The following is a 72089-nucleotide window of genomic DNA, read 5'->3' on the forward strand; positions in this document are numbered from 1 at the left end:
AGTCTGTAGAATTCACATATAGGCATAACTACGATTTCATTTTTTGCGACTTTTGACTCATTCCGACGGAGCGCATCACAAATTATCCTGATTCCTACCTGTCGATGCATCATCAGTCCTGTTGTTTGTTGTGTCACTAATTTCAGTGTGTACTAATAAATTCATTCAAGGCTTTCCAAACCCAAGCCTTGGTAAGTTATTAGTACTATTCTAAAAGTATACTAACTAGTTGTGACGTTCTGATTACATTAGTATGTGATTTGGCAATTCTTACTTTCATTTGAGAAAAGCAATGCAATGGAAAGAAGGACAACCAACAAACCTTCTCTTGCAGAAAAACGTAAAATGTCAAAAGCGTTAACAATTGGTAGGGTCCGATTTCATTGGCAAATACTGGGTCCTTCTCATTTATATGAGCATTCGTCTGGATCATGTTGAGGAAGTCGATCCCGTAACGAGCAAACTTTGCCCGGGGGAGCGCTGCACCGCCAACGCGGATTCGTTCCCTCACTTCAACCAGTGGTGGTGAACTAAAAAAGAAAGAATGGAATGTTTAAGATAATTAAATAAATAAATAAATATATATATATATATATATATATATATATATATATATAAACATACTTATTATTCCATCACATTTGAGTGTGTGTGTACATGTGTAATTCTCAGAATTCAAAATCCATTTGCAATAATTTTATCTCTGATAAGCTGCGTAGTATCCATAGTGAAATCATGATTGTTCATGTGAGTAGTTTCCATCGGGGAAAAAAAAGGGGCCTGAACATGTTTTGAGCCAGACCTATCAAGTCGACCCCGTTTGGACTGGTCGAAGACTGGCGCGAGCGATGCAAAAGCTGTGCATTTCGACAAGTCTTTAAAGGGGAAATCCAGTCCAATCATAAGTTAGTCTGATAAGAAGGAGTAAGATATTACGAGTTCAATGGTCACAATCATGTTGATCGAAATCGGATAAAAAATAAAGAAGTTATGAAAATTGATTTTGAAAATGGAAAATTATATGAGGTCATGGCATGGGTAGCTCACTCATAACCATATTCATATCCACTGCAAAAGAACTGTTTTGCAGAAATTACCAAAACTTCAAAGTGTCGTAACCTCCTTATTTTTCATCCGATTTCAGTCAAATTGTTACAGTTGAACTTTTAAGTAGATTTGAGATTAGATTTGAGAGCAGATTTTACTCTTTCTTATCAGGTTAACTTATGTTTGGTCTGGATTTCCCCCTTAACACTAAAAATGTGAGTATAACTAGTGTACCAGCGAATAACTCTATGCCCCCGACAACCTTTTTCTTTTAATAATAAAAAAAAAAACAGAGGGATGAAGCATTATGAAGTTTATCATAAAAGAAAACAAAAGAGGATAGACATTTGAACGCATATAAGGGAGAGATGATTGAAGAAAAAATAACATGAAAGTTCGATTGGTTTTTCAAGGAGAGGGGGCGGGGAATTTCTATTTCTGGTGCCACTTCCGGGGTAAAAAAAAAAAAAAAGGTTCAGGGCAGAGGGTTATAGACCCTCTATGTATTCCTATTCATTACTTGCGCCGGCCCTGAGAGAGAGAGAGAGAGAGAGAGAGAGAAGACGAAAAATTACTGCTTAGGGAATAATAGAATGTAAAGATAATAGCTACTAGTATCAGTTTCTTGAAAAAAAAGAAATAAAAAACAAAGTATTGATTAAAAAAAAAATTAATACATTGATACATCATACATGGTTTTCAGTGTTGACATCAAAAGTAACGAAACACCAGAATACATAAGGTGACCACAGAGAGGAAAAATGTATCCTTACGTCAGAAGTCCAGTTTTGTATCCACAGGTCCTGAGAATACGTTCTGTCAAAGCACAGGTTGACCCCTTGCCCTTGGTCCCAGCTACGTGAATGCAGGACAGTGTGTTCAACACCTCCTTCTGCATAAAATCAATCGTACATTGATTTCCTGTTTGATAAACCGTTCCATCTCTGGTTGCCTTGAATAACACATAGCCGGACGTGAACAACCAATTACATGTAGTTGGTTACAAATTTTAAATTAGTCATGAAATAGATTCAGATGAGATCAACAATTTAGCACATCACTAAAATCCCAACTATATCGAGTTCTTTAATCACTCCTTTCTTCCGAGTTGCCTTCTGTGTATTAAAATAACATTTACATCTTCCATTGTAGCAAGAGTTTCTCAAAGACACTTTCAGTTGATTGTGGCAGTATGGCATAGGCCTACCGTCAGCAAGATTTGCCATACATGTATAAATTTCAACATAGTGATGGAGGTTCAGCAATAGGAGATAATGATGTCAAAGATAATATAAAGTTTTGGTACCTCAAAAGTTTCCCTGATGAGTTTCCTTGTCTTAGTTTGTATTGTTACGACCAAAATCACTCTGAGAATGATCGCACAAAAGAAACAATCAACTGATGTTCAGGCGGTTTATTAACAGTGATATTGTTGGTACAGACTGGTAATCGGCGTCACATCAGTACAATGATCAATAGAAACAGTTATAAATCGGTAGTGGAATCACTTACACGTATTAAGTAATCCTTTGAAAGTGTCCAGATACGATGCTTGATGCACAAATGAATGATCCGTGATGCACCGATAAATGATTCCTTCGACGTAAATCCAGAGGCACAGGTTACAATAGTCCGCGTTATAAATCCAGGGTATATGTCCACAATAGATCCACAGTATAATGTTCACAGCGAAATGTGCAGAATCCAACGACCACGTCCAGTCGATGCATTGAATGATGATTCACTTTATAGTGTCCAGCGAGGAATCCAGCCCGTCACAGCTTTGCCGTAGCAATGTCCATTGACATTAAAATATGGAGTCCAATGAAGGCACATTAATTCTCTGCAGGCAAAATGTCTCCCAGGCCTTATCTCCACAAACATAACAGGTCAGCAGGTAACACAGGACTGACTATAACAAGTCGCTTCAGAGCCAGAAGTGACGTAACACTCAGAGCAGAGGTGTTGGGTACTCTGCCTACTGCAGAATTTCTCTGGCTTATATACTATCCATTCAACCCCTTCTAGCACATTCTATAACTCTCTCCAACCTACTAGCCAGTCCAAGTTCCAGGAAACCTGGATGACTCACTGCCTAACTATGTACAAAACATCATTACCAAGAATAACTACCAATCACATTGGGCTACAGGGACAGTGCCTCACTCAGCCAAATATGTTAGCACTTCCCAGAACATTCTGGAATGGGTGAAATCAATCTAAATTGAGTGAGCTATAATGTATTTCCTGCTACATGCATGTACTGTATAGCTACATTGCATACCACCTAGAAAATTCTCCACTGATCTGGTCAGCCTGTATGTACTATATCTATACCACATAGAATGTTCTCCATAAATCTGGTCAACCTGCGTACATACACATTAAAACAACCATGCATACAGTACATCATACATGTACATAATTACTAGTGTGTACATTTGTGACACCATCCCCCATGGGAAAAAGAAAGCCTTGCCGTAGCAAGGGTTTCTTTTACCTTCACAATTTTTCATTATTATTTACAATGAATGTGAGGTAAAATCCAAGTCAAGCTACAATAATCACATACTATCACATGCCTTTTGGATAGCTGTATTAATTCCATGTTATCTTTTCATGGATACCATTTACAATAATATTGCTTGGATTCTCAGAGCTTATACAATCATATCAAACTGTTTTGCACACATTAATGAATATGCTAAACACATACACTGGAAATGATATACGGTGAAAACTTTTCACCTTTGATACTCTCTTCATGTTACACTCTTGACAGAGCGTCGGCAATTACATTGTTCTTGCCTGCCACATGTTTGATTTTGAGTGCATATGGCTGCGTCATCATGCTCCATCTGAACAACCTGTTGTTCTTCATTTTGAACCGGTCTAAAAAGACCAAGGGGTTGTGGTCAGTATAGACCATGATCTCCCCTTTGCTATTTGTCAAGTACACTTCGTATTGCTGGAGGGCAAGGATGAGACTGAGAGCCTCCTTCTCAATTGTGGAGTACTTCTTCTGGTATGTGTTCAATTTTTTGGAGAAGTAGCTAACTGGTCGTTCAGTGCCTTCTTCATCTTCTTGGAGCAAAACCGCTCCCACTCCTACATCGCTAGCATCTATTGCCACCTTGAATGGCTTTGCGAAGTCAGGAGCTGCCAAAACAGGCTCATTAGCAAGGACTGCCTTTAGTTTCTCGAAGGCTCTTTGACACTCATCAGTCCAGGTGTACTTTGCCTTGCCCTTCAGCAGGTTTGTTAGGGTGGTGACTACAGTGCTGAAATTCGGTACAAATTTCCTGTAGAAACCAGCCATGCCCAGAAATCTGAGCAACTCCTTCTTGGATTGGGGGATGGGAAAGCCTAGTATAGCCTCTACCTTGGCTTCTCTTGGCAATACTTGTCCCTGACCGACCACATACCCGAGATACACCACTTTGGCCTTTGCAAATTCACTCTTTGCCAGATTAATCACCAATCCAGCCTCCCTGAGTCGATCAAAAAGTTGCCGCAAGTGTGTAATGTGCTCCTCCCACGTGTCACTGTACACTAGGATGTCATCAATGTATACTACACAATTGTCAAGTCCGGCAATGATTTGGTTCGTCAGCCGTTGGAAGGTGGCTGGAGCATTTTTCATGCCGAATGGCATTACTTTGCATTGGAACAAGCCATCTGGTGTAGCAAAAGCAGAAATCTCTCTGGCTTTGTCGGTCAAGGGCACTTGCCAGTATCCCTTTAGAAGGTCTATCTTACTGACATATGCAGAATTTCCGACCCTGTCAATGCAATCTTCTAGTCTGGGAATGGGGAAAGAGTCTGTTTTCGTCACGGCATTCACCTTTCTGTAATCTATACAGAATCTTTGAGACCCATCCGGTTTGGGCACCATGACGATTGGGGAGCTCCAACTGCTTTTACTCGGTTCTATTATGTCATTGTCTAGCATGTACTGAACCTCTTCCCTTACTTTTTGCAATTTGATCGGGTTTAACCTGTAAGGGTTTTGCTTGATAGGGTCAGCATCTCCTACATCAACATCATGTACAGCAAGAGGGGTGCAGCCTGGTTTGTCCTTACACAATTCTTCGTACTCATGTAACAGACTAGTCACATCTTTCCTCTGATTTTCAGGTAGGTAGTTCAGTGCCTCATCTACTTTCCCTAACATCTCTGAGTTAGACAACCTGGCACTAGAGGGCTCACTTCCATTCTCATCTTGAGCTTCTCCCTCTTCATCTACTTCTTCTTCTACCACCTGGGTTACACCTACCGGCTGACTAGCCTTTCTCTCATAGTACTCTTTCAGCATGTTTACGTGACACACCCTCTGATCTTTGCGTCTGTCTGGCGTACTGATCACATAGTTCACATGATCATTGAATTTCTTTTTGACACAGTATGGGCCACTGAACTTGGCTTTCAGTGCTTCACCTTGTATGGGCAGCAGTACAAGAACTTTGTCACCTGATTTGAAGGTTCGAGCTTTGGCATTTTTGTCTGCCTTTCTCTTCATTGAGTCTTGTGACACTTTCAAGTGTTCCCTAGCTACCTCACAAGCCTTTGAAAGCCTTTCACGAAACTTTGACACATAGTCAAGTAGGTGGACCTCATCATCCTCAGTCATGAATTTCTCTTTAATGAGCTTCAGTGGGCCCCTAACTTCATGACCGTACACCAACTCAAATGGGCTGAAACCCGTCGACTCATGTGGGGAGTCCCTTGTTGCAAATAGCAGGAAAGGGATGCCCTTATCCCAATCCTCGGGATACTCCTCACAGAACGCCCTAATCATTGTCTTTAGGGTCTGGTGGTAGCGCTCCAACGCACCTTGGGATTGGGGATGATAAGCTGACGAATTCAGCTGCTTCACACCCAAACGATACATCACCTCTTGAAATATGCCTGACATGAAATTTGACCCTTGGTCAGACTGCACTTCTTTGGGCAACCCATACCTAGTGAAAAACTGCACTAGAGCATCTACCACAGTCTTAGCAGTGATATTTCGCAATGGGATAGCCTCTGGAAACCGTGTAGACATATCCATGATTGTCAAGAGGTACTTGTGACCTGACCTAGTCCTAGGCAAAGGTCCAACACAGTCAACTAGAACCCGACTGAATGGTTCTTCAAACGCAGGTATCGGAATCAATGGCGCCGGCTTCACTGAATGCTGTGGTTTACCAGCCACCTGACATGTGTGACAAGTCTTACAAAACTCAGCCACATCCACATTCAACCCTGGCCAATAAAAATGCCTCATGATCCGATCCTTTGTCTTTCTGACGCCTAAATGGCCGCCAACAGGTAACTCGTGAGCAATCCTCAAGATCTCACCGCGGTAACTAGGAGGGACAACAACTTGACGGACCACCGTCCAATCCTCATCAGCTGGCCTATGGGGAGGTCTCCACTTCCTCATCAAAATGCCATCTTTGACATAATAGCACTCAGGGACCTTTTCAGCCTCAGCCTCAGAACACGCCGTCTGAGACAAGCCTTTCAACTCAGAGTCTGCCTGCTGTGCTTCAACCAAGGAAGACTTGCTAAACAGCCCATCACTGTTAGCCTTGGAGCCTAATACAGCAACCCCATCATTCAAATCCTTGAAAAAGGTTTCTGCCAACCAAACACCGGAATTCTCCTCCACATCAACAAAATCCGCATCATCTTGAACAGCTCTACGAGCCTGAGACCTAGTCACAACACAATCTGGGAAAATCCCAGGAAACTCCTCCTGCAACTGCTCAGAAACAACTGGAGACGCAACCACCTTGTCCCCAGCCAAGTCATTCCCCAACAGGAAGTCAATGCCTGCCATAGGCAACTCAGGAACAACTCCAACAGTCACAGGACCAGAAACTAGGTCACACTTCAAATCCACTCTATACAGTGGCACTGACATATAACTGCCATCAACAGTCTGAATCAAGACTTTTGCATTCACTGCACTATCTGGTGGAAAAGTCATACCACCATCCACCATCAACGACTGAGAGGCCCCCGTATCCCTCAGGATGACCACTGGCTTACCTGCCTCACCAGAAGTACATGGGGTCACCTCACCATCAAACAAAAAGCTACGATAGCTCTCATCCACCTGCTTCATCCTATCTTTGAATTTGGGAGATTGACTTTCAACGGCCTGTGTTTCACTGAACGGGACACTGTTTTCGGGTAGGACACTTTTTGACATGACAAATCCCAAGTCCTTCTTTGTTTTGTTTTGCAACTTCCAACACTGTGACTTTACATGCCCTGTCTTGTTACAGTGAAAACATTTGATGACATTTGCACTTGTACTGGACCCTTTGTCAGATTGAGGCTTTGGTGCCGATGAAGTTTCAGAACTCGTGCCTTTTTCAGAACCAGCATTCTTTGGATTGCTCGACTGAATTTTGTCTCTCTTGTTTCCAGAGAAATTCCTGAAAGGTGGTCTGTTGTCATTTCTGTGGGTCAGCTCATACTCATCAGCCATCAAGGCTGCTTTATGCAAACTTGTCACTTTGTGATCATCCAAATGTGACCTCACACTGAAAGCAACACTCTTTTTGAATTCTTCCAAGAGAACAACCTCACGTAGGTTATCAAAGTCCTGATCCACTTTCAGGGACCTGTACCACCTATCAAACATCATTTCTTTTTCACGAGCAAACTCAACATGTGTCTGGCCTGGTTTACGGTACGAATTTCTGAACTTATGTCTGTACGCCTCTGGCACCAACTCATAAGCATTCAACACTGCTTTCTTGACTGTAGCATCGTCACGTGATTGCTCTTCAGAGAGAGATGAGTACACATCGGCTGCTTTGCCGACAAACACACTTTGCAGGAGCAAGGGCCAAAATTCCTGTGGCCAGTTCAAACTGTTAGCCACCTTCTCAAATGACACAAAATATGCATCAACTCTGTTTTCTTCAAACTTTGGCACCAATCGAATGTTCTTGGCCAAATCAAATTCAGAGGGAGCCCTTTTACGATTTCCAACAGTCTGTGCATGAGTCAATTCCATCTCACGCAATTTCAGTTGTTGCTCCATTTTCTTCTCTTCAATTTCAAGTTTCCTCATTTCAATTTCTCTTTCTCTTTCTCTTTCCTTCATTTCCATTTCTTTCTCCTTCAGTTGCAATTTAGCAAGCTCAAGCCGTGTTTGATCTGAAATTTGAGCTCGATCTGGAGTGTCAATTTCTTCTTTGAGCTCCATGTGACCAGCTACCAAGTCAAGAATCTCTGCCTTTCTTACACCTTGTGGAACATCTACACTTAAATGCTGTGCAATAGCAGTCAAATCACATTTGCGTAACCTTTGCAAATCTTTGAGGGACAAATCTGTCCTCTGAACAAATGCCTGAACATCCATTGTACTGATTGACATTGTCACAATGTATTACACACAATATACAATTGAACAATCAACTCAACTGGTATTTTGTCTGTACCAATATTCTGGCTTCCGGAACGTTCCAAATTATAAGTTTTGGCTTTAAATTCACTTCTCGGACACAAGCCCCCAATTTTGTTACGACCAAAATCACTCTGAGAATGATCGCACAAAAGAAACAATCAACTGATGTTCAGGCGGTTTATTAACAGTGATATTGTTGGTACAGACTGGTAATCGGCGTCACATCAGTACAATGATCAATAGAAACAGTTATAAATCGGTAGTGGAATCACTTACACGTATTAAGTAATCCTTTGAAAGTGTCCAGATACGATGCTTGATGCACAAATGAATGATCCGTGATGCACCGATAAATGATTCCTTCGACGTAAATCCAGAGGCACAGGTTACAATAGTCCGCGTTATAAATCCAGGGTATATGTCCACAATAGATCCACAGTATAATGTTCACAGCGAAATGTGCAGAATCCAACGACCACGTCCAGTCGATGCATTGAATGATGATTCACTTTATAGTGTCCAGCGAGGAATCCAGCCCGTCACAGCTTTGCCGTAGCAATGTCCATTGACATTAAAATATGGAGTCCAATGAAGGCACATTAATTCTCTGCAGGCAAAATGTCTCCCAGGCCTTATCTCCACAAACATAACAGGTCAGCAGGTAACACAGGACTGACTATAACAAGTCGCTTCAGAGCCAGAAGTGACGTAACACTCAGAGCAGAGGTGTTGGGTACTCTGCCTACTGCAGAATTTCTCTGGCTTATATACTATCCATTCAACCCCTTCTAGCACATTCTATAACTCTCTCCAACCTACTAGCCAGTCCAAGTTCCAGGAAACCTGGATGACTCACTGCCTAACTATGTACAAAACATCATTACCAAGAATAACTACCAATCACATTGGGCTACAGGGACAGTGCCTCACTCAGCCAAATATGTTAGCACTTCCCAGAACATTCTGGAATGGGTGAAATCAATCTAAATTGAGTGAGCTATAATGTATTTCCTGCTACATGCATGTACTGTATAGCTACATTGCATACCACCTAGAAAATTCTCCACTGATCTGGTCAGCCTGTATGTACTATATCTATACCACATAGAATGTTCTCCATAAATCTGGTCAACCTGTGTACATACACATTAAAACAACCATGCATACAGTACATCATACATGTACATAATTACTAGTGTGTACATTTGTGACAGTATTTCAGGTTAAAGTACCTTTCATATAACTAACACTGTGAGAATTACTCGCCCCAAAGTGCTCTCATGTCTTAGTAATCATGCAATAAAATTTTCGTACCAGAGCAGAGCGGGCTCTGAAAAATTCGAACGAGCCGTTGTTTGACTCGACGCGGTACCACGACAATCAATATACACGTATTGTACGAAACCATTATTGCATGAATACTAAGACATGAGAGCACTTTGGGGCGAGTAAGTCTCACAGTGTTAGTTACATGAAAGGTACTTTAACCTGAAATACAAACTAAGACAAGGAAACTCAGGGAAACTTTTGAGGTACCAAAACTTTATATTATCTTTAAGCGATATGTCGCGTTCACTATGACAACAGAATTGTGCATGATATGTGTGCAACAATACATTCTTCAGACGTAAAAGAAAACTAGTGATGATGATTTCCTTGAAAGACTGTTGTAACTACCGTTATGCCGGCTCTTTCCAGGAACTTTCTCCCGTCAGATATCTTGTCATGTCTTCTGTCGGGAAGGTAAGTACCTGTAAAACAGATCAGCTTCCCAAGACTCTCCAAGAAAGTCTGGAATGCAAAATGTAACCCCCAAAAAAGACAAAGACGAGGGTAATCATTGTGAGAATAAATGTAATTCGTACAGTAGTACGTCCATTAGGTTACAGCTCGCTATTGCAGAAGTTCGCTATTCCAAAGGTTTGTCAATTCGAAAATGAAATGAGGTTCGTTATTCTGACGGTTCGGGTAATTCCGATGGTTCCTTAATGCGAAAATGGAAATATATATATATATCGTCACTCGGAGGGTTCGTTAATCCAAAAACGAAATAAAGCTCGTGTAAGACTTCCGTTGGTTAACTAACAATATTTAATTTCCCCATTTAACGAACATTATAGGTGTAGGGCTTAATATTTGTCTGTTTTGGAAAAACGAACCTTCGGAATAACGAACCCTGAATTATTTTCGGATTAAAGAATCTTCGCAATAACGAACATCACCAGTTCATTGCTACCCGCTGATTACATCTAAAAAGGGACCATCGGACAAAACCTTACATCACGTGACTATGCTTATACTGTCGCAGGCCTCAAAGCCCTGAAAACTGCCAGCCAAAACATCAACATTCGTAGAGACATTATTATTGGTTTTTTTTTGGGGGGGGGGGGGGGGGAGTGGGAGGGGTAATGCTTCTATTTCCACAATACTGCAGGAAGCAAGATATCAGAAGTGAGTAGAAGAACTCTGGAACAAGAGGCTTGTATGGGGTTTTATTGTTTCAATGATTCATAGAACTTCTTCGAAATTACATTCTTGGAGATGGTATGGGAACTTGGTCAATGTAAGCCTGTCTCTTCAGACTTGATAAGTATTCCTATATGTGGGTGGTACGTTGCACATAAGTTGCACATTTTTTTAAAGAGATCCTTTAGATTACTGGGATTTATTTATCCACAGAGGACTCATGGTAAGACCATCCAGAAAACCCCAACTAACATTAAATTCATTTCAAGCAAATTCTTGCTTCATGAAATCTAAAGTGACTAAGGACTACAATGAAGTAGTGTTCATCAACGAGTTCTCGGTGACTGCATTCCAATATTTCAATTTACTTACTATTTCAAGTATAGATTAAACATTAAACAAAAAGATATAGACAATTAGGCAACATGAAATACAGGGAATGTGCTATAATGGATTTCATTTTAATGCTTACAGAAATGATCTCCCCTCCCTCACCAAAAAAAAAATGATGGAAACGATGATAATAAGAATAATAGTGATAAACATTGGTAACCAGGTAACGGTGTGACTGCTGGTAATCTGTGTTACTGACATTACCTAACGAAAAAGCATGAGGCTGTACATGCTCCGAATTTAGACTGGATTCAGACTACTCCCATGCGAGCTATTATGTTATTGCTCATGTACATACATTTGTACTATGTTGCAGTTTGGGACTCGGTTATAACTGAAATTTAAACGCAAAGTGAATAAATCCAAAGGAAAACTTTCCGTCTAATCATCGGTCCGCTGTATTCTAATACCAGCTATTATTTGGAAGATGCGTATCTCCTTACCCTGTAGATAAGAGACATGAAAAGCTGACAATCATATTGGGTACAGAGTCTACCAAAATACAATCACTTCTACCATTCGTTCCCTTCCACACGAACTGAAATAAATTGTCAATCTTTACCATGTTTATATACGTAATGGCCACGTCTATAAAGAAGTGTTTTATAAAATTATTGAGCGACACAGGACTAGCGATCTTCCTCACCTCGTATAACGCTACTAAAGTTATGAAGCCGTGTCAGGTTTAGCTGATAGAATTATCTTTAATTGTATCTTTCAGTCAGAGTTCGTTATTCCCAAGGTTTGTATAATTTCGAAAACGAAACAAGGTTCGTTATTCCGAAGGTTCATTGATCCGAAAAATAAAGACAAAGTTTGTTACAAGTTTTCCTTTCTATCATTTCTATCTTTCTATCATTCACAAAACCAAACTTTAAGAGATGTTCTTTAGTGTATATCACCCCATGTGATAACTTGTACCGAAATTTCCTGTTTACTAAGTAATGTCATGTTCTTGGTCTAATAGACAGCATTCTAATATCTTTATCAGCAGAAATCTTAATTCCTTTCACCATGTTTTATTTTCAAACTATACATTTCTTATAACTGTGTAAGAAAATACCCATGAATTATCTTTGCTTTAATATTCAGAAAATTAGATATCATTCCAGAATCCCCAACTGTAATGAATATCAATAATTATGCTTTAAATCTTATGTTCCCCTTTGGGCTCTTTCCAGTTCTCTGAAAAAAAAAGCATTAGAAATATCATTCATCTTAGATATACACCATTTCCCTTAAACCTAGATTCTGAAAATGCACAACCGGTTTATTAAAACCTCTTTGTAAGATGTGATGTACGTCATAAATACCCCTTTCTTATAAATCACAAAAAAAATACTCTTCCCCTTTATACAAACATATATATTATTAAATATCAATGGGTTTATTACTTCATTTTCAAAATTCCTACATTTATCCATTTCCTGTCATACTTTAACCATTTCCATATAAAAAAGATGGGAGTGGATTTGCTATCGTCAATCTAGACCACTCATAATCGCATGAAAAAATACATCTTCCTCCTATACTGATCGTAAGCAAGTTATTATCTAAATATATTTTCCATTCTGATTTCTTCTCACCGTACGATAAACATTTCAACCACACAATACGTTAGGTTTTTACATAAAACTTAAATTTATCATTCGTAGTTCCCCTTCACCATAATCTTGATAAGTAATCTACCTATTACACCGTCTTTATCATTAAAAAAAATCTTATCCAATTCTGAAAATATCCACTGAGGAGCCACTATAAATGATAAAACATAATTTCATCTTGATAATGCATACGTTTTCAACAGACTTCTTAACTGAAATTAGAGTCCACGATTTTTTAATTGAATTTAATGGGGTGCTTGGTGCAATAGGACTTTACGCATGGTTTTCTTCCTGAGTCATAAAGCAACATTGCAATTCACATATCCCCATGTAAACATGGTAAACCTGTATTTTTTCTATTTCATTCAACAAAAGATGTAATATCTTGCAGAGGCAGTTGCCATTCATTGCGTGAAGAATGAAGTGAGAAATATTTTTTTTTCTCTCGAGGTAATGTTTCAGTAGTTTCAGTAAGTTTTATTTCTCAACTTCTAGAGAACAAAAATAGGTATGACAATATCAAACATATTCTCAAATCATGGGCATATAAACAGGAGTTCTCAGTACATAATCATATAAATTATACAAATCTTTAAATATACAGGTGGAGGAGACCGTTTGTCAATAAGCAAATATCGCTTGACTTGGACAACGACCATTACGGCTTGGAACAATTTTATTATTATTTTTTTAACTGGAGGAATAGAACACATACACATATAAGATAAATAACGTAAAACTTTCGAGTATTTTGAATGTCATTTGACCAAAAAGGACAACACAAGGTGGCATAACAAAAAAGGACGCACACACACACAAAAACGAGAATAAGGGACAAGAATAAGAGGGTACCCGAAAAGGAAAAGTACAGAGAAGAGAAGAAAAGTAACGGTGAAGAAAAGTGATCGTATACAGTGTTCAGGAGGTGGGAACTAATGAGGGCATATTTCCAATTATAGTGATACATTGCGAGAATAACCTTTTTTATAGCATGATTTAAAACATTGTAGATAAGATCATCAGTCAATAAGTTCCATATATCTGGCCCGTGATGCCTTATGCACTTTTGAGCTATAATAAGTTTGGGATTTTCTAAATGATATTTTTTTTGCATGACGGGTAGGATATGAATGGATACTAAAATAAATTTGAAATGTACATATCTTTAAACATTTCAGAGAGCTGATTGTTAGTATATTCATCCATAAATATTGCTGTTTGCCATGTATGTGTATCGGAAATTTGTTAATTACAGGCCCTACGTCTGGAACAATGTAATATTGCACCCTTACAAAAAAAAAAAAACAAAAAACAAAAAAAAAACAAAAAAAAAGAACCCATCAACTTGCATGGCCATCATTTGATTTGTAAGTAACGATTACCTGATAAATGCTCTCATCTTCATCTCCTTGAAAATCCTGTTTGGGATGATCTGATGCAAGAATATCCATACCAGCAGCGCTCGATTGCCAACAGTCCTGAAAGTTTTTGAAGTGGTTGTTAAGGTTTCGGGGGAAAAACAAGGTAACTGAAGACGAACGTTCTTGAATTTGTCCCCTCTTTTGCTCGCAGATTTGTTTTTATTATCTGATTTTATCAAATTCGGTGAAGAGCCTCTACAATTTCGTGTCGCCAGATGATCTGTTAGATAACTATTTTGCTTCTGTGAAGCAAGTACGTATTTTATATATTATACTCATTACACACAGCGCAGTGCCACTTGAATGCAGCTGCACGGCAGATAGCAAAGTACGCCAGTAAGGAAGGACACAATCAAATTTCACTGCAGTTCTTGCAGGAACTATACGTGAAATAACTCACACCTAGCAAAACAGACAGCATCTCATAAAACAAGAGGGCGACACAACCAATGGCGGTGGGTATTAATTGTGTGTGTGTGTGTGTGTGTGTGTGTGTTGTGTTTTGCAATTGTTTATTGATATATACTATGGCTATGCCCATTTATACCTCTTTCATGGTTAGCAATAATCACACTAGGGGTCAATGGACACGATTGGGTGCACCCTTGAGATACTACTCGTTAAAAAGGTCTCAAGGATGAAATTCCCGGTAAAATAGCGTTTAAAAAGTGTTGTTGTTTTTCTCTCTCTCTCCCTGAGGTTTTAAGTTTGAAGCTATCACGTGAGGAAGGCATCTCTTTTAAACTGTTGACATTTATGAAGGTGAAATCATAAATAATTGTTAATGGTCATATTTTGTTTTCGATCTTAAACACGTTTTTCACTTTCTTTTTCTTCACCGCTGTAGCGCGCTTTTGGAAGCGACATCTAGTAAACTCTATGGCCGATTTTCATCAAACGTGGCTGGATAGCACTGAGAAATAGTTGATGGTTGATGAATACAGACAAAAGAGTTCTCTAAACACATCCAATAGTTGTGTTTACATGTAACAGTTTTGTCGACGGGCTGTCATCGTTCTCAAATAATGATGGCTAATCCGCGCCAAATCATCAGGTGCCGATTAGCCATCGTTTGAGAAAGATGACAGCCCGTCGTCGAAACTGCCACAGGTGAAAACAGCTATTGGATGAGTTTAGAGAACACTTGATCTATAACATGGTAGGTAGCATCCCTAGGGTAATAGAATTCCATTTTGTTCGAAGGGGCACCAAGATCGTGGGAGAGGGGTTAGAGGTTCGGGCTGGGCTGGGGTTGGGGCAAAGGCCCCAATTTAAGGGATTATTAAAAGAAACAAGGCAAGTGCCATAATGTGTCTCGCCCATTCGCGTACAAAAAATTGTACGCGAATGGGATATAACAGATAAAAAAGAGATATAACTGATAAAAAGAGATATAAAAGGGTGAAAATTTATAGCAAAAAAAGAAACATGCCAGAAAAACTGAACATTGGGCCCTTAAAGTTCGTTGACCCCTGCCTGTGACCTTTGACCCTGTGGTGACCATCAACTCCCCAAGGGACATCTACCATCCACGTTTAGTCACAAATGGAGTTATGGATCAAAAGTTATGACATATAATAGAAACGCGCCATAAAAACTGAGACCTTTGACCTTGTGGTGATCATCCACTTCTGAAGGGACATCTACCATCAAAGTTTAGTCACAAACGGAACTATGGATCAAAAGTTATGACCCATAATAGAAATGCGCCATAAAAACTTAACATTGGGCTCTAAAAGTTCATTGCCTCTTGCTTGTGACCATTGACCTTGTGGTGACCATCCACTCCCCAAGGGACATCCACCATCCAAGTTTAGTCACAAATGGAGTTATTATCAAAAGCTATGACCCATATAATATGAGCCATAAAAACTTAACATTGGGCTCTAAACGTTCGTTGACCCCTGCTTGTGACCTTTGACCTTGTGATGATCATCCACTCCCCAAGGGACATCCACCATCCAAGTTTAGTCACAAATGGAGCTATGGATCAAAAGTTATGACCCACGAACGCACCATAGAAACTTAACATTGGGCTCTAAAAGTTCGTTGACCCCTGTTTGTGACCTTTGACTTGCGGTGATCATCCACTCCCCAAGGGACATCTACCATCCTAGTTTGGTCACAAATGGAGTTAGGATCAAAAGTTATGACCCATAATAGAAACGCGCCATAAAATTTAACATTGGGCCCTAAAGTTCATTGACCCCTGCCAGTGAGATTTGACCTTGAGGTGACCTTCATACATGGTATAATGTGAAACTTTGTATGACCCCTCTTCCCTCGAACTTTGATTGCAATTGACACCCAGAGTAAAGAGTTATTGAAGTTTTTGTAGCGTTACGGACAGACGACGGACGGACAGACACCGCACTCGATCCCTTAGTCTCCCTTACCTCCGGTGGGCTCGACAAAAACCGAATGTAGTTTCAAGTTTACGATGGCGGATGAGGGGATGCCCAAGGGGGGGGGGAGGAGTTTTTTCTTTTCTTTTTAGAACAATACCTTAAATTTGAGCCTCTGCCCCAACCTAACCCCCCCCCCCCCCGAACCTCTTCCATCCCCCATGGGCTTAGTGCTCCTTCGCAAGGGATTCTATTACCCTTGGGATGATGCTATGCAGAGGATTCTATTACTCTAGGGATGCTACCTGCCATGTTTGGTGAAAATCTGTGATATACTTTTCAAGAAGATCATGAAAATCTGCAAATTCCGCTCCCCCCCCCCCCCCCATTCCCGGAGGACCAAGGTTATACCACGTACAGTTTGACTATTTAAGTCATAAACATGAATCATGATTCAAAACGGCGTTTCAAATAAGTCATAAACATGAATCATGATTCAAAACGGCGTTTCAAATCAGGGTCTCCGCGGATCAGAGCGTTCGTGCGGGTTTTCGTCAACGCTGATTCTGGATCAGCTCACCCTCTGACATTGCGTAGCGCACGAAGTCTCTGCTGCTCGAGCCTGACCTCCTGTTGAAGCCCTCTTTTGCCAACTAATCTGCGAGTTTATTGTATGCGTTTTTATTTCGGTGAATACCATCCAATTTGCTGTGGCATTCAGCCTCTGCCCATAGCAAAAGGCTGTCCAATTGGTTCCTTGGTAGAACAGGTGCAGCCATTACTACTCTCAACTCAATCGGACAGTAATTACATGTATTATTACAGGGCAGATCAAGGCATTCCGTAAAGAGGGGGCGCGTTTACAAAATTAAAGCACGCATCACCCCCCCCCCCCATTTTTTTTTCTTTTGTTAAAAAATAATAATAAATGGAGGGGGGGGGGACGTGTGCCGGTTGCGGTCCTCCTTGGATCCGCCACTGTTATTATAATAAACAGCCAGATACTAGCATAAATAGAATCGGCGTATGGCGTTGATGTTAACAAGCTACTGCAAGTATAATATGGTACCGAAACACACGATTCAAAAGACGTACACAAGCGCGCGAACAGAACCGGAAGCGGTGGGATACCCGGTGAGACACGCATGCGCGCAGTGCACTAATGACGTCATAAAATCATGATTGAAATCACGGTTGCGTTCATGCGGTTTCTCGGATTGTGATTCTGGCAGAATCGTGATTAAAAACGCCCTTTTTCCGCGTTTCAGATTGGCGTTTGGAAAAATCGCATCAACGCAACGCAACTAAACACGATAGTGCTAACGCGTTTATAAACGCAGTTCCAGTTTCGCAAGGTTTGGCTTCGAACATTTTCAATTTATGGAGTCCATGTTCTTTTTTTTTTTGCGCAATTGCGCAATGCCAGACTCGGTGCTATATTCATAAACGTGTGGAACAATGTGTGTTGTATTTTTTTCTTTTTGTCTCATTTATTCATTAAACCTTTTATTTTTATTGTTTTCCTCAGCTAATCGAGGCTATGCAAGATGCCCCTGTGTGGATCAACTTCTCGCCGTGGCTCACGGGTCAATTTCCGACGGCTAGACCTCCAGCTTCTACCCCGAGATCCCATGCCGCGGTGCGCTTAGTTTTTATTCAAGGCAGCGAAGGGAATATCCAAAGGGTTATGATGTCCACAGCTGTCACGCGGTGCGCTTAGTCTTTATCTAGAACAATGTACCGTTATCATATCTAAAGTTCCTAATAAAAGGGATTATCTATACTGTTTTTATATCACCCTCTCAACAAATACTTCAGTTTTAAACAAAAATCACTCTTTTCATTTACAACATTATTGATTATAATGTATTGTAGTGTACCGGTACATTGTTTTTGCATAATCTTTCATTGTTGGATGGAAATAAAGCGAAATTGGCGTGGTATTAGCGTTTTCACCGTACCGTTTTCACCGGAAAATGATAAATAATTGAAAAATACGGTAACATTTACGAGGAATTGCTTTGTTGTTGTTGTTGTTGTTGTTGTTTTTAGATAAAGGGATATACACTGTATTATAACCTTTGGACATTCCCTTCGCCGTCTTGAATATTAGACTAAGCGCTGTGGACATCATGACCCTTGGATATTCCCTTCGCTGCCTTGAATAAAGACTAAACGCACCGCGTTTACAACAGAACACCTGTGAACATACAGAAGACAGTGCTCTTCTTTGTATAGCGGTTGGTCTCGATTCAGAAGTACAGGGATATAACAACGAGACCAAATTGGTTTAAAATTCATTTATTATGACTAAGCTACTCATTTGGAAATGCTATCATAGCTTGATAAGCATATCTATGCCCGACAAACAACGTGACACCAAAAAGGTATTGCCACCTCAGATGGTACCAATATCTGGCCTGGCCCATGGACTACACGGGCCAGGAAAAAACAGTGTGAGTGTATGTGTGTGTGTGTGTGTGTGTGTGTGTGTGTCTGTGTGTGTCTGTGTGTGTGTCTGTGTGTGTGTGCTCCCAATATGAAAGCTGTATCTTTTGTTGACATGGATCAGGGGCGGATCCAGGAATTCTGTAAAGGGGGGGGGGGGCGTGACTAATATTTCTGGTGCCACTTCCGGGTTTCATTTCATGTTTTTTCTTTTTATTTCTTTTGTTTTTAACGAAAAATAAAGGGGGGCGTGCGCCGGTTGCGCCCCCCTCTGGATCCGCCACTGTGGATCAACGAGCTTACAGACGTATGGAACGTGTGTCGCACCCAAATTATTATCTCATAAGTCGCAAAAAATTGAAAACATGACTGCATTTACAGAAATTGGCGTAGAATAAAAAGTACTGAACCAAATTTAATGATTTTGGTATCATGGTCTTCTGCGGAAGATGCTCTTTCTAATGATGTCAATAAATATATCACTTTTAGAACGCAAGGTACTGAAAACCCACCGTTCCGCTTTTTTGGGACACCCAGTATATATATATATATATATATATATATATATATATATATATAATATACATATATGTATATGTACATATATATTGTTCTATAATTTATCTCGTATACTACATGAATCTTTTGCAAACGTTTGAACAATATTATTTCATGACATGTATACTTTGTACTATGTTTTGATTTTCGTTGATTGGAAATAAACTATGATTGAATTGAACGTTCGGAATAACGAAACATAAATGTTCGGAATAACGAGCCCTATTTCATTTGCGGATAAACGAACATCTCGGTATAGGAATTTGTGTGTTTTGTACCTTTGGATTTGAAGATCCTTGCTTTGGAATAAGGTATCTCATTTCATTTTCGGAAAAAACAATTGTTTTAGAATAACGGACATCACTCCATATTCAATCCGATTGTACAGTTAATGTATTGGGACGGTTATCCCCATGGATAATTACCCCTCCGGGCTGAATACCAGTAAGTAATAGGATTAGGTTCAGGATTTTTTTTAAGGGTTAGGATTAATGCTCATTTATGTAGGAGTTATTTGCAGACTTCAATTATTTCTTCCCAAAAGATATTTTGATTATGTTTTCGACCATTATACTACATTCCCGTTTGAATCGCGGATTTTTTGAATATGGAATGGCTCATGGATATAAACACCCCCATTTTACCATTTTGTCGTATTTTGCGGCACAACAATGTTCTCAAGATCCGCGAAGACTCGATCCTCTGAGACCAACCCTCGGACACCTAATTCTCTGTAGTCTGTGGTTTGTTTGTTCTTTTCAACTCGCATCACGATTTGACCAATCAATCTTGTCCTATCAGGCATAACTTTATTTCACGGCAAACTGCAAAAGGTCAGATGGCTTCGCTTTCTTAAAATCTACGTGGTTTGTGATCTTGTCAGTGTTTCATCGATTTTTTTTTTTTGTATTCATCCTTTTTTCTATTTTTCTTTTCTTTTTACTTCTTTGGCAGAGGGGAAATCTATGCCACGTGCGGGATGTTTTCGTCACGGTCCCATCCACTGTTTTGTTTGTGGTTACCTCGTTCACGCCAAGTCCGTGATAATGAGAATGTGAGCAGCAAGATTTCCCGTATAAGACCATACGGCTCTCAAGCGAGAGCATGCCAGAGTGCAAATAACCATACTATATTCCATCTCAATTTCTCTGGATAAATACTGGGGCACTGAAGAGACAGACACGAACTGTACAATCACCAGCGCTTCGGTAACTTCCACAGCTGCATCTTTTGAAACCATTCTTGAAACTGCTCCAAGAAGAATACTGTCAACATGGAAACTGCAAAGTCAAATCCTGTCACCGACGGCTTTCAACAAAACGACGAAAAGAGTCTTTATGAGGTAAAAGTGATAAACTTGAATTTAAAATGTCTCGCCTTAAAGATTACAGACAATTATAAATTCTAGGTACTTGTGACAGATAAGGAAACAATAAGTACTCTGACCAAATTTAATCCTTTGTTCGGCAAATGGTATCCTTTTCTTTCTGACAGAAATTATTCAACTGTCTAAATCCATTCGAACTTTTGATCCCATTATCCTAGCATCCATACTGAAAAGAATACATTTTCTCGCAGTGTGTTCACAATGTGTTCACACAATCAACTATGTGAGAACTCTCGCTCACAGTGTTAAGATGATATTGCATTGTGGGTGGCTTTCGACAAAGAGTTTACACAGTAACCATGGTAATGTACTTCAGTTCTCTTTCACACCTGTGAATTGACGATTCACAATGTGGATTGATGATTCACAATGTGATTGATGATTCCCAAAGTGTTCACATTGTTAATATACTCAAATCTAACAGTGTGAAGAGATTTCACACTGTGTTCAGCAATTTTCCTTGTCAAACTTTCTTGGTGTGAAGAATAACCTCGTTTACATTAACGTTTCCAAATACAAATTGAACATGTTAGTAAATTAGGCTGCTGCTATATCATCATGGGATTTTATCTGTAAATTTGACTGTTGCCGCATCATTGTGAGATTTTTATCCATTGTTGCATCCTAAGCTTGCTGAAGTTATTTATTCCCAAGGCTTGTTATTTTGATAGTGAGATTAATAAGTATATACGCACCATTTTTGTTTCCGGATTTAACGGGTTTTTCCTAAAACGAACCTAATTTGAATTTCGGATGAACGAATCCTCGAAATAATGAATCGTACTTTATTTTCGGATTAGTGAATCTTCGAATAAAAAGATCTTCTGAAAAGCAAACCTGAGGAATAATGCCACAAAATGTTCGAATTAGCGGTCCGTAATTCATTTTCGGATTAACAAACATCTATGTATACATGAAATTTATGAATTTCGGAATGAAAACTTTATTTCACTTTCGGATTAACGGCCATCACTCTTAATATGTTCTTGATGCATTTCCTAATGTCGATGTGGATGGATCAAAGAAAACAATGCTTGAAAACATGTCACCCTAGAAAACTTCAAGTTGCCATGGAAACAGGCAGGACTCAGTGATGCGATGTATTTCTTCGGTGCTTCGCCTAAAGATCCTTCGATGAAATGCAAACGTGAATGAAGTGGTTCAATAAAACATTGTAGTGCGGCATGACATGAGCATGGCTCGGTGGTCCGGAGCCACAATAAACATTGATAACGGGTCACTAACAGAAATTCAAAGAGAATCTTTTTGTTTTTGTCTTCTTTCTTTCGGCCCTCTTATTTTTTTCCTCTGGACACCAACGTTTCAAATTCAAACATTCCAGTAGCTGCCAAAAACAAGTGAGAAGAATTTGTCATCAAACCCTAGCTGTTATATTCTGCTCATTGTGTCTACTGTGAACTTTTTATATTAATGAGTGAGTATTATTTTGTGCTTTACATCCTAGACCTTCTTGGAGAAACTCGGAAAGATGACCACTTCTCAAATTGCCTACCCTCCTGACAAAAGATGCGAAAAAATTCCCGACTGCAGAAAGTTCCTGAAACGAGTTGGTATAACGGTATGACTACTGCAGTAGAAATATCTCAACTAATACTGTATAATAGCGGAGTTCTCACTTTCTGGCCTTATTTTCATAAAGGCACTTCTTAATTGTGTGCAATGAATGATGTGAGCAGTCCAGATATTTTAAAGTGGTCATAGTATTTTCATTACTTATCAAATAGGGGAGGGGGACTCAAGGTCATGGAAAAATTCAGTCTTGTCGCATGTATTGTATATTGTGATTTTATGTAAATATAGACCATGGGACGACATGGAAAAATCAGCCTAATTTTTGAGTTTCGTAGTCCGCATTTAGGCTCCACCTGAAAATGTGTCTCTTGATGTAATTTCGGGTGCTGAATCCAAATATCAATGTTGCAAAGTCATATCATGCGTTTGGACTAATGAAAATTCATAGAGTGGAGTTATTTAGGGTGCTTAGTTCATTTATGAATGATGAGAAATCATCAGCCATCATTTTAACCTGGTACCAGTGCAGTGCTTGATTATGCAAATTATATTAATTTATGCAAAACATAGTATTTTTGTTCTTTCTTCATTTGTGGAACTATGAAAATATTCAAAGTTGTTAAATTTGGGGTGCTGCTTCCAAATATAAAAGTTACTAAATCAGTTACCTGCATGATTGTACTTGATTATTTAAAGTTAATTAATTTATGCAAGATACAGTAATTTCTTCTTTCTTGGTTGGTCTGTGTATTTGCATGACGGGGGAAAATGCCCAGTGGGGTTATTTGGGTTTGGGTCCATATGTAAATGTTTCCAAAATAAGCTGCATGTTGTACAAAGACGGCATGTATCAGTTTTCAGACGGCCTTATCAACCTAAACCTTAATAAAGATACATTGACACATCATTCAAATCTTGGATAAAATTTTTAATGGAATCCATCTCCTTGCAGTGTTAGTCTCGAGTATGTTAGCCACATTTACACATTCTTCATTTGAAACACGTTTGGTTTTAGTGAGCAATTTAAAGCTAGTAAACATATCTTCATTCTCTTCGTGTTCAATGAAATCACAAGCCACTATCTTATTGAACAGTACTTGTAGAGACACATTGAATTAATACATTAGAAGGTAAACATACCAAAAAAGGAGATGAGATGAGAATGTGGCCTGAAATGAACTCTAGCAGCACTAGAATTGGGGAAATGTCATCATTAAAACGGTTTAACTTATGCATTCAAAACAGAAAGAGGTATTGGATTCACTGTCCTGCATTCACGTAGCGGGGACCAAGGGCAAAGGGTCAACGTGTGCTTTGACTGAACGTATTCTCAGGACCTGTGGCTACAAAACTGGACTTCTGACGTAAGAAAGAGGCGCATTTTCTATTGTTCAATTTTCTAGTCCTCTTGTATAATTGGAATTCAACATTGATAATCATTGCTTAAACATATCAAACGCAAATACAGACTTCTTTCTCGCTACGCTGTACTTTTTGAATATATATCTACACACACACACACACACACACACACACACACACATATATATATATATATATATATATATATATATATCTCTTTTTTTTTAATGGATAGTTTATCTTCGTTCAGAGTGCTCAATGTCCGGATGGCACAGCATGTAATGATAACGTTTACACAAGAAGATGACTAAAGGCTCATCAGTGCCTTAATGCCATACTCCGAGTTTCACGCACAGCTTGGGATGCGATCATCCCATGCGGTAGCAAAAAAAAAAAAAAAAAAACATTGGTGAACCTTTATCCATCTTCTTGTGAAAAGGTTCTGATTGGGTAATAAAGGTAGATTGATAGAATTTCTTTAAAATCATTTGTGAGAACTGTGAAAAAAACAACAACGATGGTATATGTCAACGACATTGGTGTTATACACAAAGTAGTTTCATTTAGGCGTGGATGTCACTGGAAGTTCCTTTTTGGTTTGCTTGTGTGCGGTTGAAGCGGCTTCAAAACAACTCGCGCAAGCTCCTGAACTGCACTTTAACAGGTGAGAACACTTTTTTTTTTTCCAGTTCACCACCCCTGGTTGAAGTGAGGGAACGAATCCGTGTCGGAGGTGCAGCTCTTCCCAGGGAGAAGTTTGCCCGTTACGCCCTCAACTTCCTCGAGATGATCGAAAAGAATGCTTATATGAATGAAGAAGATCCAATTTACAGTGATAAACTTGGTCAATACCAACTCTTCACATTCTTGTCATTCTTCATCTTCATTCAAGAAAAGGTTTGGGAAAAATCTTGAAATAGCACATCTTCCACAACCATGATAACCTGCCACTCTATCTGGTCGAATCGAAAAGATTCAGATGATTCCTCACTCGGTCTTTTATTGGGATTGTTGTGTTATGGAGAGCGTCCTCACTCGATTCATACTTACTTTTCAATGCGAACACAATCCGAATTTAGGAAGTTACATGCAGTCTCACATTAATTTGAAGCGTTACGCATAAAATACAAACCTTCACAAGGGATCCTCATAGAAAAACAATGATGTATGTAAATTTTCTGAAATTTGTGCTAAGCTTTTGGTCCTAATACAAATGCTTACCTCCGAAAGTTACAGCTGTCATTCTTCAGCAAAATGAACCGTCACACCTTGATCACGTGACGGTCTATTAATACGCTGGTCAGAGACTTTCACAAATTTCACAAAATTAATAATTTCGGATGAAATTTTCAATACAGATGAGGTTCTACCCTAGCATGCTAATTTTGTTGAGCATTTATCATATGTTTTTATCAGGCATCTGATGGGTTTCGGAAAATTATCATAGAGTTATGAGTATAGTGTATTTGTCCTTGTGAGTGTATTTTTTTGTTTGTTTTTTGGTTGGTTTGTTGATTGGTTTACCAATTACTTAAATTGAATCTGTTTGTGTGATCTTAACAGGTGGACGTGGCAGTCATAGAAGTTGGTATGGGAGGAGAGTACGACACGACTAATACTCTTTGGTGAGAACAACTCCTTACAATGATAATAATATATTCAAAAAACGATTTGCTTCAGTACGTCCGCACTGAAGAGATTCGATACACAATGCATAGAATTTTCTGATCAGAACTGGTCGTTTTTGCATGTGAGTTTCTGGCGTCATCACTCTCTAACCGCTGTAGAAGCCGCTAGCTTTTGTCGTGGCCTAAAAGGCTTTCACGTTCCGCACCCGGGACTTGATTCAAAAGCAGCTATTTACGATGGAGAATGTCGAGGCAAGGATTGAATGCTCATCAGCGAGGCGTCGGGGAAAGTTTTTGTCAGAGACCATCTTGCTGAATTAATAGGCTCATGTAAACGGAGCCGGGTCGTCACGCAAGACAGAGTAACAATCACAAAAATCACAAGGATCATAACACGTGTTATGATCCTTGTGGGGAAGCTCCTTGGTCAAACAGCCAGTACACTAGTAATCTCTCTTGTATTCTACACGCTTCAGTTCGATTCACTCATGGTTACCGGTGCTAGAAACAGCATGACGGTAATACACGTACTTCAGGAGAAAAAAAAAAGACTACACGTCAATAGTGACTAACGGTACCAGCTTGCGCGTTCACCCCTTTATAGCTTTGCTGTAAGATCTTATTGCAAATTACAATCACCCAAACGGTCAAAGGCTAAGAATCTGCTATGAGAAAATGTATTATACGCATTTGGTGCAGGTATGGTAGATAACTTAATTGGGCGCCATGTTAGCAATTAAGGTTTGTGCACACCGACGGCTCTGTCAGAATAATGTAGGCCTACTAAATGGCAATGTGCTCAAATTTGGAGATTTGAAGGATCTAAAGCCACTTTGAACCAATATACCCAGGTATATTGGCAGCGCTGGAAGAAAATATGCATTATCATCTTTTTGCATGAGATTATAAATCAAGATATAACCTCACTGATTTAAGTCACCTACTGAAGGGAATGACCTATCACGGAATCAAAAGCTCGTACGTTTTAAATGATTAGCGTTGAATTTAAATATTGATTTCTTCTTCTACGGTTTTTTTTCTTTCTTTTTTTTTAGAAAGAGAGACATTTTAGGAAAAAAAATCCAAATCTTTAGAAAAAGTGAGAAGATTGTCTTTAGTAGTGAACAAAGAGTCAAAGAGAATGATCAAGATCCACCACTGTATTGCTGTGGTCTAAGCCCGAATAAATCATTGCGAAGGTGTTGCACGCATCAGATTTTACAGGAGTATCATTGATGATTTATTAATTAGATTAATTAGAAATCTTGTAGCTCAATTTAAAATGGGTAGCATAGTTATATTATATATTGAAAAAAGACTGAAGGGCTTTCTTTTCTCTCGTTGTGGCAATGTCGTTTTTATTTCTTTCTGACTGTGTGCAGAATGTGTATTTAACTAGTTCTTATTCTAATTGCAGTGAAATTCGTACTTTCACATTCAATCGAGAGTAAATTCCTTTTCAATTCAACACAATTCAATTCATTTATCTTCATCCTCTTTTTTCCCAACAAAACATAACACAGAATAAATCAGGAATTGGGTGATTGTAATTTGGGTGATTGTAATTTGCAATAAGATATTTTTTAGAGGAACACTGTTTTCCATCATTGTGATTATTTACTATTTTTGTTGCCATGGCAAAGTGCATTGTCTCTTTTTTATGACATCATTCGTGCATATACTTTTATTGTATTTGAAAAAAAAAATCCTTTTTCAGACGAGTGTAAGAAAAAATGAAAAAATTGTATCACTTTGGATTATGTCAACTTTTTCTTTTCTTTTTGATGATGGAAATAAATACACTATTGAAAAAATTGAATTGAATTGAATTATATCATGTGCATACATGAGATTTGTCGCATTGCATAGACAACTATTTCTGAGCCCATTTTCCTCGTCAAGCGTTTGCTTTTGATGATGGTCTCTTGTATTTCTGTTATATCTAGAGCTCTTTGATTTGTCTTTTGAACAGCAGGCACATTGTGATTCTTAAGTTTGCGTATAGAAGCCCTATATGTGCATAAAATAACACCTGCTCATCTTTATTTTGCATAATCATGAAATGATATCGTATGCTTGCATCAACCACTTACCTGCTTCAACCGTAAGATTTAAACAATATTGTTACCAATCAGTTTGTTCAATTGACTTTGTGATGTATTTATGCGTGGACAAGAAATGCAGAAATATAATCAATCAATCATTAAGGTCAAGATGATGTTAAATGTTCACAGCAACATTTAGGCCCTCTTAATGGGTTATATTATTATGTTCAAGCAAAAGTCTGATTTCTTCTTCCGGTATACTCAAAGGTCTTCCACTGTGGCAGGAGTAACTTCTCTAGGTATCGACCACGTGGATCATCTGGGACACACGATCGAAGAAATTGCCTGGCACAAATCCGGCATCTTTAAGGTTAGTTAAGAGGGAACTTGCTTTCCACTTGATATTGATATAAGGAAAATTCAGTTTGCACACTCTTTCTTTCAAAGTGTAATTAGCCCTCCTAAAATGATTATTTGAAAAATTTGCTGTATAATTAGCAGAGGATATTTGCGGTAATATTAGTAGAAAATCGGACAATCCATTTAAAGGGAAACGTCAGGAATTTTCAAAGTTTTGAATAAATTCTCGAGCCATCATATAGCTGCACGATATGGAGGTTAAGACAGGGTTCCAATAGCCCTTAGGATTCTAATGTCGATCTGGATGTCGGTACGTACGAGCTAAATAATATAGAACGACACAATGGAAGGAATTATGTTCGTTTGCTTGTTTCCAATTCAATTCAATTCAATTTAATTCTACTTTATTCCCATCCAACAAAAGGTAAGGCATAATATAACCTATAACGTTTATAAAATTGTAATATTGAACAATTTGTAAAAATTTCAGGTCATGAAGCATAACAAAAGATATGCATGTACGTCCGAATGAATATGTAACGAGAAAACCAATGAAAAATTGCAATAATGAATATATATACATATGATGATGATAATAATAGTAATAATATCGGGATTGAAATGTGTGATTTGCTGAAAAGCCGAACTGGTAAGACGTGCATCACTTGAAAAACAATTATGTTAGTAATATAATTATAATATATCCGAAATGTATTTATGTACAATTCAAATATTTTGATAACTGATCTATATGATGTAATTCATGCAAAATAGTATTGCAAACAGCACTAGTTTTAAGGTACAGAGAAAACGCGAAATTAGGATGAAATGTCGATCATTACGGCATGGACACTTCATTGTTTGTTTGCTCGTTTGTTCGTTTGTTTGTGTTTTTGCTCGTTTTTCATCGCAATTGTAAGATTAATCAAAAATAAATCTTGAATGAATGCCTAGTGAGTGTCATTCTTAACTTGCACTAAAGAATCACAATAACTGGATACAGTTGCAAATTCATAACATTAATGTGTAATGTCTCTTTCACAAAGAACGGCCGACCTGCTTTCACAGTTGCCCAGGATGGTGGGGCCATGCGAGTTCTGACCCGCAGAGCTGCTGAAAAAAAGGTGATTAGTTGCTCGTATTCGTTTCTATAGTTGTAAGTAAAATGCCTATAGGAAAGCAATACACTCAAGGGTGATCACCAATTTGTCGTTTATAATTTATCCAGTTCCACACCCTACAAGCATTGCTTCTTCAGCATTCCTCCCCATCTCCTCAATTTTTAAACTTCAGAATGTGTTTTTTTTTTTTTGGTGCTGTTTCTTTTCCACCCGATTATTGTGTATTCTTATTGCATTTATCATATTTGTAATGTTGACATCTATTATATGTACTTATGTGAGAAAGAAATGTATTTACAAGTTTTGTTGGAGATGGAAAAATGAATGAATGAATGAAGGAATGAAATGTGTAGCTATACTGGAACAGTTTTGATAATGTCGCTCTTTCTCATTATCTTATTAAAGGTATAGGTGATTTTCTTTTCTTAGTTTGTGTTCAAGCTGTGGTCTTTCATTTTATAGTTCCACTGTTGATTTTTAAGTTTGAACATGGTTCTCGTGAAATCAGACTGATCTGTAGGTAGACCAATCGTTAGAATCTGTGCATTTTTACGCTGTTTAATGAATGGATGCTGCAGGGAATTCACAATTTACAACCGTCATTAATACACAAACTTTGTGTCGTTACCAGAAATGAATTGGGAACATTGTCAAATGCCGTTCAATCTTTATGGAGAATGATTTGGCTTCAAGACATTCCATCAATAAACAGACAAGAATATCATGATCTGTCACAATCAGGCGACTCTTCAGGTGTGTTCGCCAATCGAACACAACGACTTCCGGGGCAACCCGCTCAAAGTTGGTCTCGTTGGAAAGCATCAATTTATCAACGCAACGCTGGCAGTGCAGATGGCTAAAGCTTGGCTCGAGGAGAAGGACCCAGGAAGATTCGACTTTACGGGTCAGTACTCTCCACCCCCCCCCCATCCCCCACCCCCGAATCGACTGAACATACCTGTGTCATCGGCATACGTGTCATTACATAAAGGTACGAAAACAGACATCCAATTCTCAAGGAAATTCAATATTATGTTTTCATTATATTTCGGGAAAGGTTTGGTCTAAGAAGGGAGAAGCATCATAAAAACTTCTTTAAATACCTGAATCCTGTCAATCGAATACAACGTGTAAAATTATCATTTACACGGTGTAATGTGAAGGGGGTTATTGTGTTAGGCAGTTAGGGGAACGCAATTTTGTGGTAAGACACGGTTTACAATCATTTCGATATGCAGATGATCGCCTTTTTAGTATTTATATTTCTTTGATAATTTAACTCAAGCGACGTTATACATGAACAAATACCTATGAACAAGACAAGATGAAGTCTTTAGAATATTTCTTTTACATCTTTTTCGGCTGTGGCATTAGGTTCAATTTCTTCTTCTTTTTTCTTTTTTTATGTTCGCCAAAAGCTACATTGTTTTAGCCGGGAAATTTGTTGAGGAACTGCCTTATTACACTAGCCCTTAACGCATGTGGTGAACAGGTGATAGACAACGACTTGCAGGAAATGTACAGACTGTTGCAGGCTCCTGAGTTGAAACGCTGTTTCGAGAAGGTTACCTGTCTTTCGACTACCCTGATGAGGGACAACCAACCAGTCCTCCCTTAAATACCATTTCAAACCGATTGCATGGTTGTTATTCTGGCCATCGTCATTTCATCTGATTTATGTACAAATGTCTTCGCTTTTCACCCTCTTTTTGTGTTTTTTTTCTCATAATTACATTACAAGAACATCTTCAACTTTGTTATACCACACTATTCTTACTTCGCGCATCATAGAATTAACCAAATACAATCAGTGACATTGAAAAAGGTGTGTTGGGCTCTTTTTTTAAAATGATAAACTCTTGCATGCATGTTCTCGAATATTTTCAATTCATGATCTGAGAGAAAAGGAATGTTTCGCGGGAGATAGAAACACCAGCATGACTTGTTCAGATCTTCAAAACCTTTTATCCTTTTGTCTTTCTTTTCGATATCTTATATGGTGGTATTTTCCACTTACTTCAGTTCCGAAGCACCCGGTGGATCCGGACTCTGTCACGGGACTGATTGACCCCACTGGTGAACAACAGTTGACCTACGGAGAGGTCGAAAGGGCAATGCCATTTACTCTTCCTTCTGAGTTTATTCAAGGTAGGTAACGCTATCTACTTAACAAAAGAATTGATGGAAGCAACAAGTAACAATCTTAATCTGGCTAGCCTTTTGACAGGCAGCAACAGTAACATAAAAAAGAACCTAATCAGCATCCCCTGTTGTTTTTGTATTTCTTTGATCAGCACTGGCGTCCTGTCACTGGCCTGGGCGAAACCAAGTGGTCAAAGGCAGCCACGTGACATACTACCTCGACAACGCACACACCAACCACAGTGCGTTTATGTGTAGAGACTGGTTCGCTGAAGCGGCAAAGCGTGACGCGGAGGTCATGGGAGGGGTCGTCAAGCGAGTGCTGATGTTCTACCTCGGTGGAGATAGACGGGCACAAGACATCATGGCTCCTTTTGTGGTAGGTCATCTAATCTGCGGATGTCGTTCCACACCATATCTTTTTGCTGTACTGTGAACATTGTAATGTGTAAAAGAATTCATTACCAACGCTCACAGAACGAATCAGCTGCGGTTGATGAGAGGATTAAAAAAAAAAAAACGCTCTGTGTTCCACTGGGAGGCTGGACACGCTTGGACCAAGGAGGTATACTTGGCCTCGGCGTAGATTCACTAAAACACGTACAATGTTTAGATGGAAGAAGATGTGTTCTTGTGGTCTTTGGCCTCCAAGCAAACTTTATGTATTGCATGAGAAAGTGCACATTGCCAATCAATGTATCGACTGCAATTAGAAATGCTATTCAAATATTCATTCGGGATGAAAGAAAAAAGTAAAAAATGTTTATGTATTGATATCTTTCGTTACAGATATTGTGATACATAGAGAGGTTACCATAGTACCCTGGGAAAGATGTTGTTTTATTTTATCTTGTTGGTGTTTTATGTTATTTTTTGTTTCTTTTTGTACTCAGAAGTTTTTTATGAGCTTCCTATATCTCCTGCTGCGTATGTAGGATATTTCAATATTGGGTTTTTTTTCATTCTATGACGTATGGTTGTCCTCTGAAAACCAGCAATATCGTGTTGATAATGTTGAAAAGGGCTATCCAGTCATTTATCATGAAATTGTAACATGTATATGATATTTCTTCCGAGATTTTGTAACTGAAAATACAATACAATACAATACAATACAATACAATGCAATGCAATATAATACAATACAATGTAATACAATGCAATACAATACAATATAAAATACAATACAATGCAATACAATACAATGCAATGCAATGCAATGCAATGCAATACAATACAATACAACAATACCATACAATACAATGCAGTGCAATACAATACAATACAATACAATACAATACAATAGGCCTACGTCTGGTTACGAGTTTATCACAAATTTTTGCAGGAAAGACAAAAATGAGCAGCAATTGGTCCGATTGTTCATGTAATGGCATGATTTAAAACTACTCGAATTATAATCTTATCTTCAGAAGACAATAGAATACAATTGGAAAAAAGTGCAGGCATTACGTATATCCAAAACAAATGAAATATCAATGCCATTAATTTGACAAACGTTCGCAAGCTAACACATCCATTCACTGAATACGCACACCTTCCTAGGATATACACGCACATATATTATGCGGAATACTGCAGAGTTAACACGAACATGACATGGTATTCCTTTAAATGGATGTATATTGTTAAAGATCTCGCCTTATGAACTTACAGCTAACATGCCGTCGAACCCCCGTTTCAGGCGAGACCCCATCGCCAAACGAAGCTGATGGGGTGCTATACCCCTCTAACAATTCCTCGTTTGAGAGGTGAGAGTAGATGTATTTGCCCACTGCAAAATAACTTTCTACTCAGGCGTGCCAAACCTGGAGGCCAAGCCAGGGTTTAATGACTGCAACAGCTGTCATATTACGTAAGAGCATGATAAGGATATCTGCCTGTGGCAGACCATTCAAAGTGCACTCAATTTTCTCTATTCTTTCTAAAGTTTCAGATTTTATATTCTATTGAGAAATTCTATTGTCATCCGTTTTGAATTTCGAAAGAAAAAATTTGACCCACAAATAAAGAAAATACAGGAATAAGAAGAAGAGCAAAGTTTGTCGACACACACGTACCATGGAGCTACATAGCCCATGCCAAAACCAAAACAACCTCCTCCTCTCGCGGGTGCCCCCCCCCCCCCCCCTGTTAGGCCAGGGTCAAGAAACAGGTGTTTTATATCTTTGGTTTTTAAGTCCTTGATTGACAAGATATACACTGGCATTGTCTACAGGGTGTAGCTTCTTCAAACGAGAGATTTGCCTCATGAGATGCCAAAATTCAGGTCAAAATATGAAATAACTACAAACAAATGCTGATATTTTTTTCATAAAGCTTTAGTCTGAAACATCCCTAATAATTTCAAGTGTTTAGATAGGAACATCTACTGTGAATTTTCATTTCGAAATGTAATGCATAATCATATTATTCAAGAAACCAATGCCTAATACTAGCATTCTGTACCTCATAAGACATTTGTATTCAATATGACTGGCAAGGTGACCGGGGTGTAGGACCACTACCTGTGCTAAAGACAAATTTGAAATCTTGGGGACCAACAACGGTATTTAAACAATAGATTATTATTTTCGGCTAGGCCATTTAAATCCAAGTCAGTGAATGCAGATGGACAGGATCTGGTAAGATTACCACCAACAGTGGAGAGACTGTCCTGTACTCTGGGAGAGATGACGGCCAACATCGTGAAGGAGTTGCAGTTATATTGAAGAAAGGAGTTGAAAACTGCATTTTGGAATGGAAACCTGTGAGCAGTAGGCTGATCAAAGTTAGACTGAAGGGAAAGCATATCAATGCCTCAATTCTTCAATGTTATGCTCCAACCAACGATAGTGATGAATCTGTTAAAGATGATTTTTATGAGCAACTACAAGCTGAATTGGACAGAATTCCTAGACACGACATGAAAATTGTAATGGGGGATTTGAATGCAAAAGTAGGTAATGACAACACCAGCTTTGAAAGAGTTATGGGCAGACATGGCTGTGGAAACATGAATGACAACGGTGAAAGGTTGCTCGATTTCTGTGCAACAAATGATTTGGTCATAGGAGGGACACTTTTCCCACACAAGAACATCCATAAGCTGACTTGGATCTCACCAAATGGCAGAGACAGGAACCAGATTGACCACCTCATAATAAATGGTACATGGAGACACTCGCTCCTTGATGTCAAAGTGAGGAGAGGAGCAGATGTTAGCAGCGACCATTATCTTGTAGTGGCATCATTAAGAGTAAAACTTAAGAGAGCAGGCACCAAGAAAACAGGAAGGAGACAGTTTGATGTTCAAAAGCTCAACGATCCCAAGACCAGATCTTCTTTCATTCTTCAGCTGAAGAACAGATTTCAAGCTTTAGCAGATCTTGACGACACTGATAGGGAAATTGATGAAATGTGGGAGAAAACTAAGACGACATTTGTTCAGACAAGCGAAGAGTGCATAGGCTACAAAGGAAAGGAAAAGAAAGAATGGATTTCAGCAGACACATGGGACACCATAAAGAAACGGAAAGAGGTAAAGAAGCTTGTAATTAATGCAAAGTCAGAACGATTAAAGAAAAAGTATACTTGTAAGTATCAGGAAATGAATAGGACAGTCAAGAGAAAGGCAAGAGCAGATAAAAGGAGCTACTTAGATGGTCTAGCATCTCAAGCAGAAGATGCCGCGAAGAAAGGGGAGCAAGGTAAAGTTTACAAACTTACCAAGATAATTAGTGGAAAGTGCAGAGGAAAGACAGATGCACCAGTTTTTGATAAACAGGGCCAGACACTTACCACAGAAACGGAAAAAGAAGCTCGATGGGCAGAACATTTCAGTGAAGTGCTGAACAGACCACCACCATCTGTAGAGGCAGACATTCAAGAAGCAGAAGAAGACCTTGACATAAACACTGGCCCTCCATCCAAAGATGAAATTATCTTTGCCATTAAGTCCTTAAGAAATGGCAAATCTCCTGGACAGGACAACCTCAATGCAGAATTGTTTAAAGTAGAACCAGAGATTGCAGCTGGTCTTGAACCACTCTTCAGAGCTGTGTGGGAAAGAAAGCAAATTCCAGGAGACTGGTCCGAAGGTATGATTATTAGAATTCCAAAGAAAGGAAACCTGAGGAACTGTAATAACTGGCGTGGAATTACCCTTTTATCGATACCAAGCAAGATTTTTTCAAAGATCATTGTAAAACGTCTGACGGATGCTGTCGACCAAGAGCTTAGAGAGGAACAGGCAGGATTCCGCAGAGGAAGGGGGCGCATTGACCAAATATTTGTACTGCGTAATATCATCGAACAATGCACAGAATGGCAAAGACAGATCTACATAAATTTCGTTGATTTTGAGAAGGCATTTGATAGTATCCACAGAGAGAGCTTGTGGCAAATTCTGCGTATGTATGGAATACCACGCGATATAGTTCTTGTCATAAAGAGCTTTTACTCACATTTTTCATGCAGTGTTGGAAGCAGTGGTATAAAGTTTGAAGTGAAGTCTGGAGTAAGACAGGGTTGTGTCATGTCCGCACTTCTCTTCATAATTGCCATTGACTGGGTAATGAAGCGAACAACTGAAGACAAATCAAGAGGTATCAGATGGTCCATTTTCTCAACTTTGGAAGACCTTGATTTTGCTGACGATCTTGCATTACTTTCTCATACACACCAGCATATGCAAGCGAAAACATCACGCCTGAGTGAGTTTGCACAGCAAATTGGTCTAAAGATAAACGAAAGTAAAACAGAAGTGATGATATTGAATAACTCAGATCCATTACCGATACAAGTGAATAAAAAAAATGTCCCAACTGCAGAAGAATTTAGATATCTTGGAAGCATTGTGAGATGCGACGGAGGTGCAGGAAATTACATCAAACAACGCCTCAATAGAGCCAGCACGGCCTTCAGAATGTTGAACAACGTATGGAGGTCAAAACAGTATAGCACAAGAACAAAGCTGAGGCTATACCAAAGCTGTGTCCTCTCCACATTGTTGTATGGATCAGAGTGCTGGAGAATGACAGAGAGAGACGTCAGAAAACTGTCAGTCTTCCATACACGAAGCCTCAGAAGAATCCTTCAAATTTTCTGGCCCAACAAGATATCTAATGAAGAACTGCTCTCCAAATGCAACCAAGAAGACATGAGTACTATTGTTCTGAGACGACGATGGAAATGGATCGGGCATGTACTCAGGATGGATGCTCAAAATATCACTCGTGTGGCACTTCACTGGACACCCGAAGGGAAGAGAAAGCGGGGACGTCCCAAGACCACCTGGAGAAGAACAGTGGAAGGAGAATTAAAGGCCCTAAAACATACATGGGGATCTATCCAGAAACTCGCCCAGGACCGTCAGAAGTGGAGGATGTTCGTTGCTGCCCTACATGCCAATAGAGGCATAACGGGCAGTAAGTAAAAGTAAGTAATCAGAAATGATTTGAGTTGAGGTGAGTTGATGTACGAAAGAGTTCTGCAAAAGAATTAACGCTACAAAAAGCCCAAGCTATTTTGACCCCTTCCAGGCCCAAGAGGGGGGGGGGGCACATTGTGCCCCCTATAAACTTCTTTATTATGATAATGTATGACCGGCATATTTGGCACATGGCTAGAGCAACTCATACTCTACATGACCCAACATTTGAAATTTCTCAAGGTCATCCACTGAGGACACTATTTACCAAAATATAAAGAAATACATAGAAATATGCTAAAATCATGTTTTTTCTTTTCATTTTTTCATCCCCAGTATATATATATATATATATATATATATATATATATATTTTATATCAATCATTTTCATATCTGCCTCAAAGGAAAAGCAAGTCAACCTTCGCTATCTGTTATGGTTGGAATTTCTCAAGGTCAACATACGGGGGCACTATTTATTACAATATAAAGAATGTATAAAACCTATGATATATTGCTTGGAATGAATATTTCATATTTGCAAAATATAGAAATTTTGAGCTTGCAGATTGATAATATAATAAACAAATGAGATTACTGGCAAAGCTTGAGTGAAGATAACACAAAATAAAAGGGTAGTCTATGGAAAATGCTGTAGTTTCGATTGTTTCTATTATATCTATTGTTTGATGCCTATGTCAAATAGAAAATAAAAGAAATAAAAAGAATACCATTTCAGGGTAATTCACAACAATAATTACTTCACCCTTTGGTCCTTCAGCAAATTACGGCCGAGAAAACCCCCCATTTCTTCCATTTTCATATTGTTTACTGAATTGGAACAGAAAATCATGCAAAATCTGACGAACATGGTTGTCAGTTTACGGTTGCCGTGACAACCAGCAATATCGGACATAGCTAATAAAAGTTATACATCAAAATGTGCGCAATAAGATTTTAGGAAAAGTCACCAAATTTGGTTGAAATTGTGTAAAGTGTGTAGGAGTGGCAGACGAAAATATGGTATAGGGGCACAATGTGCCCCCCCCCCCCCTTGGGTTTTATAGGGTTAAGCAAAAGACATGAGAAAGGAACTTGATGGTAGATCACCAATACCAATTTCCTTAAATCTGTGCTTGAACCTTGTTATCACATAGTCGACAATGTCAGTTCAATTTTCTTTTTTTCCCTTTTTTCTGATTGTCACAGGATTTCAGCTTTGATGCGGTGATTTTATGTGGAAATCGCAGTGTCACTGACAAACTCAACGAAGTTATGGGTAAGTGTGGTGACAGCAACAACGATGCAGATTCCTTGTTTTCTGAAACAAAACAGATGATTTCACAATTTGAAAATGGATAAAACTCAGACAGATTGTAATGTTCCTTATTTTGTCGGTCTCAGTAACTCGGATTGAGATCTTACATCCCTACACATTCCCTGTAAGGGAACGTATTTAGGCAGGCATTGTTACCATTAATGCAGCAAAACTAATTGAACTTTCACATAATTACATCATATCATTATTAGTCATATTTGTGCCCATCTCATTTTTGGCATAAAAGACTACAAGAAACCGCCTCTGAAGCTGCCTGCTCTACTGAAGAAGCTGGATACATTAGCGGATGCATATCGGGACCTGCACAAGAAGATGACAAACGAGTCGACTCCTCCAAGCAACAGTAATGGCAAGGTTGGGATTCCCATCATTCGAGTAGCACCGTCCGCCACCGAAGCGCTTCAATGGGCGGTGGGACCGCTGGATGATAAATACTGCCCCCTCAACGACGGAGTAATACAGAACCAGGAAATATCACCTTTCGCTGAGCGAGGAGCTCCTCAATCGGCAGATCACCTTCAGATCCTGGTTACGGGCAGCACATACTTGGTTGGCTCGGTACTAAATGTCCTAGATCCAACTCTTGCTACTGGTACCCTTTAGAGCACTAAGGACTCAGGCCCACGTAAGTGGATTTACAGACATTCATTATTCTTGTGGTTCTTGACATTCAGTTTTCCATTGTGCGGATATAACTAAAGAAGATGATTGTGGAGGTTATGTTTTCGGTTCTGTATGTTTGTCGATATGTCTGTCTGTTTGTGGCCAAGAACTTGAGAACGGATGTTGGCATTTTTACCATAATTTCAGGATGTATGCATGATGAGATAAGAAAGAAACGATTAAATTTTGGGGTCATGAGGTCAAAGACCATAGGTCATAAAAGACATACATTAAGTTTAAGCTACCAATAAGGGTGTTTAATGGTGATATTTTAGTAATAGCTGCTTGGCTGCTCCTCTACTTTGATTTTGTTTGATTTGAATGTATTTCCACTTTGAGTTCACAAAAGTAACGAAACAAACATAACTGTATGGGGTTACGATGATGAACTATACATTAACATTTTCTCTTCTTTTTTTTTTTTTTTTGCTCATTTTTTTTTTAAATGAGTATTTTTTTGATGAGTTTTTTTTTCTCCTTTTGTTTTTTGTTTTTGGTGTGTGTAGTGTGTTTTGGTGTGTTTGTATTATGTTATTTTTGTTCACATGGAGATTCCATGACTGACACTCTTCTCGCAGTGATTCTCACGGATCCTGCAAGCATATTAAATGACAAACATCTCTGTCTTATTCAAAATTATCAATGTCGACCAGACATAGTTTTAAAAGCAATGCTAAATGGCTCTTTCCTTTCTTTTAAGAAGATGCTTTGGCAGCAAAAATGATTCAAACCATGAAGCTTTTGCTTTTTATCATTACGGTGACATGGAAGAAGCACGTAAATGTATACATTTTCTTTCCTGTGTATTGACATTTTAAGCCAAAGATATATAGGTAAATATATATAAATTATATTACATACATTGACAATGTTACAACATATCATAGTTTTTATTCATTGAAGGTACCCCTATAATCGATGTGAATTCATCCAAATTCAAACGCTGTAATTCTATAAAGCAAGGCTGAAATATTGTACAAACTCCACTGTCGCCAAAGTTATTTTGTTTAGGTAAGTCTGAGAAAAAGTCTTTCAACATTGTTTTCAACCCCACCTCAATCATGGATTTAAGCACCCTACACTGCAGGCACATTCGTTTAATCATAGTCAGTGTTTGCTGGGACCCAAGGCCGCAAATGAAATCGATCACAGTTAAGTGGGCTACGCTGAATGTGAATTTTCAAATGTTACTTTTTGTAAGATTTTCACATTCAAGTAATAGACATTTTTTCTTAAATCAACAAGTGTGTGACTATATAAAAATCATTCTTCTATTCTTTTGTAATAATTTTATAGTTATGTCATTGATTTCTATTGAGTTATGAGTTGCTTCGCATTTAGAGGTTAGAAATTTTAATGTAATTTCAAGATATATTATAGATGTGGAAAAACGCATAGTAATACAAGTTATCATCATCCTGTGTTTCATTCAGAAACTGTTGCTTTATTAGCTAAGAAATCTTTTCACTATATAAAAGTGTATTCACATTGCTCTTCAACATCTGTCGATGTGTTAATGCGCAGTGTTCTATCATGTCCTCGATTTTATTCATAGTTTCAATTCAGTATTATTATTATCATTATTTGCATTAACCTTAACAAAATACATTACAAGTTATGAAATAAAAGCACAAAAACGAAATCTTGGCGAAATTATACTGGTCAGTGATAGACATACAATCGTATAGCAATCTGTCGGTGCTGTCTTTCTTGCTTGCGGTGATTGGAATTCTGTTTGCTTGGAGCGTGGAGTCGTTTTGTTTACTTCAATAGCCTACTTCACGGAAACTGCACTCGGCAACATGACCTTTTTTTTTAACGTTTTATTCGAATTCTATTCATCCTTGGAATTTCCCAACACAAAAGAAATCCAATTAATCTATCATCACGCCATGAGGATAGCACAATGATACGATTTGTTACCGTGTCAGATACGTTTCCCGTGTAAACTATTGTTTTTGCTTCCCATATGCACTCTAAACACGCTAAGCTCACATATAGGCTCGTTGAAAATTTCCCAATTTTTAATTAAGAGAGCTGATCCCATATTATTGAACGGGCTTATGATCACGGAGAGCTGCCTGTGTTCTTCGTATGTAAGTGAGTGGGTGAGCGTGTGTGTGCGCGTATGAAATAACTGAAATCAGTATTATATCAACTACGTGTCGTTGTATGGGATATCAACGTTCACTTTTTATTCGATCTAATCAGGTCTCAATTTTTAACGAGACGGTCACCGTTCCTGCGTGGGAACCATCGCAGGATGATCGTGATGTTGAGGGGTTCAGCTCTCACCTGAGCAAAAACTCAATAATGAAATATTGCGATCATTCATCGTGCCCCGCCATCACATCTTGTGTCGTCCTTAAATTATCTTTACACTTTCGGCTTCTTATCGAAAACGGCACGACGGATTTTCACTTATAGCGTAAGATACTGCTACTAAGTCACAACAACAACAACAACAACAACAACAACTACTACTACTTCCATTTTATTATATCTTATTTCATCTATTACTATATTACTACTAGTTGATGGACGCGAATACACGGTCATGACTGCGCTTTACCAGTAATAATGATGATAATAACAATGATAATAATAATAATAATATTACCAATAATAATAGTAATAATTATAGATAACACTTAATAGCCCTTAATACTGACGTTTCTAAGCACATTAATATGGAAACAATATTAAATCTCAATTCTTAAATATCAATCTTTGTCCATCAACAGTGTTTGCATGTCTGCTATAATTCATGCCCAATACTTGTCAAATGAAATCAATATAAGTCAGAAGTCATCTTCCACTGCATGGGCACGGTAGTCCCTTCCACATTCAATGAAATTACATCAGATAATATTATACAAATATCGGCTGCTGCAGAGGGAGATGGTAAAACTATTTGCACCGAGGTGATTTCTCAACAGTGCTATGTCCCGAGACGAAGTCGAGGGACATGGCACTGTTGAGAAATCACCGAGGTCAAATAGTTTTACCATGGCCCGAAAGAAAGCAGTCGATATTTGTTTTATATCCCTCTCGAGCATTTTACTAGAGTAATGACGGTTCCCTTTTAGAAAAATGTGCAGGTTTCTTGAACGATAAATCTAACGTTAGGCCGTAGCTGTGCAGCAGCAGTGCGTGCAGCGCGTAGCGAACGACACGTACCGCTGCGCTGTTACCGGTTATTGATTCCTTCACACGAGCTACACTACAGCGTGCAAAACTCCGAAAGATCGAGGAGGTCCAGGACTACGTTAGAAGTAGGCCTAAAGCAGCTTCGTTACCCAGATCATCTTCAAAATCGGTTTTAGTTTATTCCTAATTCGTACCTGATATGGTGTCCTCCTGCGATCATTCCTCCGTTACTTGAACCAGTCACTTTGTCAATTGAGCTGAATGCATTGATCACACTTATTGTTAATAACGTTACACACACACGCCATCGCACCACAGATTTCTGTAATGCTGTCGCGCACCGCGCTGCTAGCGCTAGCTCGCTACAAGCCACAGGACTGTCGCTCAAAAGTATCGCTACTACGCGCACTGCGTACATTCTTAAGTGAGAAATGTAGATATCGATCACACGATCACGATTGGGTGCAAATCGTGGATTCCCAAAAGTACTATATCACGCTGGCTAGTAACCAATTGCACTGCATCCAGTTGCTCGTCGCTAGCTAGTAAAACTACACCATGTTCGTGCTCTGTACAATCCTATGGCAAGAAGCTTTACATGAGGGATATAATATGATTTATTCCTTGGCACCAAAACATTTGTGTTCTTCAATACGACAAGCTACAACACACACACACACACACACACACACACACACAGTAGAATATATCCATAGATCTTCTCTCATGATTTCGTGCTTTCTCTAGATTTCTTCAACTGGACGCCATGCCCACCCCTACCTTAAGAATTTGTTTTTCAGTAACTAGAACTGATAAGGCTGGAGCTATGAATAAATACAGTTTTGACTACTCATTGATCTGCAGATCTTCCCCCCCCCCCCAAAAAAAAACACACAAACAAACAAACAAACAAACAAACAAAAAACACACACACACAAACGAACGCACAAACAAACAAACAACCGGGACAGTGGGGAGGGGGGGGGGACCAATCGAGACCCTTTTTAAAGTTATTGTCCCTTTCTTCTTTAAAAAAAAAATACAGTCATATTTTCATCAATCTGGCAGGTATCGAGGTATCGCTAGGGTAATAGAGTAATGGGTAGAAATGAATACAATGACCCACTTAAGGGCCCCCAGGGGCTCCGGAAGTCCCAAATCAGAGAATCTTCAAATATATATTCTTCTCTAAAACATGATATAGGTAAAATGCTATAAGTAAGTAAACTATGCGCGTGCTGTTTCAAGTTTGTTCATGTCAGATCCAGAGCTATACCCCTTTTATTACGGGGGAGGGGGAGGGGGGTGCATAAATCAATTGATTTTTCACATTTTCATCTTCGTGAAAACGCATGATCAAACTTGTCACCTATAACTTGGCAAGTGGATCACTTGGGTAGTATGATATAAAGGCCTATGATATTCTTGATTATGGGCTCCGTGCCACCTTTGGAGGCCTCAAGAGGACCTAGAAGTTCCCACAGAAGAAAAAGTTCACAATACATTTTCTTTGTAATTCTTTGTGTGCCACGTTCGCATGCCTGGCTCGATGGACGGCTTGCCAACTGTATAAACTTTATTCAAACGCAGAATCCCTCACAAGCCGATTGATAGATCGCGAGAAAAAAAAAAAAAAACAGGCCAAAGTACAAGCATCAAGGTCATACCTTTGTAAAAAGATTTGCCATCACAGCAAAGCTTGCATTTCTATGCCACCTTCTTTTATTTGATGTGATTTATTGGCTTTGGCATTACCATTGCGGGTATATATATATATATATATATATATATATATATATATATATATATGTGTGTGTGTGTGTGTGTGTGTGTGTGTGTGTGCACGCGTTGCTAACAATGTAATTGTGTATCCATTGGATTCACACAATATTGTGTAACAAAAATGAATACTGCGGGTAACAAAACATAATACAAAAGGGCTACAGCTTGAGCATAACTTGATACTGCTCGCAACCCTTTTCATAATACATATACAAAGAGAAAAAAAAAGATGGAGGGGAGTTGTGATTTGCGTAGAGATAGAAGAGTAGAAAGGGAAGAAGGAAAGGAGAGGCCTGGCTGCTTTCAGAAAAGGTTTGCCTGTTAGCACAAAATTATATTACTGTTCAGCACACCGTTCAGTTTTTAGTCTCTATTCATGACATAGACACTTCTGTTAAAAAGTGCATGGCTGTGAAAAACAGCATTTTCAAAAAAGCTTCTGTTCTGAGAATATAGATGTGGCAGACAGGATTTACACTAAGGTGCACAACTACAAAGCCCTTCAATAAACATGTACATCAGTGGGTGTATTTTCAAGTTTATTATGCCCTTGGGGAAAGGAGCAAATCACGGACTTGGACTCCTTTTTCGAAACGCATACTCAGTATATAGTTAAACGTTATTTTCTACGAACTTGGCACGTGTTATCGATAGTGGCATATACAGATGCACACCATGCCTCCTTGGTGGCCCTCAAGGCTCCTGAGTTTGCTAAAATTACACGGACATAACGGAGATATTACTACTTTTCTCAGTAAACCGTAACTGTAGACGATTTATTCTTGAAACACTTTTATCATAACTATTGTTCACATTTTGTATATCTAACAATACTTAACATTGATTATACTGATTGGCATTATAACAAAGGTTGTTTCTATATCCCTAACTCACGTTTTAGAACTATACTGAATCATTAAATCTGGGTTTTTGCTTCATCTGCAAGTAGTAAATAATGCCTTTAAGACCTGTTTTCTCCTCTTATATAGAATACTAAACTCTCTGTATTCGTTACAATATTCATAACTGTATAATTTTGATATGCATATATCTCATGAAAACTCGCAAGCAATACCATCTGATGCACGACTTTGAAAAATCGCAGGTTAAAAGAATATGGGTATCAGTCATAAACAATACATGATACACGACTTGGTTCGTTGGTAACGAACAACATCCTTCAATGCTGATTCTTCATCACACCATTAATATTTGCTCGTTGCAGAGCAGTAAAGGGGGTATTCCACTGAGTTGAGAATATTTGCGAGCGTATAAACCGAATTCAAGGGGATTTCAGGGTTCGTTAAGATAGGTTTTCCCGGTCAATTTCATACTTATGTCATTCAAGTTCCTATTCCGAGCTTTCGATTTCACGCATTCCACACTAGCAGCACTGAATCAGCAAGCAAATTCAAAATCCGGTCATTCGTATTCACTATCCGAGCATTCAAATTCACTGTCGGAGCATTCAAATTCACTATCGGAACATTCAAATTCACTATCAGAACATTCAAATTCACTATCGGAGCATTCAAATTTAAGAGAGGAGCACGCATTTCATCAATGAGCATTCAAATGTCAAGCTGGCGACGGAATCTCGTCGGTCATTCAAATTCGTGAATCGGCAACCATGTTCCAAATAACTGCATTCAATTTAAAAGAAATCCTGAATTTAGTTTGTTTGTGTGTTTTCCATTTGTCTTTGATGATTATTATTTATTTTGCAGTAGAGGTCCACCTGTTCATTGAAAATTTTGAACTCGCGCTTAGCGAAAAGGAATAAACAGGCACATGTCCCTCGGATTGGACATAAAATGGAGGTCCCATGTGTGAGAGAGTCACAACTCATGCACGTAAAAGATCCCACTTCATGAATTTATTCATCGCAAAGAGCAGAGTGTTTAAGGCTTACATCCAACTAGACCCAATATGGAAGACCAGCTATGCTACTGCAGCTGAATATGGGTTATCCAGCCATCTTCTTTGATGGAAAATTAAACAAACAAACATTAGGCACTGTATAGGCCTACAGACGAGCATAATACGGAGGGTTGGTTGACACCTGTGAGAAAAAAACAAAAACAATTTCGACTATATTGAAACTGATTATACATGAACATTTTATACGTCTAGTTTGTTGTGTATTGCTATCTTATTGGTTTACTTTTGCGGGACTATACACAGTGAGATCATTGTGAGTCAGTTTGCCTTTAAATTGATGAATTGTCATTATGTGGCTGGTGTTGGGGCGTTGTCAGCATGCAGTATCACCAAGAAATATGATTAAGTTGTGTTGTTTGGATGCATTGCTGATTGGACCTTACAATCTGAAATTCATTGAGATGAAAAACAAAGAATACATGAACAGAGAACAATGTAGAACCTGTAAACAATCGTAATTACACTATATACAAACCTTCATTGGTTGTGTTGGCCCCTTTTCCTTTCTAAAAAAGTCTACTCCATTTTCCTCGTTAAATTGATTACACGAAGTAGGAATTTGATCACCTAAAAATGAAATTGAAGGCTCCAAACAAGCTCATCGGGACAATCACATGACTATCGCATGAATTTGAATGCACGAATAAGAGAGTCGGTGCTCGCATCTGGAAATTGAATGCCCAATCGTGAATTTGATTGGACGAAAACGAAATAGAACGCCCATAAATGAAATTGATTGCTCGGATTCTGAATTTGAATGCCCGAATATTTTTGCGTGCGTGCACTGTGTGAATTTGAATGCACATTAATGAATTTGAATGACAAAAGTATGAAATTGACCGGGAAAACATATAGTTGCGTCAAATTCGCAAAGAGCTTTCATGGTGGTAAGCAGGTTTTTTGGCAACAACAACAACAACAACAAAAAGCTTCCGACCATGAAAACTGTTTGCGAATTTGATTGCATTTTTTTACGAATTCGATTGCAACTTATAATGAACTTTGGCGGAACCTAAAATTCCCTAAAATTCGCTATGTTCGCAAACATTCGCCGCTCAGTGAGATACCCCGTGAAAGCATGTGTGGAAAACACAATTTGCCATGCTGTAGAGAGGCCCCATGTTAACAAATATCGAATGCCAAATACACCAAATCACACAGTTACAGATGATTACCTCTATTCATGAACACACAGCTAGAAGCAAACACGAAGAGATTCCTTTGTGACACGCTTGACTTAGCGGTTCTTTCAAGTTCGCAGAGACACGCCCCATTGGACTCCTCACTTTAAACACGTCAGAATTATGTATGCACTGGCCATTATATTGCTGTGAGAAACATTACCATTGATTACGCTCTCTCGAATCTCTCTTTCGGCGCAATTTATACTATAAGAATAATAACAATCCCCATTACAATCACTGATTTTAGACGCCATGACGACGTTGAAAGGGAATTTGAGAGAATTTGAGAGAATCTGGATTTAGCCACACAAAAAGAAAGATACTGATGGGGTCTTAGTCGTTTTCAATGTCACATATTCTTTTTTACCTATTTTTGTAAAGATATATCACTACCTGTTGAACAATGAGACTATTCCCCACGTTGAGCCAACTGTTTTTCTATGTCTTGGATCATCAGGTTATGGAGTTAACAAAGGTATTGTTTGGTAATTTGGAAGGATATATCCCCTCGTCAGTAGGTATCTATACATAGCTATATGATACGTCTTCATGATTGTGCTGCCCTTTATTTTTGCAACCAGCATTAGATACTGGCTTAAGTGGACTTGCCTCGGTGTGACTCTGAGTCATTCTGTCGGTTGAAACTTAATTCCATCTACTTTCCTCACAGTTCATTCGCCCTGCCACATCTATGGCCCATATCCACACCAACTGTATACTCAAAAAGGCACTTCGAGTGTAGCGCGTGGAATAATTCAATAGTGAACACTTACAGCGCAACAATCCATCAAATAAATTCCCACGGCGTTTGTACGCTTTAGGGTTAAGAAAAGGAAGAATGTCACAATACCAAGGGCAACGCAATTGTTGTTTTCTAGACATACTGATTTGCTCCTAAAATTTGCAGCTTGGCTGAGTCTGGTTGAATGTAAAGAGAGAGAGAGAGAGAGAGAGCAAGTCAAATAATGAGCCTAAAAAGTTCGACGAATATAGGGAAGTTGAGGGCTGAGTTTTAGTTTGAGTTTGAGTTTATTTAATTTGAACACCGTGGCTCATCTCAGCCAAAGGTTGCTCGTCGACGAGTATCATAATCATCCGATAACCATAGAATGCAACATCCCCATGTAATTCATTCCTTGATGAGTAGCAAAATGTGATATGAACTTAAATCGTCGACTTTACTTTTGATTAAGAAGAAAATAATAGGGCAAACAAACATGCAAAATTGTATACTTTATCAGCGGTGAGTTAGCTCTGTCGGTATAGCTACCTCAAGCTCGAAAGGACCCCGGCTCGATTCCCGGGTCCCGCTGAGCAATGCTTCATGTAATCATACCGTCCCCACTGGTAAGTGGTAAGAAGCAAAACATTCTGTCCCTCGGATAGGGCTCAAAATAGAGGTCTCGTGTGTGAGAGAGTTACAACTCATCCACGTAAAAGATCCCGCTTCATTTATTCATTGCAAAGAAACAGGGTGTTTAACCCGGTGAAGCGGTCACTTCATACAACTGGACCTCATGGAAGATCAGGTATTGTAGCTGAATATGGGCTATCCAGCTATCTTTTCAGATGGAAATGAAACAAACAAACAAACTAACTAACTAACAAACTAACAAGCTAACAAACTAAAAAACAAATTGATTGAATAAATCTACATTACTTTGTTTTTTGTACACACAGAGAAATTAGGGTTCTATTAGGGTTCATATTTTCACCCTAGGAGCAAATCTAACTAAAAGGCACCTTATAGGGTTCGGGATGGGTGTAGGGGTGCAAATCCGAACCCTAAAGGGAGCCAAGTCTTAAGGGTTCGAATTTGGAACCATTCCATAGTCTTTCCCGAAAGCTGACATGTGGGTGTTGAATGGTGTTTGCTTGAAATGCCACACTATTTTTGGATATCATCGTATATTTTTATTTGAAAATATAACTACACGTTGTTAAAGAGTAACAGTGTCATCAGTAATACTGTACTAAAAAAATTACTACTTGAATTAAACATTTGTTTTTTCTTCTCGCACCGGGATCAAGAATATCATTCAATGACGTTATCATAGAGTACACGTATTATGCGTGCACGCGTGGACCGTTCAGCACTTGGTCAATGGCAAAGCTAAAATCGCATGCGCACGCCACGCCGTTGGTCGCGCGGTATACGTACGTACGTGCATACTACTGACGTTCCTCGTTTGAAATGGACAGACGACCGTGAGGTTGGGATGATGAATTAATCTTTTTGATGAGCCAAACGTTGTGAGTAGATAGTTGTACTATAATTCCGTTGAAAATATTTCACAGTAATCGATGATGATATGTGTGAATTATGCTAATCGAATGCTGAGTGGTGAAAACTGATGCGAAAGAGTTGTATCGAGGTACATGTGTACTAACATGTCAGAAGTGCGATCATACATATCAGGTACATACAGTAAAGCATAGCGAATAAGTCAATGAAAGTGCACGGTAATACGGAAAGCCTCAACCAAGGTACTAACTACGACCAACAGCCCCATACGCATAGCCATAGCGTAATTACGCTATGCGTATGGGGCTGCTGGACGCAGTTACCAAGGTACGTACGTAAATAGGTGACCGGATATAGTCGCATCATATTCGTTAATAGGAATTATTACGTTTGAGCCGAGTTGAGGCTCATTTGGATATTGGTTTCTGTGAAGTTGACACGAAGAACGATGTAGGCATGTATGATGTGCCTAATGAAGAAAAATAGCGTTCCTGGTTCATTTAGGAGAATTTAAGACATGTATGAAGATTGAAGTCAGAAAATTTAGGTTGGCCTTGACTCCTTGTTGTCTATCAATGAAAATAGAATGTGTGTTATAAATTAGCAATGCCATAGTCACAGAGCATAAGCAATGATACACGATATGTGAATTTAGATAATATCTACTGGAGAAGTTGCATGTGCTAGACATGACATAAAATAAGTCACACAAACAAGGTATGTAAACGGTAAATCACTTCAGAAGTACAACTACTTGATCCCATACTTTAGCAGGTAGATATTCCAATATTGATTGTATGTTGAACTTTGTTTTATTCAATTACAGGTTGAGCCTTGCTGATCCATGCTGATGCATGGTGTTGGCTTGGTCTCATACTGGGCCAAAGGGACCTGTGATTATTCATCATCGAGTTCACTATGCATCAAGTTCAATAATGGTCTTCAGGATGAGTGATGCAGGTCAACCTCGAGAGACTGGTGAGCCATATAGGATGCCAGAGCTGGAGATGGAAGATGTTCAGGATGTCAATCCTGGTTCCTCGTTGAGTCAGTGTGGAAGCCATGCCAGTCCTTCTGAGAGTGATGGCCAGAAGGGCATACTATTTGGCAGCTGAAGCAGGTGCTATAGAAACGCATCAAAAACTAGAGCTCGAGGAGTTTCGACTTATGCAGCGTAAGATGAGATTAGCTATGAAGACCAAGCTGCAGGTTGCTGAAGCAGAGGATCAGATATACCTTGACTACGAGAACAAGAAGTTGGGAGTCGGCTTTCCTGTGAAAGCAGAGGATGAAACCTTGCTGTACCCAACTGAATGCGCCAACCAACCAGTACACAGGAGTACACCGATTTCCCTGACTAGAGAAGTAGCAAAAACGTTATTTTCAAATTTTCTTTGACTTTTAGCAGATATAGTCCAAAAGCCAATAAGATCATCAGCATCATGTAGTATCCCTGAACCAGGTTTGATGAAAGCCCATCAATTTTTCCGTAGATACATCCGCACAGACCGGGAGACAGACAGGCAACCTGAAAACATATGCCTCCGGCACCATTCAGGGCAGAGGCATAATAATGAGACTCCTATGTCATAGGCTATGTCATGTATGTTTAGACCATATAAAATTTGAGACGGGTCACATTGAATCCCCCCCCCCCCCCCATTAGAATTGCTAAACACCACGGCTCTAGAAACATCTTTCCATTTTAATCCAGAAAGTAATCACCTCCCTGTTTTTAGCCGAGGGTGAGCATGAAGCCACTCCATGAAATGAAGATTAGCATTTTTTTTTTGCAAAATATATGTGAAAATGTCTAATTTCATAGATAACGATAACTATTTATTCTGTCTTCTAAACTGTTGTCAGGTTATTCCCTTTCTTAGAATGCACTGGGCTTGAATATTTACAAGAATACTCTAAAGAAATATATAATAGAAAAATACAAGAGAACGAACTGGCAAATTACAAATTTAAACACAACCTAAAGAGAACTTGACTTCTATTCACTTTTATCTTTTTTTCTTTTTTTTTTTTTGGGGGGGGGTGGATTATGGATGAAAATATGAATCTGCTAATGGATATGAAATACTCAAATTATGCTTTCCATTATATTTGATACTAGATGGGGTTAGTTTGTATTGTTCATATATTAGATATTTCTTCACCATCGATAGCCTCAGTGCTTCAATAACACATGCACACTTTGAATTGATTGTTTAAGTAGGGAACAAAAAAAAAAATAAGTCGCCTGCTGTTTTTTTGTAGTAGACAGCCACACAATGTATGTCAATTTTGGGCAGTCTCTGGCAATGCAATGTCATAAGTGGAGTAGCTTTGTGACACTTGACAGAAGCATGATTTTCTCACAAACCCTTTATGTATATAAGGATTGAAAAATAGAGTTTGTTCCAAAACCTGAGAAAACTCAACATATCATATCTACTTTTTTGCATATAAAAGAACACTGGACTTCACTCTTTAAGAAGGCAGAAACTACATGTATTATCATTGCCCTTACATACGTCAGTGACTTGTTGAGGAAATGTGCATGTTTTACCTAAAAGAAAAAAAAGTGAAATTCTCTTCAGGTTTTCCTTGAATTGTTCTACGCATGTGACATCATAAACTCTTCTCACTCTGCTGCGACTGCACAAGTGATTTAAAGATTATTAACTTTTGAACTGAATGTCCGCTTTTCACTTTTTTTACTGATGTGTTCTAATAGTATAAGCGAGTTCGGGGTACCAGTTTGAGCATGTGCGGAAAAAGGTTATTTGTACCGAGAGACAGGTTGGTTTTTTAATTTCACTGAGATAAGCATCTGTAATGCTAGGATTATTCATGGAATCCTTATAAATATTGCCTGCCAGTACATCCACTTGACAGCAAGCCTGGTATTTGGCAATGTTAACACACAAAAAAGTTTGTTAACATATTCAAAACAGCACTTAATAAAATAGATGATTCCCTAAGTGTTGATTGACGAACCATACTGGTCACTTCATCTACACTGGTTAGGTTCATTCTTTGTTTGAATATGAGTTCCATAAATGGCTATGGTGGGCAAGCTGCTGCATTATGTCACTTTGAATTGAGTGAAGTGCCTAACCAACTGAGAAAAATGAAAGGTCAGTTGTACCTATGTGCACATGAGCTATCTCCGAACTGGCTTATTGCTGCGCATTCACTCAATCCACATGTAGGTCTATATGAAGGTGGACTTGCCCTCTAACTCTGATTATAATTTTAAGCTTTCTTTAAGTAGGTTGTATAAAGTGCTGATATATTTGTGTAAGGTTTGGTGAAAATTAAGTGTTAAAATGATTGGAAGAGTTGTGAGACTGTAACATCAACACTTGAGGTATTTCTCATGGATGATCATAAATCTCTGTAAAATATTGATGGTAATACATGTAGTAATAATGATAATGATAATAATGATAATAATAATAGTAATAATAATGATGATGATAGTAATAATAATATATTTTGCTTCTGATCATTATGCTTGTGATGGTGCCAATACCAATACCTGCTTTATGAATGTGAAAAATCGACTGCTCTTTACAATATTTTGAATGTTGGGGCTAAACTGCATACATTGTGTAATTATATTTATGGTCTACTGAGTACAATGTGCTTCTTGTTTCCATCGCTTGAAAAAACAACAACAATGTATCAAAAAAATTGTTTTTAAACTTGTCTCACAAGACATATTCCTTCCTCTTTATGTCCAGTTTGTCATGCCACTGATTGGTTAACTTTATTTTCCCTTTCTGAGGTTACATTTTCTGTGGAATTGTTAATGTTAATTTGATGCAATGAAAAGTGTTTTCAGATGTGCTATTCTGCCCAAGATTTATAACTGGGACATATCTTTAGCTGTGTGCATAAAAAAGTAACCAAATTTAGATGTGCATTCTTCATTTTTTGATTCTTTTTTTCACCTTTCTTATCATTGGTGTAATTGTATATGAAAAACAAAATGTGAAGTATACTAATTGTATAATGGCGCACATTCGCTAGCTCTCAAGTTTGGAATTGGATGGAATATGTCAGTACAAGTAGTGAGTTTCAAATATATATGACAGAACTTTGCCATACCCTTCATTGTTTTGGCAATAACTTGTGTACGAGAAATCAGAGTTGACATATCGCTGTTAATGTCTAAGAGCGTCATAAAGGTGCTTTTGATTACACATAAAGGTGCTTAAGATGTACCGGTAAATTCAAGGTACATATCTATGATCCATTCTAGAAGTAGAAGGACAGTGTGAAAGATATTTGTCACATAGTTTACTATTACTCTGCACAAGCTTCAGGGATTTTTTAAATAAAAAGAATTAGTGCTTTTTGTCAATGTGGTAACTTCCTTTAAAAGAAGAAAAAGTAATCATTTGATAGAAAGAACAAATATTTTTTTCTTTTTCAATGTACTGACCAAATTTCATACATTTTTGATTTACATTGCCCTTTTTATGACAAAATATGCATCTCGTATTAGAATTTGTAGAAATACAATGTATATTTGATGTTCACTTTAAAGTAAACCATGAAAAAGAAAATCGCTGTTAACTTGTCCCTCTTCCATTAGACATATATTAAAATGTTAATAATTTATATGTAAGTATGCACTGTATTCATCATGTTTATGTTCTATTTGTTGTTGAATTGAAGTCTCTGACTTCATTTTTCGAAAGATTGTGGATTTAATTGACTGAGAAACTGTGTGTAAATCTATGCATGCTATTTTGCGTCATGTCTGGAGTGTTGCCTTAGGTAATTGTTTGTGAAGTCAGTGAAGGCATCCAGTAGACATTAGGTAATTGTTTGTGAAGTCAGTGAAGGCATCCAGTATATAATTATTTTGGGTTAAAAAAAAGGTTATAATTTTCACCATATGGGGTGCAGAAAGGTAACCCTATATAGAGACGTGTGCAAATTGTATTGCATCCTATATTGCGGTGACTTTATCACCCCATAGGGTGCAAAATTACAACAATAACAATATGAACCATAATGGGTGCAGGTATGAGGTGCAGAAAGGGAACCCTGTATAGAGGTCCATATTTGCACCTTATAGGGTGTTGAATATAGGGTGCTAAATAAGAACCCCCCAAAATAGAACCCTAAATGGAGCCGCTGGTGTTACAACGATATGAACCAGAAAGGGAGCAAATTTGCACCTGATTTTTTGTTCACCATATGGGGTGCAGAAAGGGAACCCAATGTAGGGGTGCAAATATGCACCAGATATGGTGTTGAATATAGGGTGCTAAATAAGCACCCCCAAAAATAGAACCCTAAATGGAGCCGCTGGTGTTACAACGATATGAACCCTATTGGGTGCAGAAAGGGAACCCAATGGAGGGGTGCAAATATGCACCATATATGGTGTTAAATATAGGGTGCTAAATAAGCACCCCCAAAAATAGAACCCTAAATGGAGCCGCTGGTGTTACAACGATATGCACCCTGTAGGGTGCAAATTAGAACCGTAATTTCTCTGTGTGTAATATGAATAAAGAAATCATGAAACTACTTGCATTAAAATGATAATACAAGTAATGCATTACACATGTATTCATATGTAAAAACAAACTTATATCTCATGGTATCAATGGAGATGAGTATTGTAGAACACTATTCTTTTTTAAAACGTAGATCAATAGCCGGTATGTGCATGTTTGTACTGACCTTGACCTATCTTGACCTATGCCTTTCACTCCAACAAAGGGTTGAGAGGTGGCATCCGCTTCATGATGTCCTGCCATTCTTGGCGGTTCCTGGCTAGATGACTGACTTCTACTAGAGAGCATATTTCTGTTCCTACAGTCTGTTTTTACACAGTCTGTCCATCTCTTGGGTGGTCTTCCCTGTGGTCTCTTACCAGAAATTCTTCCCTCCATTGCTAATTTAGGAAGGCGTGTTATCGGCATGCGTTTTAGATGACCAAAATATCGTAATCTTCCTTTGGAGATTCTACCCCTTTCCCGCTGCCCGTCTCGGTGAACCACCGAGAGGTTCCCCGGTGAATTCACCGGGGAACCTCTCGGTGAAAGTTTGAGTGCCGTCGTTTCACACTGCTCTCGGTGAAACTTTCCCCTAGACGGGTTTTCTGCTCGCAACGTGGGTGATCTTATGTACTTTAGTTTGTTGTGCATCTGCGATTTGGTTTTTTCGATCCCATGTTCAGCAAGTTTTCGGAGGAGGGACTCGTACGCGGCAGCGTCAGCCGACGTCCCGCTCAGTTCTTCCAAGGAGGTACTAGGCATTGCCTAGTACCTCCTTGGTTCTTCGTTCACTGCCTCCTCGCTACGTACTTGAAGTAACAGTCTCTCTTCGTCTTTGGTCCACACTCCAGCCATTCGCAAAATTCCCTCAAATTTCAACAGCACAAAACGTCAACGGATTTCTCCTTCACACTGTAAACCCAGCACTTGACGAGAAAAGCACAAAATACGAAAAAATCAAGCAAGAGGCGGACTGTATCAGACTTTACTGGAAGAGTTAAGAGCTAGACACTATAAATAGAGGAAGACGAAGAAGGAGGAAGCATCAAATCGATCAAGTACACTGTAAACCTATATCAGCTTTGTATACACGGCGTGCTAATTAAACAATACAATGCACAGCACGATGCAAAACAATGCCGTCGCACTGTGAACGCCACATTGCACACGAAACGACATTGAACTGTACTATGTAGTGTCGTGTGTATGTTTACAAACACGAATTAAAATATTAGTACCCTGTAGGTGTGGATTTGGGAGGTCGAGTTCGCGCTTATGGCAAGCCATATTACTTTTAAAAAAGATTTTCTGATATCACGAATTCCCTTTCGTGATATCAAAAATTCGAATTTCTGATATCACAAATTCAATTTTTGATATCACAAATACCCATTGGCTTATCACGTAAAACCAATTTTTGATATCACGAAATCGAATTACTGATATCACAAATTCAATTCGTGATATCACGAATTCAATTCGAGATATCACGAATTCACATTCTTGATATCAAGAAATACATTTTGTGATATCACTAATTCCAATTTGTGATATCATTAATTTACATGGAATTTCAGCACATATCTTTCGCAAAGAAATAATCTGATTTCGAGCATTAGTTTTGCGCTAAAATTCAACCGTAAATTCTAGCGTTAGTTGAGGGCAGAAATACACAGGGAATTCGAGCTTTAGTTCAGTGCAGAAAACCAACTTGAATTTGAGAGTTAGTTGAGCGCAGAAATACACACGGAATTCGAGCATTAGTTTAGCGCTGAAATTCAACTGTGAATTCGAGCGTTAGTTGAGCGCAGAAATACACAGGGAATTCGAGCATTAGTTTTGCGCTGAAATTCAGCTGTGAATTCGAGCGTTAGTGAGCGCAGAAACACACAGCGAATTCGAGCATTAGTTTTGCGCTGAAATCCAACTGTGAATTCGAGCGTTAGTTGAGCGCAGAAATACACAAGGAATTCGAGCATTAGTTTTGCGCTGAAATCCAACTGTGAATTCGAGCGTTAGTTGAGCGCAGAAATACATAAGGAATTCGAGCATTAGTTTTGCGCTGAAATTCAACTGTGAATTCGAGCGTTAGTTGAGCGCAGAAATACACTGTGAATTCGAGCATTAGTTTAGCGCAGATATTCCTATGGCATTTCAGGTGTTATCTTTACATAGTATATAACGATAGTTACAAAAAACCCTAAATGAAGAGTTTTGGCAACTCGTCTTCATTTAAAGTGATTAGGAATTGGTTTTAAAAGAATCGATGAAAATAAATCGTTCAGCAACATATCTAAAATGCCATTATTGATATGTTGTCAATTACTTCAAAGTCATTATTATATTCTTATTTTTCTCCATTTCTCGCCACTGATTTGGCAGAGACTGGTTGACTTACAACTTCTGTTTGCGTTTCTCTTTACTCTGTCATGTGAAAGATACTCTCTCCCGACCTCCCCCTGTTACTCCTCCGAGTTAATAAGAAAGATTTCTCATTGCGCAGATTAACAAAATTGAAGTCCTTCGTACCACTGCTTTTTTCTTACTACAAATTCTAACTGTTTGTTTGCCATGCATACTGCTGCATAAACTCCTCATAAGATCTGGATATCTTCACTCTTCTTGATCTGGTCTGAAAACTTTTGGGCTTGTGCATTCCAGTTTTGTTCTCCCCGGTTTTGGTTCTTGAATAAACTTGCCTATATAATTACACTTTAAATTATTTTACAAAATCATAAACAGTGGGGCAGGCAAACTGTACACCCAACACTATTGGTCTTAATGGATACACCCCTTTGTTCTGGAGGACTGATTTTGAGGAGTGAGAAAATGTCTTTAGGAGAAACACGTTGCTTTATGTGACCACCAGCCGACACCAGTGGTGGACATTTGACAAGTTTACGACTCCCTCTGGCACCCTGCATGACTCACAGTCTCTCTATCTTATTCTCCGCTGCTGACATACACAAACCAGAGGGGTGATTGCCCTTGGTCGGTCCTCCGCAATACAAACACATGGTATGCTTTTATAACACACATACACATACAACCACACATAATTATCATCGATTTGGTGGAAGAGTCTTACCGTATATAAAGGGGATTACCACATGAAAAATGGGGGGGGGGGGGGATGTATAATGATTAACAATAATGTAGTAATAGATGACAATTTGAGGACCAAAACGATGAATTAAATGTAGGCCCTAAGTGAACATAGTATCATTGAATTCATGATAAGATGTTGCAAAACAATAATTGATTTGTATCAATAATTCAGCGAATATACCTTGATGATCATTTAGGGAATGATGGATGTGTAAATCTCTCATATATAGTTTGTATTTTGAACATTGTTCTAAAAAAAAAAGTTAGCAGTATAATATACCTTCCATCTGAATATCAGCTCAAAAGTAATGTTCCAATTCCCTGTGTATTCTGCGCTAAAAAATAAAAAAAAAAACGCTCGAATTCACAGTTGAATTCCAGGGCAAAACTAACTATCGAATTCCCTTTGTATTTCTGCGCTAAACGAATGCTCGAATTCACAGCGATTTTCTGCACTGAACTGACGCTCGAACTCCCTGTGTATTTCAGCGCTCAACTAACGCTCGAATTAACAGGTGAATTTCAGCGCAAAACTAACGCTCGAATTCACTTTGTATATCTGCGCTAAACTAATGCTCGAATTCACAGCGATTTTCTGCACTGAACTAACGCTCGAAATCCCTGTGTATTTCTGCGCTCAACTAACGCTCGAATTCACAGTTGAATTTCAGCGCAAAACTAACGCTCGAATTCAATTTGTATTTCTGCGCTCAACTAACGCTCGAATTCACAGGGATTTACTGCACTGAACTAACGCTCGAAATCCCTGTGTATTTCTGCGCTCAACTACCGCTCGAATTCACAGTTGAATTTCAACGCAAAACTAACGCTCGAATTCACTTTGTATTTCTGCGCTCAACTAACGCTCGAATTCACAGTTGATTTTCAGCGCAAAACTAACGCTCGAATTCACTTTGTATTTCTGCGCTCAACTAACGCTCGAATTCACAGGGATTTACTGCACTGATCTAACGCTCGAATTCCCCGTGTATTTCTGCGCTCAACTAACGCTCGAATTCACAGGTGAATTTCAGCGCAAAACAAACGCTCGAATTCCCTGTGAATTACTGATATCACAAATTCGATTTTGTGATATCAATAATTCAATTCGTGATATCACAAAATGGAATTTGTGATATCAGAAATTCGCATTTGTGATATCACAAATAAGAATTGTTGATATCACAAATTCAAATTAGTGATATCAGAAATTTATTTCGTGATATCACAAATTCGAATTTGTGATATCAAAAAATAATTTTGTGATATCACGAATCACCATTGGTTTTTCACGTGAAACCTATTTTTGATATCAAGAATTCGAATTTCTGATATCACAAATTCATTTAGTGATATCTCAAATTGAATTTTAGATATCACTAATTCGAATTTCTGATATCACAAATTGAATTTGTGATATCAATGGATTTTGTGATATCACAAATTCGATTTCTTGATATCACAAATTAAGTTCATGTGCTACACTTACGGGAATTTGTGATATCACAAATTTGATTCTTGATATCATAAATTGAATTCTTGATATCAAAAATTTGATTTTATGATATCACAAAATGGAATTTGTGATATCAGAAATAAACTTTAAATGTAAAAAAGGCTTGCCATACGCGCTAGCTAGCTGAAAACGTGTGCATGACCAGAAACAAAACATGACCTTTGACATAATCTGCATATTTCCCCCGGTGTTTCACCGAGACAACCTTTCACGCTGGGCGGTCTCGGTGAACCACCGGGTGATTTCCCGTTGAACTATCGGTGTTTACCCAGGACGCTTCTCGGGTAAAAATTGCCCAAAATTTCATCGGTGTTTCACCTAGGCTTCCCCTAGGTTTCAACCGAGTGACCTTTCACACTGCGGGGTTCCCCGGGTGCCCCCAGGTGCCCCCGGGGAAGATTTTCTTCAGCGGGAAGGGGTATAAATACCGCTCTTGCTATGTTTAATTGGTTCCTTATCATGGTGTTTCTTATTTCATCCATTCGTGTTATATCATATTTATATTATATTGTATTTATTGGATTGACATCATGTATCAATGAATATAGGCCTACAACCATTATATTTGTGAGTATATGCAGTAACTATCCTTAATCGTGTCATCAGTTGTCAATGCCAAATATGTTGCCATTAATAGAATGTAATCGTTAGTTTAGACTGAAAATCTCACTCAATTAAAAAAATGTATTTGTTATGCTCTTCCTCTTTCATTTCATTTCATTTCATTTATTTCATTCTCATTTTCATTTTCATTTTTTCTTTCAACAAAACATAACACAAAGTAAATCAAAAATTCAATCATAAGCATATATACATTAAAAAGTATGACAATCAATGGTAATCAACAAACTTACAAAGATATGCACATTGGAATTTATATAAAAAGTTATGTTTGAAGGGTAAAAAATGAGAACCGAGAGGTCCACTAAAATGCATTGCTTGTAGATTGTGGACCACTCTGAAATATCTTCAAAAACACTTATTATAATTACAATTATAATTATTATATTATTATTACACTTATTATAATTACAAAGTTATGTTTGAAGGGTTAAAATTGAGAACCGAGAGGTCCACTAAAATGCATTGCTTGTAGATTGTGGACCACTCTGAAATATCTTCAAAAACACTTATTATAATTACAAGTACATAATACATAATACAGAAAATAAGACAAAATGAAACAAACAACAGAGACACAACATTGGTACCTAATTATGATGACAAAATGTTAATGTCATGCATGACTGAGCAAATGAACTTAACAGACAACAATGACAAATTGCACTTTGTCCAAGTTTAAGTGTCACATGAAGGAACAAGGAGTGTCTCACTGAATGGATTCTGTCAATGGAAGTGGTAACAATCCTGCATGACTGCATGTTTGTGTTTAGGGTTTCTCCTAACCTTTATGATCCGTAACCTCCAATATGGCCACCAATGTTGATAACTTGGTCATTTGGTCACGCCCAAAACCAACATTGCGCCCTCTGTAGCTGACAATGGAAGCCCTCCAAAGTTGGATTACCTCTTTTTTTTATATGCTCTGTACATATATAAAATGTATGTGTGTGTGTGCGTGTGTGTGTGTGTGTGTGTGTGTGCTTGTGTGCGTATGTGCGTAAAAATACAAGCTTACGGATTAGCTGTACAATGTAGTTCTTAGTCCTATACCCTAGATTACATGACTTTCGTCGAGAGAACAAACGACAGTGCTTCACGTGTTCAGAGACAAAGAAGTTGTTTTTTTGTCTTGTTTTCTGTGGTCTTTTTTTTTTCCAGGCCAGCGCTCATGCCCATCCCTCGCTGTAGTCCGCATTGTAGGGTATGTTCATTGATCGTATTCATCCACTTTCGTCCACAACCTTTTCTTTTTGTGTGTGTGTGTGTGTAACACTCGTATTTTGCTTTTATTCTTTCTATCATCACGTGTATGATCATCATAAGACTAATTGTTTCTCTTACATTTTTTTTTCTTTCCCTTGTTCCAGGCGAGTTCGTTTTTGCTTGCTTTAAATCTGTCTTTGTTATTTCAAATCTATCACATGTCGAGCGAGTGCCGCAGCAGGGTGTGAATTTTACTTTATCGACAATCTAATTCCTGCACATGGCACCGAGAACCTGACACAGACATCGTATCTATATATGTGATATTGAAGTATATCAACACTTCGCTTACTTTCAACCAGGAAACTATTTCAGAAACTCTTCCACAAAGAATTCTGCCAAGATGGAAACTGCCAAGTCAGATCATGTCACCAACGGGTTTCAACACAATGACGAGGAGGGCCTGTATGAGGTATAGTAATCTTATTGAGATTTTTCCGCTTTAAAGCCTCCGTAAGTAGATAGCTTTATAAGTTCAGAGGGCCATTTAAAGGAGAAAATGTTATTCGTCCACACACTGTACAAATTTATGATCTGTGGTATTTTCCCCCTGTATTGAACGTCACCTGAAGAGACTTCATTGTATCTTAAAGTCAATGTGTAAACTCGATACGCAATGGTATAGGTATCGTCACATTATGACCGTAAACAAAATAAAAAATAGGGAATTCCTAAATTTGTCTTCACAAAAGGTATAAACATTAGTAGGAACCGTCACCCATCTTTTCATCTCTTTCGCCCTATCCTATATATCTCATCTTCATTCTCACTCGCTCAATGTTATTTTTTTTTTCCATATTTCTCTGTTTTGTCTTCATCTCTTACTTCGTCAACTGGGAGAACTGTAATGTTACATCCATGAATAATGATGTGTTTTAGGCTTATAATCTGGTTACAATTTTTTTCTTTTTATATTATGCAATTGCCTTTTTTAACCGTATGTATAAGGTTGTTTTTTTCTGTATTCATGAAGTTGCTGGTTCGTTCCTTCTTTGTATAGTATATTAGCATTTTCTCTGTATATTTTAATCATTGCTGGTAAACCAGACCCAATTCAGCCATTGGGCCTGCCAAGCCTGATAGGCCTAATGACTAAACCCCATTTAATCCATTCAATTCAATTCAATTCAATTCAATTCAATGCATTTAAATTGGTAAAAGGTGATGATGCTGTCACCTCAAAAAGTCCAAATGGCTTCAAATACATTTTCACTAAATTATCATTGTTGACATGAAATAGATACAAATATATAAGTTGGATCTTTCCTATCGAATTACTGTGATCCTGGGATAAGCTGATCAACATGACTCTATCTAGGGTAAAATGTGGGTTGCCAAAAGCATGATTCAATACTGTACATTTAAATCTGAATGTCTTTGAGGTAATAACAACATTGGATCATCTCACTTGCGTGCTGTTTAGAGGTGATCTATCTTATTTGCAAAAAGAAATGACACTTTTGAAAATTCCATACTTTTCTTATCTTTTTATCAGATTTTGATAAATTTAAAAACTCTATTCATTTGATATTCCTGTTATTAAAAAAAATATGATGAAGAACTTCACATTGTAAAAAGTTAATATTTGATTTAGAATTAAAATTTTCAATGCAATTACAGTGCAAGCAAACAAAATATCTCTTTTAAAAAAAGCAACATTATTATATAGTATCACCAGGTGTTCTTAATTGTACAGAATATAATTCTTCCCGAACCCAATTTCATCTCTTGTTCAAGACTATAGAAAGGAAATGTTGTCTCCACTTTTTACGTGATTAGTATTTTGTCTTTTATCACTTTCATTGAATCTAACTGCTAATTTTCATTCAATATTTATTTCTTCATATAAGACTGCATATGTCATTGCTGCTCGATTCCAATGTATTCTTTTTGCTATTCGTCATCTTGTGGTGAATCCACTGCGTTGCAAGCATTTGCACAACGTCAACTGTTTTTTCTCTTTTTCTTTTTGTTTTCGGTTGTTTTGATAAGCCGGTGAAGATCCAAGTGTGTTCAAATATTCAATGATTTTACATGACAAAATTAAGGCAATTCCATATACCTGGAATATTAAACAGTCGGTATTAGAATTCAAAACTAGAAGCAAGTTTCACTTAAATGCACTGCTGTTCAAAAGGTAATCATTGAATAATGCACTGCATCTATAACTGCATGTATGAAAGAAATCATATCACCTGATTTATTCCTACATATCGCCTGATATCATTTTTTAACTTACCGGAGGTAATCAAGAAGAAAACTTGCATACAAACAAGTGTACAAAATAAAAGGGATTTTACTTCTCTCTTTTGATTTTGAAATCAGATATGTTCTTCTCATGTAATATAGATCTAATTGAAGGCACAATGAGTGCAGATATCGTACAAATATTATTTTGTCCATCTCACTTATACTTGAAAGAGAACTCTATTTTCATCATTCTATCATCTTCTGATACGCATCTCGAATGCATTTTGACAGATTTAGGCGGTACTGGGACAATTCCTTAACTTTCCCCGTCAATTTGGTACTACGAACTTTGGTAAAGTTTTAAAAAATTCCTGTCAAAAATTTAACGCCGACAATTTCCTGAAGATATTGTGTAAGCGAGGAAAAGACTTCTATAGGCTGATATGACATATATCGTCACCTTACATATACCTTAAGCAGGTTATATATGGGACTCGTCATTTTACAATGCCTTAAGCAGCTTATATTATGTGGGACTGTGACTGACACAACCGTTCAAGGAAAATTGTTGATATATAAGAATTTATAACTTTCCCACTTTCATTCAGATATTACTCAAATTTCACCGTTCTGTTCGTTAGTTTTCTCTTTATACTGAAGTCAGCTTTGATGTAGAATTGATTTTCACTTTATATCGATACTCACACGAAACTGTTCCGACACATTATCATGTAAATATTGCTGTTGTTATAAATAATTTTTCTGTTCCAGAGTCTTATTATGATTATTTTCCTTCGTTTCTGTTCTCCTTTATCTAGATTTTCTTAAAGAAGGTTGAAAAGCTTGTCTATGTTTTTAGGGAGTATTTCCCTGACAAGAGATCGGAAATGGTTTCTGACTGCAGGAAGCTACTGAAGAGAGTCGGCATAACGGTATTACATGATTCGAGCACGATTCTTTTTTTTTTTCTTTGAACCACTGGGTATTTTTTTTTTAATGCCTCCGCCACGAAGTGGTGCCGGAGGCAATATGTTTATGCAATGCCAGCAGGATTATTTTTTTTTTTACACTTGGTGTATGCATGTATAACCTAATAGAGTTTCTCTGGAAAGTTTTTGTTTTGTTTTGTTTTTGCCTCAAAGGTCAAAAGGTCAAAGATCAAGTGAAAGTGCTGAACTAAGTTTTTTCCTTCACATCTCGGAAGTGGCTCAAGTTATCTTTAAACTTTCTACATATTTATGCATGTTCTGCCTGACAGTGATTATCTTATGAATTTTAGGGTCAAAGGCCAGATGAAAATGGTAACAATTTACTATTACGACTAATACTATTCAATACAGAAATTGCACTTTTTCTCCATACCTTGGAAATTACTCAATGCATAAACGTATGAATTGGTCAAAGTCAAGTTAAAGACCTTAAATCCCAAATCATACATGCTCTCCTATTCATCCAATTAAACCTAGGTCAAGGAAGGTGAACATTCAACACATTTGTAACAAACTTGTCATTTTAATATTTAGCCAATTTTGTGAAAATGTAATCACACGTTGTCCACATGTACTATCTAGACCTATAAGGAGAATCATGCATCATGGCGGAGGCATACCAGTCGCCATAGCGACATTTCTAGTTCTTTATTATAATTATCATGGTGGGGAGGGGTATTATGTCTAGAAGAGGGACGGTTGGAAAGTGTACCGTGTATCCTGTTGTGAACACGCTGGTAAAGGAGTAACAGTGACGTCAGTGTGTAGTAGAATTGGCCAAATGGGAAGTACTCTATTTATTGTGTGCAGTTTAATCCATGTGTTTCATACTGTAGAGCGAGTAAAGGTGTGGGGGGCAAGGAACTTTCATTGTATTGAATGTCGCAAGTTAAGAGATAAAGATTAGGTAGAAATGTATGCAGCTAACTGAGTTTTTCAATGAAATTTTAGTATTTGCTTACTTTATATTGTATCACTTTTATTCCACTCGTTATTACAATTAACATAGTCGTTTTGCTGTCATGATGATGATTCCCATTTGTTACAAAACATCCTTACCGTGTCAGGGCAATTACCACCCGTAAAGATTAAAGTTAGGCAGTTGTTAGGTTAAGAGTTTAGATAAGGTTTAGGATAAGACGAGGGTTAGGGTCAGGGGAAGGGTTTGAGGTAATTGCCTAGGGGGTAATTGCCCTGGACCCATCCTTACTTGTAGATACCATGTAAGACGCTCACTTACATCGGCAAAAGAACGACGCCACATAGAAACAATCTATATGCTGAAGCACGATCTATTAAAATCATGCGAGGACCTAGCCCTCCTATGATAGTAGAAAGAAATTTGAATTAATGAGAGAGAAAAGAGAGACCGCATTCGCGTCGTTAGGACCAATGGTCATTAAAGTCCAAGAGCATGCAGGACACTGCAATGTGTATGTGAAAACAAAACAAAGAAAAAAACAAAAGTAGTTGGTCTTTAGAAAGTAGACCCAGTTTGGTAAGACTAAGAGACGGTAATTGGTGGAACGTTTCTTACTCTCAAACAGAAAGAGGTGTTGAACTCACTGTCCTGCATTCACGTAGCGGGGACCAAGGGCAAGGGTTCAACGTGTGCTTTGACAGAACGCATTCTCAGGACCTGTGGATACAAAACTGGACTTCTGACGTGAGCATGAATCATTTTTTTTTCCAAGTCGCTTTTTCGCGGTCCCGTTGTATTAAAATTCGACATTATGGAACAATCAAGGGGCACAATTTTGTGATTTTGTGTACATTTTCTATGGAAAAAAAGATGTTCTGTCATGAAAGTCATGAAAACCTGATTATTTTTACAATTAATCACTTTCATTGATTAGTTTTGTGCTAATTATGGTAAAAAAGTGGTCAGTGACAATTTTCAATCGAAAAAAAGAAAAAAACAAAACTTGAAAAACAGAGAAATACATAAGACATTTTGAAAACAATAGAATACATAAGAATTGAAACGAGCTTTGGAAGTTTTTGTGATGTACAATTGTTGCATATGCTGAAACAGATTTACAGATCAAAATTTAGACTCTCAATGCTTTTAATTAGGCCAAAATATGATTTTGAGCTTAATTTGCATAATTAATTAATTAAAATTAGAACTAAATTGATTATTTCAAAAAATCTTATGACACAATCTTGTAGATTTTGACGTGGGTCTCACACATGTGAAATTTCATCGCGATTGCACCACTGATGGCCAAGATTTTTGGGGGCCGAGATTTTTGGAAGGCCGAATCCCCCCTCCGGTTTGAGCATAGCCAAAAAAAAAGTCCGGCCGGCCCTTTAAGGGTTAAATTTCATCTAGAACAGCCACTTTTTGTTCCTGTTAACATCTTGATTATGTTTTGGTATGTCATGAGGATCCTGAAAATGTAAGTTTCGAGGAGTCCTGGGGGGGGGGGTGCACGGTGACCCCCCCCCCCCCCCCCCCTTAGGTATACCCTACTATAAGGCGTTGCATCAAAACCTTGCAGGATCCTGCACGATCCTGCACGATCCTGATATTTTGCAGGATCCTTCAAGGTATAATTTTGATGCAACGCCTAAATTTATTCTTGGTTTCATTTTTGCTGAAAAACGATCCACGGGCCACTTGTTTGCTTCAATTTATTCACAACGTTTGCTACAATTCATTCTATGCAGTTCACCACCTCTGATTGAAGTGAGGGAACGAATCCGTGTCGGGGGTGCAGCGCTTCCCAGGGAGAAGTTTGCCCGTTACGGCCTGGACTTCCTCGAGATGATCGAAAAGAATGCTTATATGAATGCAGAAGATCCACTGTACTATGAAAACTTGGGCCATTACCAGCTTTTCACTCTCATGTCGTTCTACATCTTCCTGCAGGAAAAAGTATGTTTATGGTGTACCTTACTTTCGTAAACATGAAAAAAAAAAACACCGATGCAGCCTACAATTCCATTCCTTTTGGGACAATTGAAAAAGAAAAGAAAAAACATAAAGGCCCTTTCACTACAAAAGTTCAAAAAAAAATTAACTTGTTTCGAAATCCATTAAGTTCACAGTGTCAAATTATGAAACAAAAAGAAATGAATTGAATCGCAGAAACAAATACTAATGATATATCTCCTTTTTTCTTTCATTACTAATATTCGCTTTGCTTTCCAAACTACATCTTGTTCAATCATCATCTTTCATATTAGCACGGACTCCATGTAGGTTTCTTTTTGTTTGGTTTGTTAACATTTTGTATAGCCATCACAGCAAGTGATTTTTTCTGCTTTCTGTTTTCGCGGTTTCTGTATCTGAAGGTGGACGTTGCAGTCATTGAAGTAGGCTTGGGAGGCGAGTACGACACGACGAATGCCCTTTGGTGAGAAGACATACCTCAACTCTCCTGTCTGAATGCTATTGCAAAATGAATATTGTCTTTAAACTCATAGGTTAAGGACCGTAGGAAAAGAGGCAGGGACATCTATCTACCTTTTGTCGTGATGGGGATGGGGAAACAATTATACAATATGTTACATGATTATGCTATAAACAGTCACACAAAAGGTGACAAAAGGGTATTAAAGTAATAGCTAATTTAGAGCACAGGACAGTATTCCCAGCTGTTTTTATATTTACTTCTTTTGAGTGAGGGGGGGGGGGGGTACTCTGAATTTACATTAGATGTCATGGTGACTTCAAATGTTAAATTGCGCCCTCTGTAATGACATCATGTACAGAATCCAATGTCATATACCTAGGACTATAAAACATTGAGTGGGAATGGACTCAGGGCAAATATAAATGCGTTTTCAACAACTGATTGATATTTGCAGTGAGCTGTGATAAGAAAGATATCGGGTTTAGTTTACAAACAAAGACAGAAAAATGGTGAAAATAAATTCTGCTTTTCATCATCCATGCTCTCCATGCAGAATGTTCAACAATCATTGTACGTCATTTGTGCAATAGCAGTTATCATTCGATTTCTTATGAGTTAACCAGACTTCTCATTTCTTCATCGGATATCTTTAAAGGTCTTCAACAGTTGCCGGCGTGACGTCACTCGGCATCGATCATGTTCACTTTCTTGGACATACCATCGAAGAAATCGCCTGGCACAAGTCCGGCATCTTGAGGGTTAGAATCAATCTAAATCGGTTTGACGTCACAATAACATATCATCATATGTTTGTGAATGTGTCCCTGAAGAGCAAAGAAATTTTGTACAGTATTATGGACATGTCATTTAATGTTTCAGTTGCTATCTCATTGAAATGAATGTTGACACCGAACCCGTGCACGTATCTTAAAAGAACAAACGAACAAGCAAACGAACAATCCAGAGTGTTCTATCCAGAGTAGCTGTAAGTATAGGGTCTCCATACCGTCAAGCCTCGGCTTATTTTGGAGACCCTTCTGTTTAAGTTCCCTAAGCTGTATGTACTTGTTTTATTTTGTACTAAAAACTATGTGTCGATATACTGTTTGTCATAAATGATTTGTACTCAATCATATCTGATGCAACGGAATTAAGCAGAAATAAATCAAATCAAATCAAAATCATATCAAACAAAGAAAAAAATAGGATGTTTAGAATAAGATGTTGATACCAAACATTTTAAGCGCAAATTAATCATATGAAAGAAACGCTTCCAAATATAAAACTGTATTGGCAGTAACGTTCATAATTTAGTACAAAAATACAGTCCCCTCTAAATAAGTCATGCTGTCCCCGTCTCGTAGGAGGGTCACACAGCCATCACGGTCGCCCAAGACGCCGGGGCCATGCGAGTGTTAGCCCGCAGAGCTGCCGAAAGAAAGGTATTATAATGTTTGTATTATCTGTATGGTCTTGTGTCAGAAATTTTTTTTTCAAGGATTCTTCGATTCATATGCATGTGAATCCAAAACGACTATTATTCATTTATTTATTCTACGATTATTTGTGGTAAAGATACACTAACAGGTATACCTTTTTTTGAAAAAGAGTTTTAAAAAGATAGACAGGAGTTGTTTATGATTCTGTTTAATTCTCTTAATTGCTGATAAGAGTTACTTGGGTATTACATGCGTGAATCAAAATATTTGTTAATGAATGGTTGTGTGTGTGTGTGTGTGTGTGTGTGTGTATTCACACAATATGCAATGTGTTGAGGTTATATAAGATGGAAATTTATAGATTCACTACAGGTATGAATTTCGCCACTTTCTAAGTTGCCGTCAAAAAAGAAATGAACGTTTATTAGATTAAAGTATTTTGATAAGCAGGTATCTCCAGTAATCGAAATATATCACGTTCATTGCAACCTGCGTTGTAACATTATTAGGTAACATGCATTGGGAAGCATTTACATCGAATTAGTTTGTGTCATATGATATGTAATTAAAAACGGTACCTCTGTATGAGAAAAAATAGCAATCATGGTAGCCCTCTAAACAAATTAAAACTGTACAAGGTCTCTAATCGATATTTCCTGCCTCATGTATTTAAAAGCCTAGTTTGTTTTAGAAATTGTTTTCATTGACCGAAACTTCATCGCAGTCAATTGCCATATAGGGCTGTGTGTGAATATATAAATTTATTATTATTACTATTTGCATTATTATTTTCATTAATAACACTTTTCTGTGAATAATTAAGTCAAATTTTTGTTCTTAATTTTCGGCACTTCGAGTGCTTGCTGCAATGCGTTTAAGGTTTTGTACTTCCAATACAATATTAGCCTGGATCTTCATACATATTTTGAATTTTTTCTCGATTATTTGATCTCATAACAGTAGGAACAGTTCAACGTTCTTTAGACAAATTTTCATGATACAAAGAAAAAACACTATGATTTGGCAAATCAGCCAAAACGAATATAAATAATTTCATAGTAAATATAGAATGATTGATTTTGCAAGTGGAATTGTCAATGAATTCTTTAGAAAATTACCCTGCATGTTCACTATTTACACAAAATTTATTCAATTTCTATATCGGTAACGCGCAACGCTCAAGTGCGCATTCAGTGTGATCAAATTTAAATGATCTAGAATATGAAATAATTACAATTATTTAAATTATGAAACAATTATGACGAAAAATTAAATCTAAACCGAAAAAAATCATATTTTGCGCGTTTTTAACAAAAATTATATTATTCCGTTCTTCTTCTTTTTTTCATTAAAAATGTGTTTCTTTAATCTCTTCCTAGGCGAATTTTAAGCATACAGTGTAATTACACTTCGATATTTGCAAATGGACAAAGAAAAAAAATTACTGCAAAATCCAAAATTCGCACTAAATCACAACCCTTTGAAAAGGGGATCTGTTAAATGGTTTTCCCCATCCAGATACAAATTGATAATCTGATGTCAAGTAATCTCGTCTAAACAAAATGTTGCTATTCGTAGTTTGAAAAACAGCATGTGTATTAGAACATGTTGAGAAGAAAACAGTCTTAGCGGAGGAGTCTAAGCAAGTAAAGTTCACAATGTGTTTTTTCAAAGAGAGAGAGAAAAAAAATGGATTTTTTTTTTTTCGGCGTCACGACCAGGCCACTCTCAGAGTGTGTACGCCACTTGAACACAACGACTTTCAAGGCAACCCAGTGAAAGTAGGCCTCTTCGGAAAGCATCAGCTTCTCAATGCATCCCTAGCCGTGCAGATTACCAAGGCTTGGATCGAGCAGAAGGATTCAGGCAGATTCCGCTTTCAAGGTGGGTAATGCATATTCGTACCCTGATTGTATAAGACACATAGAAGATACATTAACTGAACTTTATGACCTACTTAAATTCCCGATCTATTTCATTTCATATGCTTTCTACGAGGAAGTTTGAATGAAAGAAATTAGAATATATTGCCCCTACAATTGTTTTGTTTCTTGCTTTTCTCTTGCTCCCTCAGTTCCGGAGCACCCCGTGGATCCGGACTCTGTCACGGGACTGATTGACCCCACTGGTGAACAACAGTTGACCTACGGAGAGCTTGAAAGGACATTGCCCTTTACTCTTCCTTCTGAGTTTATTCGAGGTGGGTAACGCAATTCAACAGATAACCATTCGGCCGTAGTCGTACTCGTAGTCCATAAAAATAAGGGGGAGGATCAAGAGAATATGCTGCGTATTGTCGGTTATTCTCATCCGTGGGAAAAGCAATAGTAACAAATGTGACCCTGCATCACAAAACCAACAAAAAGTCGCCAGACATGGATTTAAGAGCAGACTCTAAGCTTTAAAATGATATATAACTCAATTCAAATGGGCTCCCCTATAACCTTGTAAGTATTGGAAAGAAAGCACACACTCTGGAAAAGTGTGAACTGAGAAAAGCGTTTCTGAAGTACAGGGTCTATTCAAGCATTAAATCGTTACCAAGCTGTGCTAGCTGGGCAATGAAAGGGACAAAACACAGGATGTAAACTACCCGAGCGATGAACAAAGAAGGGATAATCAGATTGAGCTGAAATTGAGCATGTTCTATTAACACGTTCTGTCCATGATTAATGCCAACTTTCAAGGCAGTGAAGTTATCAAAAGTTATTGGACTTGAAGGTCATGAGTGTGTAAAGGATTTCAAGAAATGAAAAGGGGACTCTAAGACATATCTGATCATTCTATTCTCCCCCAAAAGAGTTGTAGATAAACTGCTGAAAACACACTTTACCATTCATGTTATGATCCCGAATTAAAGAATAATGTAGAAGGATAACTCTTTCAGAAAATACGAAAAAAGTCAAGACTGAATCAGTTGACCCATTTCACCTTTTTTGAGTCCTCACGTAAAATCAAGGGGTGCGACTTTTTGTTCGTTTTGTGATGCACGATCACGAATGTTTTCGATGCCCAGCTGAATTGATCAAACAAATTTTCCACTCCAAACTTTTAGCAAGAGCTCCTCACATTTAAAATCATAT

At 38.1% G+C, this 72089-nt stretch overlaps 3 protein-coding genes across 3 annotated transcripts in view; 2 read left to right on the forward strand and 1 right to left on the reverse strand.

Annotated features, from left to right (window-relative positions):
* LOC139717623 (folylpolyglutamate synthase, mitochondrial-like) overlaps positions 1 to 11778 on the reverse strand; it is a 74261-nt gene extending 62483 nt beyond the window's left edge. The window contains exons 1-4 of the mRNA XM_071629129.1: positions 11761 to 11778; positions 10136 to 10249; positions 1821 to 1939; positions 323 to 530 (exon numbers count right to left, since the gene is read on the reverse strand). Coding sequence (XP_071485230.1) covers positions 323 to 530; positions 1821 to 1939; positions 10136 to 10249; positions 11761 to 11778 — 459 coding nt within the window. The remainder of the gene's footprint in view (positions 1 to 322; positions 531 to 1820; positions 1940 to 10135; positions 10250 to 11760) is intronic.
* Positions 11779 to 20790: 9012 nt separating this feature from the next.
* On the forward strand, positions 20791 to 38640 carry LOC139717624 (folylpolyglutamate synthase, mitochondrial-like). Its single transcript, XM_071629131.1, has 12 exons — positions 20791 to 21035; positions 22546 to 22659; positions 23859 to 23977; positions 24665 to 24872; positions 25539 to 25600; positions 27916 to 28018; positions 29055 to 29132; positions 29871 to 30033; positions 31152 to 31277; positions 31424 to 31650; positions 37908 to 37977; positions 38264 to 38640. Exons 1-12 carry the CDS (start codon positions 20967 to 20969, stop codon positions 38638 to 38640), a joined length of 1716 nt encoding a protein of 571 aa, XP_071485232.1. The 5' UTR covers positions 20791 to 20966.
* Positions 38641 to 64103: 25463 nt separating this feature from the next.
* LOC139717625 (folylpolyglutamate synthase, mitochondrial-like) overlaps positions 64104 to 72089 on the forward strand; it is a 13376-nt gene continuing 5390 nt past the window's right edge. Inside the window, exons 1-8 of the mRNA XM_071629132.1 lie at positions 64104 to 64148; positions 65753 to 65871; positions 66879 to 67086; positions 67506 to 67567; positions 68223 to 68325; positions 68932 to 69009; positions 70728 to 70890; positions 71081 to 71206. Coding sequence (XP_071485233.1) covers positions 64104 to 64148; positions 65753 to 65871; positions 66879 to 67086; positions 67506 to 67567; positions 68223 to 68325; positions 68932 to 69009; positions 70728 to 70890; positions 71081 to 71206 — 904 coding nt within the window. The remainder of the gene's footprint in view (positions 64149 to 65752; positions 65872 to 66878; positions 67087 to 67505; positions 67568 to 68222; positions 68326 to 68931; positions 69010 to 70727; positions 70891 to 71080; positions 71207 to 72089) is intronic.

The sequence above is a fragment of the Diadema antillarum genome, unplaced genomic scaffold (genome assembly GCF_040938485.1).
Source record: "Diadema antillarum isolate AM-2024a unplaced genomic scaffold, OU_Dant_1.0 scf00000078, whole genome shotgun sequence".
Taxonomy (NCBI): Eukaryota; Metazoa; Echinodermata; class Echinoidea; order Diadematoida; family Diadematidae; genus Diadema; species Diadema antillarum.

Excerpts from the sequence above, each read along its gene's own strand:
- LOC139717624 (XM_071629131.1), top strand. The coding sequence starts at position 20,967 with ATGGAAACTGCAAAGTCAAATCCTGTCACCGACGGCTTTCAACAAAAC. Across the intron at positions 30,034-31,151 it reads AGGAAGATTCGACTTTACGG|TTCCGAAGCACCCGGTGGAT; the intron begins GTCAGTACTCTC and ends CACTTACTTCAG. Across the intron at positions 37,978-38,263 it reads CAAACTCAACGAAGTTATGG|ACTACAAGAAACCGCCTCTG; the intron begins GTAAGTGTGGTG and ends TTGGCATAAAAG.